At 37.1% G+C, this 60,948-nt stretch overlaps 8 protein-coding genes, 1 long non-coding RNA gene, 1 other non-coding gene and 1 pseudogene across 18 annotated transcripts; 6 read left to right on the top strand and 5 right to left on the bottom strand.

Moving 5' to 3' along the window:
- Positions 1–2,011: 2,011 nt before the first annotated feature.
- Positions 2,012–3,141, bottom strand: LOC120007171 (NDR1/HIN1-like protein 13). The gene has a single exon (XM_038857365.1). The coding sequence runs from the start codon at positions 3,122–3,124 to the stop codon at positions 2,438–2,440; it is 687 nt and encodes a 228-aa protein (XP_038713293.1). The 5' UTR covers positions 3,125–3,141; the 3' UTR covers positions 2,012–2,437.
- Positions 3,142–9,506: 6,365 nt separating this feature from the next.
- LOC120007087 (ELMO domain-containing protein A-like) lies at positions 9,507–15,116 on the top strand. Of its 6 annotated transcripts, none has more exons than XM_038857258.1 (10): positions 9,507–10,400; positions 11,399–11,501; positions 11,756–11,826; positions 12,359–12,427; positions 12,884–12,999; positions 13,381–13,435; positions 13,588–13,708; positions 14,083–14,130; positions 14,447–14,541; positions 14,840–14,981. In XM_038857258.1, exons 1-10 carry the CDS (start codon positions 10,161–10,163, stop codon positions 14,939–14,941), a joined length of 1,020 nt encoding a protein of 339 aa, XP_038713186.1. In that variant the 5' UTR covers positions 9,507–10,160; the 3' UTR covers positions 14,942–14,981. The 6 variants fall into 6 exon arrangements, with proteins under 6 accessions (XP_038713186.1, XP_038713187.1, XP_038713185.1 ...); XM_038857257.1 differs by having other exon boundaries at positions 9,514–10,400; positions 11,723–11,826; positions 14,840–15,116; XM_038857262.1 differs by having other exon boundaries at positions 10,258–10,450; positions 11,723–11,826.
- A 950-nt stretch (positions 15,117–16,066) lies between these two features.
- LOC120006954 (desmethylxanthohumol 6'-O-methyltransferase-like) lies at positions 16,067–17,840 on the top strand. The gene is made up of 3 exons (XM_038857079.1): positions 16,067–16,243; positions 16,667–17,259; positions 17,337–17,840. Exons 1-3 carry the CDS (start codon positions 16,078–16,080, stop codon positions 17,634–17,636), a joined length of 1,059 nt encoding a protein of 352 aa, XP_038713007.1. The 5' UTR covers positions 16,067–16,077; the 3' UTR covers positions 17,637–17,840.
- Positions 17,841–18,797: 957 nt separating this feature from the next.
- On the top strand, positions 18,798–20,225 carry LOC120006951 (desmethylxanthohumol 6'-O-methyltransferase-like). The gene is made up of 3 exons (XM_038857077.1): positions 18,798–18,963; positions 19,055–19,644; positions 19,734–20,225. The coding sequence occupies exons 1-3, from the start codon at positions 18,798–18,800 to the stop codon at positions 20,046–20,048; spliced, it is 1,071 nt and encodes a 356-aa protein (XP_038713005.1). The 3' UTR covers positions 20,049–20,225.
- A 1,357-nt stretch (positions 20,226–21,582) lies between these two features.
- On the top strand, positions 21,583–23,475 carry LOC120006955 (60S ribosomal protein L38-like). The gene is made up of 3 exons (XM_038857080.1): positions 21,583–21,731; positions 22,915–23,098; positions 23,246–23,475. Exons 1-3 carry the CDS (start codon positions 21,729–21,731, stop codon positions 23,266–23,268), a joined length of 210 nt encoding a protein of 69 aa, XP_038713008.1. The 5' UTR covers positions 21,583–21,728; the 3' UTR covers positions 23,269–23,475.
- A 6,511-nt stretch (positions 23,476–29,986) lies between these two features.
- On the top strand, positions 29,987–31,600 carry LOC120006952 ((R,S)-reticuline 7-O-methyltransferase-like). Its single transcript, XM_038857078.1, has 3 exons — positions 29,987–30,235; positions 30,344–30,942; positions 31,108–31,600. Exons 1-3 carry the CDS (start codon positions 30,067–30,069, stop codon positions 31,405–31,407), a joined length of 1,068 nt encoding a protein of 355 aa, XP_038713006.1. The 5' UTR covers positions 29,987–30,066; the 3' UTR covers positions 31,408–31,600.
- Positions 31,601–34,544: 2,944 nt separating this feature from the next.
- Positions 34,545–40,901, top strand: LOC120008032 (annotated as a pseudogene).
- A 599-nt stretch (positions 40,902–41,500) lies between these two features.
- On the bottom strand, positions 41,501–42,296 carry LOC120007972 (photosystem II repair protein PSB27-H1, chloroplastic-like). Its single transcript, XM_038858466.1, has one exon. The coding sequence runs from the start codon at positions 42,163–42,165 to the stop codon at positions 41,644–41,646; it is 522 nt and encodes a 173-aa protein (XP_038714394.1). The 5' UTR covers positions 42,166–42,296; the 3' UTR covers positions 41,501–41,643.
- Positions 42,297–42,390: 94 nt separating this feature from the next.
- TRNAQ-CUG lies at positions 42,391–42,462 on the bottom strand. The gene has a single exon. It is a non-coding gene; the product is annotated as a tRNA-Gln (tRNA).
- A 7,162-nt stretch (positions 42,463–49,624) lies between these two features.
- LOC120007199 lies at positions 49,625–54,052 on the bottom strand. 4 transcript variants are annotated; one of them, XM_038857399.1, is made up of 9 exons: positions 53,917–54,052; positions 53,644–53,775; positions 52,993–53,540; positions 52,608–52,805; positions 52,233–52,427; positions 51,461–51,555; positions 50,775–50,976; positions 50,197–50,392; positions 49,625–50,054 (listed from the first exon to the last, which is right to left on the bottom strand). In XM_038857399.1, the coding sequence occupies exons 2-9, from the start codon at positions 53,764–53,766 to the stop codon at positions 49,899–49,901; spliced, it is 1,713 nt and encodes a 570-aa protein (XP_038713327.1). In that variant the 5' UTR covers positions 53,767–53,775; positions 53,917–54,052; the 3' UTR covers positions 49,625–49,898. The 4 variants fall into 4 exon arrangements, with proteins under 4 accessions (XP_038713327.1, XP_038713326.1, XP_038713328.1 ...); XM_038857398.1 differs by having other exon boundaries at positions 53,644–53,772; positions 53,917–54,031; XM_038857400.1 differs by having other exon boundaries at positions 52,239–52,427; positions 53,644–53,772; positions 53,917–54,031.
- A 928-nt stretch (positions 54,053–54,980) lies between these two features.
- Positions 54,981–55,649, bottom strand: LOC120007794. Its single transcript, XR_005470252.1, has 2 exons — positions 55,475–55,649; positions 54,981–55,377 (listed from the first exon to the last, which is right to left on the bottom strand). It is a non-coding gene; the product is annotated as an uncharacterized LOC120007794 (long non-coding RNA).
- Between the last annotated feature and the right edge of the window lie 5,299 nt (positions 55,650–60,948).

The raw sequence follows: 60,948 nt of genomic DNA, 5'->3' as shown, positions 1-60,948 counted from the left end.
AAATAAGTCTACGTTTTTTTGAGGTTTTTCTCAATTTTCTTACTGGATTCCAAATTATGTTGGCTTAGTTGTGAACTAACCAATCAATCAGTACTTCCGCACCACGTCATTAGTCGATTTTGTAGGTAGTATCATGTATAAGTAGTGATTGGGTTTGCATGGTTGATTGAGAAAGGAATGGGTATGGCCGTGCTAGGTGAGTCCCGGCCTGATTCTCAACACATGCCTGCGTCTTTGATTATCTTTCACGAAAGCTTCAGTTGGAATCTAAGAGGGGCTTTTTGCTCAAATCATACGCATTGACAACAGCGATCCACCTGCGATTCATTGGTTCTAGTCGGATAAAGTTGTAGAGGAGGCTGGTGACCAACTGATGGTTTTGGTTTTGGCTATGCTAGTGTGTGCAGAGAGGAGGTGGGTGTCCTTTCTTAGGCATGGGGATAATGATGATACCCAATCGCTCAGGTGACTTACTAGTCCCTAGTATTTCCCATATTTCCATTGCTCTGTCGAGTAAACAGAGAGAATCTGTAATCCTTAGCTCACGATGAGCCAACCTTATCTGCAGATTTATTTTAATGGATTGGTTCTCATTCTCCATATTTGACTTGCATGACTCTGTGTTTCTTTGTAGTTTTGTTAGTAGCATTTCAGGTGTTTGTTGTTATGCTTGTGAGAATTTCGTTCTCTTTTGCTTTTATAACGACTAATAACGAAGATAAACATGAAGGTTTTTCTTTTCAATTTAACTTACAACACAAGATTTTGACAAATTAGATGAGAATTTTACCATTACAGATAAAAACTCTAGTAATTGACACCTAGGTACAATTCAGTTCATCCGAAAATACATCACAGGAGTAATTTGTGTAATTGTGAAAACATTTCGCTACTAAAATGTCTGTCTGGTCTCTTCAATCCTGTCTTCCTTACATAGTGCAACTGATGCAAATGGGATCATTTGGGAGACGGGCGAGACTGTGGTTTAGCAGTGGACTAGTCCTGGGCTTAAAAGTATAACATGTTTGGTCATGCAAGTTGATATATACATGTATCATCATCATCATCATCATCAAAGCCTTTAAATTTGTTGAAAATGTGCTTAAATAATTGTGATTTCGCATATTGAAATGGTATAATCCTAAAGTGAAAGAAGAAGAAATGAGATCTGAATAAATTTGTCTGGAAAAGAAAAATCAGTGGAAACCGATACTACACTGTTAATTGATTTCTTGCCAGTGTATGTGGTCTACAAACAGGGCAAGAATTTCCCACTGAACTCCAAAAGAATCAGCAAGTTTTGTTCAAGATAGCAAAGCATCTGAGGAAATATGACAATCACATAGAGGTTGCTCTAAACTCATGTTCTCTGACCTGTCTTCTGCATTATCTACAGAATCCACTATCCTCCTGTGATACTTGGCCCATGATGTTCTAGGTTTTAAAAGCATTGTAAAGATGAGTGAAATCCCTGTGCGAATGTGTTTAGTGTTTACTCCTTAGATTGCCGATTCATGATATTAAAAGAATCACTGGTACTATTTTATATTGAAGTTTCTTTTATTTCTCAGTTCTCAGATCAAATTACAGCGTGCAACGTTGGAGCACACCATGCGGAGATCCTGTACAGCTCCAGGAAAAGAAATACTAACATTTTGAAATGAGAAATCTGTGGACATGCTGCAAGTCAATGGAAGAGCACCTCAAAAGTCAGAGTCATCATAAGGAGGTTAGTATTTTGCTTTCTGCAGCTCAATCGTAAACATCAAATTCCATGACCATTCTCAGGAATCCTTCACAAATGGTGCATTCATCTCACTTCTTATTTTTTTTAAGACCATATGAGAATTTTTTTTCCCATAATTATTTTTTTTCCCATAATTTCCAATTTGAAACTCTCCCATTCGCAATAACTCCTCTTGTATGATCAAGCACACGAGTAGAACTTCATCCAAAAATGTAACACTACAACCACACCTGAAAAATCATTCAATCCTTCTCCCATCCTTGATTCGCCTTTCTAAGATTGAAGTATCTATATCATTAGGTACCAATTTTTTAGTTATCTTTGATTCGTTGGTATAACTTGAGCAACAAGAACCGGATATTGCTTTTCAAGAAACATTGATTACAAAAATCCTATATCATACTAACTACAACCTTCAAGAAACATTGATTTCAAAATCCTATATCATACTAACTACGACCTGTGTAAATCTTTGTAGCTACCCATCCTTGATAAACAATCGAAGATATTGTATGCATACATAGAAAACTCTGCTCATGTGACATCTGAAATTGAAAACTGTGCTCATATGATGTCTGAAAAGAGAAGCAAATGATGCATGCTATAGCCCATTCTGCTTCTCTTCTCCCTACAAGAGAGAACTCTATTGATAACGAAGATACAGAAACAAATGTTGCTAATACTTCAGCCTCAAAGTTCAAACCCGTAGGTTATTTGGCTCGACAAAATCTTTACTTTCTTGTGTGGTGACAAGTTATCGACGACCAAAGAGTTATTCACAAGAGCCACTACTTCCCTCAGCGGAAACTCCCCAAGGACGACAGTAACAGGTGCTTTAACCTGCACAAGCAAAGGGATCTTTCCCGATTTTCGGTTATCCATGAGAGCTTCTTGAAGGCCATTTCCGAATTCACTCTTTCCTTTCAAAACAATGTTCAACATACTCGTGTTCCTTCCGGGTTGACGAATATTCGGAATCTTGCCAGAACAGAGTTTTGAACCTTGATACGATACAGCCACCGAGCTGTCTTTGCCATAAATAAATCCTATATGTTCATTAGGGTTTTCAGCTTTGACAGCCACCGCGAACTCTGTATAGACGCTAAAATCAGGCTGCAAATCAAATGCCTGTACCCCGAAATTACTGACGCTGTAGGCAGGCTGCTGGGGCTGCAAAATCGCGTAGAGAAGAAAACCTAGGCCAGCAAGAACAATTATCAAGACGATAAAGGTGCAACAGAAACAGCATATACATCTCAGGCAACAATTCCCACCAGAAGATTGATGGGAATGGTACCTAGGAACATTACGCCGGTGAGGAGGGGGTCGGAGGCTGTACTGGTTATTGTTGAGCATGTGATATTTTGATGGGTCCATGGTGGATATTGATGATGCCTATACGTCAAAGGGATGGACCTGGTGGCTCCTCTCTTTCTTCTCGGCCGAAATCTGGATTGGAGGTGGAGGGAGGGAGAGGAAAATTCTTTGGGATCCCTCCATTGATTGAGGATGTTGTTACATGCGTGTGGACATGGAGGGACGGGTTTGGCTTGCAAGTCTGGTAGGTTCAAACTAATTTCTACTTTGTCAAAGCCTATATTTTCTATGACAGCTATAATACCGTTAACTCATGCTGCTATTTTTGGGTTTCATTTTTCTTTCTCAACTTCTCTATGATATAAAATCAAACCAAATAATGTGAATCCCTTTCTGTAACCGTAAAATCTTTACACAAATATGTATGACTAGAGAATAATCTTAACCTCAAAAAAAGAACTGACTATATAAACTTTTTGATTGCAGTTGGAGAAGATGCAGAAATGGATATTGATCTGGAATTGCAGGATCTCAAGGAGCCAATCCGCAGGAATGACACTAGAGACACCACCACTGCCCTTACTTTTAGAACAATCTTATTGAGCGTCCTTGTTCTTGATCGTCCTAATTTGTCCACCATTTCCAGCTTGTATGACTTAAGAAAAACTCCTCTTTGCTTAGCTCTCTCACTTCTGTAGCTCAATGAAGCCACCCTGCCATGAGGTTCCTTTCTTCTCTTGGACGACGCTTTCCGGCTCCAGCCATCTTCACCCTTTTGAGCCAACGGGAGGTATCCGTCGAAACGGCATCCCAAAGTGGAGGTGGTGCTGCTGACAAAGGTATTCATGGCTCTGCAGGTGAAAGTAGTTAGGGTTCTCCTTTATATGTGTTTGTGTATATATATATATATAGAGAGAAGGTTTTTCTTATCTTATAACCTTGTGTATGTTTTGTCTTACACACATCTGTCTTTCTGTCATGCTTCTAAGCTCTTGCTAGTTGATTATTCAATATAGTAACAATCTTTGACTATATTTCATAGATGAATTTCTTTCCATTCTTGGCGGGCGCAAATGAACAAAATACATTCTTGTGCTTTGTACAGCAAGTCAGCAATCACATCCAATGTTAATCAACCACGTTTTAATCATGATTGAAATCATTTATGCATACATGTCAACGGGTAAGTAGGGACCACTAACTATTATTGAGGAACGAAAATCACATTCCACTATATTTAAGGTTTCAAATGTTGACCCTTGACTACAAATTATATAACGTCAAACATAAATCTGATTTATTATTTTTCTTATCTAACTAAATTTCACTTTCACACTCACACCTTGCGAAGATGAATGTGAACATGAAGTTTCCAAGTATTTATCTATGTAAATTTCTTCTTCTTTTTTTATGGGGGAGTCAGGCTCATTGGAAATGGCCACAACCCACACAGATTTGTTCGGACCTGCATGATTTTATTTTTCATAGATCGTTGTTATTGATATTTTTTGGCAAGGACGAATTTTTTTTTTGTAGAAACAACATTTTTTTGAGCCTTCAATCCAGCCTTCTGCCCACTCTGATAACTATTTGGCCCAGCCCAATTTAGCTTGTGCACACCTTGTAGCTCAATCATTCTGTTTTGTCTCTCATATTTCTCTCCTAAGTCCTAATCAGTTTCAGACTCTTAAGGAATCAAACGTGAGGCGTGAGCTAGAGGCTTGCTACTTGCTAGTTTATCAAATGAATAACTTGCTAATTGTCATACGCGTCATAAGGTGTGCTCTCTCCTCCCTTTGTCTCTCTATATTTGTTCCTTTATTTTCTCTCAACATATCGAACAATGTCAACAAGAGGACACTCTATTGGGTTCCGACAAAATTTCTATTATTAACCCTAGTATGGTCTTATGTGTATGCCCCTAGCAAAAGAAAAAGAGGCCTCCAGTGGCACGAGTAGCAATAAGTATTAATATGTTTTTATGTTTGTAATCTATATTCATGAATGTGAACTCATGACATAAAGAACCTCAAAAAATATTTCGGTGTGCTATCCCAGGACCTCCACACCCCTTTTGTGCCCTCAATGATCCCAAGTTTTGGGTCCACCACTAATGTCAACATATGAAAAATCGTCAAGTATATTTGTAAATTAACTTTTAATTATTACTTATAGTTATTTTATAAACTTTCTATTTTTAATGTTATTTTTTATACTTTCAAAAGTATAATTAATAAATAATCTAAAAAAAAATTAGGGAGTGCTACTTTCGAACTTTCGCTTGGCTTTGTTCACCTGATATAAAATCCTATGTTCGCTACTGATTTTTAAGCTCAAAAAACGCATCAATTGAGTGAAAAGTAAAAAAGACTTTACTTAATACCATCCAGTTGCACTAAATCAATCTGACATGGGATATTAGCTTTGAAAAGTCTGCATAACAAATAAATATGTGCCATTCGCATCTAGTTGTACAATATAAAATCACTTTTGAAGGGGAAAGAAAGATGTGTTTTGGCATGTAATGTTAAACTAATCATAACTTAATCAATTCTTGATATTTAAACAAGAATATCACCAACCCCATTCCGTCATCTGCCTTGTAGATGTAGTCTTACCACCACCGTCATCTGCTAACGGTTGCCGAGTCAGCCAAGGTTTTGACTTTTGATGCCATGTAACCAACAGTCAATGCCACGTCAGCAGTTCTTCCAACCCCAATGCCCCACTACCCCGACTAAAAGTACCTAATTCATATGATGTCAATACAACGATTAGTGGTATGAAATTGCACTTAGAACCCAAAAAGGGCAAGGGGAAAAAAAGGGTCTTCTGTACTTGGTTGTGGTCCGAGGTCAAGCCCAACTCCATCAACAAAAGAATTTAAATGCATTAATGGCAGAATGTACTTGGGTGATTCCAGTCCAAATCCATAAGACAAATATAAAGCTGAACAACATCACCCAAATACTCAGATCTAAACCCAATTTCCTATTGGTGTTTAACTTTTTAAATAATCTTCAAGAAATATACAATGAACTAAAATAAATTTACGAAGTATCATTTCATTATTTTAACGGCCTTATTATTGACACCCCCATTTTTGTTATATAAACTCCTATTGACATTGACAAGTGACAAGACAGCCCTCAATGAAAAGTATAACGTCATTTTTTATTCTCTTACGTATCAATAGTCAAGCACAGGTGTCAGCTGTTAGCTTTGTGCTGATCGTTTTAAAGTGGAAAGCTAGAGTTTACTATCCATGTACTATGACAATGATAATTTTTTTTCTTTTTTCTTCCATTTTTTTTTCTTTTTTGATATTTTATTTTTAGTTGTTGCTAGACAATGACTCGTTTAAAATCTGTTGTGGAAATAAATTTGCTATATTTAAAACTTAATAATTTTGACTTCAATTTAAGAAATTAGAAATAGACATGGATGGATAGTCTTACGTGTAAAAACCATTGACAGCTAAGCAATTAATGAATAAACGAAAATGACATAGAGCCCAACACATATTGCTACCGCAAATGAGTCATTGGTTGAGTGGTAATGACTTTGCATGTCCCTGACTTCAAGTCATGGGTTCTAATCTCACCTCCTCCGAATATTTATAAGGAGGTGTGTGGCCTTAGTCTGCCCCTGGTGAGCTTGATTTGTGCCTCCTACATGGGGCTTGTTGACACATGTACTTTCCTAGGCTTGATCTAGTGGTGTGTAAAAACACATATCGCCACTCAACAAAACCCAAGGTTATATGGTGCCTAAGTGGTATATCCATGTCATTGACTAGCTGTAAAAAATTTTAAAATTCAAAATTTTCCATACCATCTCTCTTATATTTACCCTAGTTATCGTCCTCCTCGCCCTCGCTCTCTCTCTTTTTTAAAATTCAAGTTCTTCGTGGTTGCCAGTCCGTCTCACACGTGAGGAGAGACCATGAAACGAATCGGGATTTTCATTGTTGGATCAGCATGTCACATAGATTTGGGTTACCTACTATCAATATTTGAAGGAGGATAAATTTAAAAAATATATTTTTTTACATAAAAATACGGTCACTCGCGTTGCATTGAGAGTGAAGGAGCCCCTGTAACTTCAAAATATTTATCCCCAATTAACTCGATTATCCCAAAACAATTTAATTGAATTATAATATTTGTAACATAGTAACATTTACACCTCATGAAAAATCATATAATATGTATATAAATGAAAAATCATATAATATTTGTGACAAATTACGTGTAGGGGTATTATGCATTTTAGTTATAACAGAAGCATATATAAAAAAATTAATTTATAAAATGAAGATAATTTATAAAATAAATATTATTAAATAAAGATAATTAATTAATTAATGGAATGAGGGATAGAATGAGAACAACAATGAAATACTAAGGACATAAAAGGGATAGAAATGAAAATGCTAGTAAAATTGTTTTAATAAATATTATTAAAACCCTAAACCCTAAAATTGTTCATATTGATAGCATTTTAAAACTAGCATAATATGTTTGGACATAAGTTATACATGTTCGAAATCTATGTCCAAACACAAAATTTTGTCTAGCTTAAAACCAAGATATAAATACAGAAATCTTATTCGATTTACTTGTCTGGAACCTAACTCGCATTAGGTTATTATCCTATTTACTTGTCCGGTTTTAGTCAATTAAGTACGTCTGAAATGCAATCTGGATTGACATACAAATATTTCGTAAACACATTTTGTTATCCAATCCTTAACCGACTTTTTACCATCCATAGTTTGATTGACATGTTTGCATCACACGGTAAAAGCCGGTCAAAAATTTCACTCACCCATGCACACGCGCCCACATTGACCTTGGGGAGGGAGGGCTAGGAATTATAATAGATAAGAAGTGGGGCCCACATTTCGTTCTTGTTGGTGTGTGAATAGTGAATACTTAATGTGATGTGACAATACTTAACAGTGAGTTTCATGATCAGAGCATTTTTGTCTCTTTATACATGAATTCAAATTATGAAGTCTTCAATCCCAAGAAAAGGGGGCGTGAGAAGTAATAGCGTAGCATTCACCCTTATTTTATATACACTGATAATTATATTATATTATATATATTGTAGACATAAAAAAAATTACAGCCCAATTAAATAAAATAGTGGATTTTAAATAGACTCTAAATCAAAATAATTTATGAAATCCAAATCAAATTAAATTAGTTAAATGGATAAATTCAAATAAAATAAAAATAAAATCAAAGAGATAATCTTTGATTAAGTGATTTCTTTACAATACCCTCAATGTCAAGGGTTAAGGCCAAGGGTATATCATGTAAATTTCACTTCTTCCTTTGCCTATAAATACCAAGTTCATTTGGATAAAAGAAAAAAAGAAAAGGAGGAGGAAGAAAAAGAGAAGAAAAACTATCTAAACACTCTCAAATTTCCTTCAAGTTCAAGTTCTCTAAATCTGGAATCTCTCAAATTTCCTTCAAGTTCAAGTTCTCTAAATCTGGAATTTTAAGAATTCCTTCAAGTCTCAAGTCTAAGTCAAGTCAAGTCCCAAAAATGAAAAGTTCAAGTTCTCTAAATCCGGAATTCTTAGAATTCCTTCAAGTCTCAAGTCCAAGTCAAGTCTCAAATTCAAGTCCAACAATCAAATCCAACTGGTGTTTATTACAAATTCATAGAATTTGTTTGAAGTGTTCAACTAAAAGTCAGAGGATTCCGTATTCGGGTGGAATACGTCAAAAGAAGAGATCAAGTCCATTTTGATTTAATATTTGTAATTTATATTAACTTCTAAGTGTATTTAATTTACACTGAGAAATTTGGTGTGTACATATATATATATAATTACATATTAGGGTTGTTGAGACCGCCATGGAAGACATCCTCATGTATGTTTTTTTTTACCTCTTTTTTTTCCTGATTATATTATTTCTCTCGAATTTGTATATTTGTTTTTCTTTTAACTGTGATGAGATAATATATCTATTATCATTATTATGGATTTTAATCAAACTTTGTTGGATGAAGTTGCATTCATGAGCTATTTTCTCCCTCTATTTGATATTTATTCATGTTTTTCCCACTTCTTCGAAAATTGACCCGATCCGAAAAATATGATTATTTTGGTTTAGTTATCCGAACATATATGATCCGATTGTGGATTATAAAATACCATAACCGAATCAATTCGGACATTTCTATTTCGATTAAAAACCGAACCAAAAATAGAATGGACACCCTATTTTTTCTTTTTTCTTTTTTCAATCCTAGATTAGTAGATTATATGATACGCATGACCTTATTTTTCTTTATCAGATGGGTTAATTTAATTTTTGCCTGCCTTACGCTTTGTACATTTATTATTGCTCCTTCCATGTTTATCACTGGATGTCTATCATTTTTGTAATATGCTACTTTTTAGAAATGAAGGTCAAAGACCCCAAATTTATTGATGTCAAACGCAGCTATACCTCTAAAAACAAGAGGAGAATTTCTCTACCTGAAGAACAAACCTTAGAAAAACAATAAATAACAAGAAGAATGGGAACAAAACAACAAAACATCCTTGACTATGAAAGATCTGCAAATCCAAAGGTCCCCACCATGAAGCTGATCTTTTTGTTCCAAATCCTGAAGGTCCATGGGAACCCCATCTGCCAACTGTGAAAAGATTGAGACATCAAGCATTCAAGCCCCTCCGGTCTAGAAAATGAGCCACTGAATTGGCTGCCCTTGGCACATGAACTGCAGTCCAATTTGGAAAGGGCAATAAGATAAACTTAATCTCCATGATCACAGAAGCCCAGTCAGATAACAACTCAACTCCAAGATTATCATTAACAGCATCAATCATCAAAAGATAAAATAATCTATGCAGATCCCAAATCCGATCACTAACAGCAGCATCAAAATTTATTTTGACAAAACCAGCAGGAGGTAATTGCCACTGGATATTGACACGTTGAGACTGACAAGGATGAATAATTACTTGTTTAATTAAGAAAAAGAGCGCAAATCACTATAGAATGCAAAGAAGAGTACGAGTTCTAGACAGCAAGAGGACGGCGGGACCTTCGGGATAGGCAAGGTCATGGGGGATGACTGGTTTTTACATTGTCATTTTTGGAAAGAGAGAGGGGACAAAACTAAACCTCCAAACGACTCCTTCTCAGCTTCCCCACCTCTAAAATCACTAATTTTTCTATGTATGCAAAATCCATCTGAAAACAAAAGAAAAATGTCATTCGTCTTCTTTCCCTCCTTCTTTCTGGTTCAATTCTGGTCCCACTCACTCCGTTTTGCACAGAAAAACTCCACCCATATTCCAAAAGTATTGCCACCACCGCCAAGATTGTTCCTTTGCCTCGAACGCCTTGAAAGGTATTTGTTCGAACGCCTTGAGAGGGGACCTTTTGTCTTTCTTGACCTCTGTAATATTTATTTTTTTAAAACTGGGTGTGTGTATTTGTTCGTGGGTATGTCATTTTCGTCTTGTGTGTAAATGCTAGGCGTAGCAGAGACATCTGCCCCACAGTGTTGAAAGTTTACAGTCTTCCTTTATCATGACAAGCTCGCTTTGATTTATAAAAAGTTCTGAGAAAAAAAATCCCTCTAATCGCGCTGTCATTATATGTTAATCCATCTTTTAATTTATTGACTCTTTGTTTTTGTTTTTCTTCACGATCATTCTTACTGTTTTTGATGGATTAGAGAGAATATAATGATGAGAGGTCGAATGTAGGAGGGGAGCATGATTTGGGTGCAATAATGTTTCGCCATTGATTTAACCCCTTTTGTTGCTTTTTGCCTTTTTATTTCGGTTAAAATGGGTGAAAAGGTCTCATCTTTAATTTTGGCCTTCCCTCATGAGATTGAGGAAACGGAGACAACGCTTCTCTTCTTGCTCTTCCCTTCACAGGGTAATGCATCTGCCCTCTTCTAGCCCTAATTTTCTTCATGGAGATTGATTGACACCAAATTAGAGGGATACCTACTTACTGAAATAATGGCTACTGTGTATTGCTTTTACACCCTTTAATTGAAATGGGATGTTATGATATAAAGCACTGCCATCATTCTGCATCTGTCCGTTAGACCACTATTGGGTCTTCTCTTTCACTCTAATTGCCTGTTAGTTGCATAACCACTTGCTAACTGGAACCAACTTGTTGGAAGTAGAATGAGTTCTTTTGCCAATTTTTTTTGAAACCTTTGATTGTATTGACAAATGCTTTCTTTTTTGCCTTCAACGTGATTTTAATTTCCCTAATGTGTTTAAGTTGTGTGACTGTTTGATACTAAGAGTTACTTTTGTAATTGCAAATGTAGGTTGATGAGGATGAAGTTTATTGGAGACAAGAGAAGGACGATGAGGAGTTGGAGTGGACACATAAATCAACTCCTGTGATATTGCAGTTCGTTCAATGTTTTAGTAAGTAGAGTTCATGATAAATTCTCAACAATTCCATTTCAGGGTCTTGGTTTCTCTTGGATCTTATATATATATATATCCTCTTTTAAATTTCTTTCCCAATATGTCAACCAATGCAATCCACTCTGGCACTTTCCCTTGAAAGTATCGCCGCAACTATTGAAGCCAGTCTGTTTGATGTACAATCTCTAATTTTACTGATCCGTTGTTATTGGTTGTAGCTAATGCTATGGTTGGACAACGATCTACGATAGGAGGGCTCTTTACCCGGTCAAACAATAAACGCACCAAGAAGTTTTCCGACTATCCTTTGAGTCCTCTTCAGGAAAATAAGAGTGCTGATTAATCAGTGGATCTCTCATTATTCTTTGATTAGGCAATTCTGTCTTACTGATATTGGGTAATCAATTTTCATTCCTTAAATTCACTTCCCCATGCGATTGTATCTCGGCATCCATTTTGGCAACTACAATAACACATGAAATATTACATTTATTTTTTATAGCTAAGCTTTAATTGGGAAGGGGGACCTTGAACCCGTGACCTCAAAGACCCTCAAAGTCAGGGGGCCGGGGGTTTCCATCTGGGCTGGATTGTGAGGTCTAATTTACATTTATGAATGATGCAAAAAGGCAATTTCTAATTTGGTTAAATGGATTTGGATTTAATTGAGAGTGAAATGTTTGTACTTTAGGAGCATTGATTGGAAAGCTGCACTCTCAATTAGTTAATGAAACTACGTGTTCTTCGACCATCTCATGATAACTAATGTGGTTATGTTGTAGTTTACGTTCATACGACTTTGTCAATTGTAACCATTTTTACCGCTAAAATTAAGTCTTTTAATTTCTTACCAGGAACAAAGACTTCAAAAGCTTCATGAGCGATTACAGATGCCCTTTGATGAGACTAGCACTGATCATCAAGTACTTTCTTGATTCTTGTGGCATTTTTTGTTTTCAACTTTTTCATTCCACTTCTACAAAGATTTTTAAAAGGTATTAAATTTAGCTCCGAGATACATGAATTTATAGTCTCTTTCTCTACATCTCATATACTTTTTCATTTCACTTCCACAAAGATTTTGAAAAGGTATTAAATTTAGCTCCTAGATACATGAATTTATAGTCTCTTTCTCTGCATCTCATATATTTGGTTTACAAAACTATATCTAGAAGAAGGAAAGGCTGTCCACCACCCACTGAGGTTTTTATCACACATCTCATTGTCTACAGACTTCAATCACTCATGTTTTGTTCCTGTGTGTTCTTTAGTGGACACACAGGCACTGCTTATTAATTTCAGCATCTTTCACCACAGTTTATTTCTGTCACTGTCTAAATACATGATATGTAGGTGATGGAATTCTTATATCATGACAGGAAGCTCTTAGAGCATTGTGGAATGCTGCTTTCCCGAATGTTTTCCTAAAAGGCTTGATCTCTGAACAGTGGAAAGAGATGGGTTGGCAAGGTTCTAATCCTTCAACTGACTTTAGGTATAATTTTGTCATGATTACTTACAATCAAACCTGCCAAAAACTTCAATGGAATCGAAGCATTTATGTTGCATTTTAGCAGGGATAACTTGGATAGAGATGTAATGATATGTTCAAACATCAAAGCACAAAAAAAAAATGCCATTATTTTTGTGGGACAAGACAAGTTTGTTGAGAACATTATTTTCAATTGATGCCCATGTAGACGTCAGTATGAAAAAGAACTTTGGTTACATCTGGCATGGCTGTTATACAAAAGACAAAGAAGGATACCCCAAAGTGGGCCAATATAGATTGTTGAATTATTTCTTTTCTTGATCTTATTATTTTGTTCTATTCAGAATTCAGATAGTTTGTCTCATCATGAACTTATCTTCTTAGGGGTTGTGGGTTTATATCCCTTGAGAACTTGCTCTTTTTTGCCAGAACTTACCCGGTACGCCATCTATTCTGTATTTCTGTTGTTTAAGTATTGGCAGTCATTCTTATCGCCATCGGTACCATACTTTGGCTCTATTCTTATGCCCTCTACAGTACTTTTACCTCCTGAAATAAATTATTACTAATTGTATAAAATGCAAAATGAAGGCATCTTTTCGTAGGTTACTATTCAAGGAAGATGGGATGCGGGCAACTTGGGAATATCCATTTGCTGCTGCTGGCATCAATGTAACATTTATGTTGATTCAGATGTTGGATCTATCCTCAGGTTGTGGACAAGTTTGATAACTGACATCATGTTTAATCAGTTTAGCATCTTAGTTTTCATTACGTTGCATTGCAATGGCAAGAAAATAGCAATCAAGAAAGAGATCAATGACCAACGACCAAGGGTGTCTAGCTACAAAATGAAATACGATTTTATTTTGTTGAATTTTGGCCTCTGGCTTCATTTTCTAGCTATTAATTGCTACTTTTACCTGGCAGACTCTAATGACAGTAGTTCCTTGGGGCGCTTTCTTTTCCTGACCTAAAAAATGACTCGTTCGATGTTACAGTAGTTCCTAGGGAGCTTCTCCTTTCCTCATCCTGAAGGAAAAAGTGATAATCTCATTCTGATGTACTTTCTTGCCTCTTTTGCAGCAAAGCCAAGATGCCTGCCCGGAATCAATTTTGTTAAATTATTAGAAGGTAAAAGGCTCCAGCATCAACTGCATTTTGATAAAAGCGTCCTAGAATTGAGAAACTATTTTGGTTTGTATATTCTTTTGCGGGTGTTTTGGATTAGTTAGGTTTAGAATTGGATAAGTTATTCATGAGTACAACACAGTGATGAAAATCTAAACCACATATGGTATATTAAAATCGTGGACCTACTTTTGAATTCGTTTTATTTGAGTTATGTATTAGTACTACTTAGTTCTGATTTGAACCAGTTTACAAATTCCCAAATTCCTCCATTATCTTCCTGGTTTTGTTAATCGTGATTGTTTGTCAACAACTGCAGAAGACGAAGCAGCCTTCGATGTACTATACTGTATAGCTTTTGAAATGATGGACGCTCAGTGGCTTGCTATGCGTGCTTCTTATATGGAGTTTAACGTATGCTCTCTCCTCGCTGTCTCTCTTACGAATCATTTAACACTTTTTATCGATGACTCACTTTGTGTAGATGAGATCTAAGAAACCAAACTGCCTATCATGAATATTTTTCTTCTACAATTCGCAGAATATGTGTCTGTTCTGTTATACGGATACCTGAGAAGTGTTTTTTCTCGATTCATTTCTTTGATTTTCCTTTACACCCAAAAAGCTTAACAAAGATGCAGGAATAAAGAAGTTTAGAGCCTTGGATTTGCTTTGTAAATGATACCAACCACTACTGAATACATGACTGCAGGAGGTCTTGCAAGCAACGAGGACACAATTGGAGAGAGAGCTGTCTTTAGAAGATATTCATCAAATGCAAGATTTACCTGCATACAACCTCTTGTACAATTAGCTTTCTTATTTGTAGCCGTCGTCTTCTTTTTTATTAGTAGCTCTTAAAGACCATGAAAATATCACCTTGAGTAGTGCTGTGCCACTGGTAGAATAGAGTATACTACCTGCATGCCTAAAGAAGCCATACATAAAGCAAACTAAATTTCGGTGAATGAATGGCATATTATTCTTGGGCTTCTGTGTTTGGGCCCAAAAACAATTGGGCCTGCCGGGCCGGAAGAATGTGACACTTTGGACCAAGAAAAATAGTTTTGCCATTCGGAATTTTTTTTATAAAGAAACTAGGAAGAAAGTCCTTCCTCCAATTAAGTTATACAAATCTACAACAATGGTAGAGTTGACCACGAAGGAAAATCTTCCAACCAAACTTGGAAATCTCCCAAAACGTTAGAATTTATAGCAAGAGTGTAAGCAATATTGTTTTTCTCGTGGGATACATGGTTAAAAGTCACTGAACGCAAAGAAAGAGTAACATTCTTAACGACATCCATAATATGTTCAAAGTGGATAGTTGGTCGGACTAAGACAATAACAAAATAGTATGTTTCAATGTGATATGTCCAAAGTGAATAGTCGGTAAGACTAAGACGTTAACAAAATAGTATGCTTCAATAGAAATATCCTGAAAATTGGATTCAACACAAAATTACAAGCTCCGAAACACTGTCGTAGCCCAGCAATGATCGGTTCAAACTTGCCTCTCAAACATTGACTAAACAAAAAAACATACCCGATATGATCACCCATACCAAAAAATTTGTCCTCTTTGAACACACCACCGCCCTCTCTCGAGTTATTTAATAAAAATTTGACCATGGCAATTTACAACTATTAGTGTCCTTACCATGAACAAACACACTGACATGGCCTTAGTTAAGCAATCAAGCAATATCCATTAAATTAAACAATGTGATGTAATTATTTTAGTTAGACATGCTATACGTGAGGAAACAGGGTCATCTTTCTTAAATAAATGGGATTTAATCCTCACCATTTACTACTGGTTCCATTTTTAGATTAAAATAGCCTCTTCATCACCATTGATCAAGCTCTACTTATATAATACATCCATTTGTCTTTCAATTAAGGAACTCATAAGCTTCATCTTGTAATCAAACAGAGTTGAAAGAGAGAATGGAATCAGTAGAAGGGGAGACCTTGCTCAGAGGCCAAGCACAAGTATGGCAACTCATGTTTGGGTTTGCAGACTCTATGTCGCTCAAGTCTGCTGTAGAGCTTCGAATACCTGACATAATACACTCACATGCTGCTCCAATCTCCTTGTCCAAAATTGCTTCAGGTATTCATAAATAATTTTACTGAGTAATGCAACTTTTGGTCGTTAAAAGAGTTTATCAGGTCCAATTCGGTCACTGAATGTTCAAACGTTTCAACTTAAGAACCCAAAACTGAAAGTTGTTCCAATATGCACACTTGGACAGATTTTTGACTATTTGAAAAGTCAAACTGTTCATGTGACACAAAAAATCAATATAAAGAATTTGCCGGGATAGTGAGAAATCTATTTGTGTATGCATATTGAAACAATTTTCAAATTTGGGTTCCCAAGTTGAAACGTGTGAACATTCGATGAGTGAATTAAAAATTAACAACTCGTTCAGTGACCTAAAGTTACATTACCCTAATTTTTACCTATGAAAGTAATAGAAGATGGTTCCATCCAAGTGACTAACCTCTTAGCTTATTTTTGATTGCTGACTAGGTATTGATTCATGCCATGTTGATCTTGCATACCTAGAGCGTATAATGAGATATCTAGTCAGGAAACAAGTTTTCAGTGCAAATCAACAAACAAATGATGGAGAGACACTCTATGGAATGACCCACATATCAAAATGGTTGTTAAGTAACTCAGAACTAAGTCTCAGTCCACTAGTAACCACAGTGAATCATCCATTGCACCTAGCATCATGGCATTACCTTGGAGAATGCATAAAACAAACTGGATCAATCCCTTTCAAGAAGGCTCATGGAAGTGAGTTGTGGGAATTTGCTTCTAAAAACCCAGAATTCAACAAGTCTTTCAACGATGCCATGGCATGTACAGCCAAGATTACTACAAAGGCACTACTTTCACACTACAAAGATGGATTTAGTGATGTAAAGAGTTTGGTCGATGTGGGAGGAGGGACTGGAGGGTTCCTAGTTGAGATTTTGAGGGGTTTTCCTCACATCAATGGCTTTAATTTGGATTTGCCTCACGTTATTGCAATGGCACCACAACATGCAGGGATTTCACATGTTGGAGGTGACATGTTTGAGGCCATACCCAAAGCTGATGCAATCTTGATGAAGGTAATTAGACACTCAACCTCTTTTAATAAGAAAATTCAAATTGTTTCTTGATTTGTTTCGAATCTATTTTCTTGCAGAGGGTATTGCATGATTGGGGAGATGAAGATTGTGTGAAGATACTGAAAAATTGTCGAAAAGCGTTACCGGAGAAAATGGGGAAGCTTATTGTGGTGGAAGCTGTTTTACAACTAGATAGTATTAATAGTAATGGAAGTATGGGTTTTGCATTTGATATGGCTATGTTTGCGTATACCACTGGCGGAAAGGAGAGGACTGAGCTTGAATGGAAGAAGTTATTAGAGGAAGGAGGTTTCACTTGCTACAAAATCATCAAAATTCCAGATATGCTATCAATCATTGAGGCCTATACAGAGTGACATATGATTCTTGTTATGATGTTGTTCTCATTATGGCTGCTTCTGCATTATGTATTTTTTTTTAATCCGATCAAACTCAAGCAACATAAATTATGTTGGATGATTTCAAATTTGGTGAATGATCATGGTTTTTTCAAGTTTTCTTAGAACCAAAATGGAACATATGAAATCCATGTAAACTCCTGTTAATTAATGCTGATGAATCAGTGGGTGTAAATCCCTCTGTTATGGGATTGAAGTTGGCAGGTTCGGGACGCACGCCATGTGTTTGTATTATTGTCTGTGTAGATTGCATCATTTTAAAATCTCTTTTTTTCTTCCGCATTACACGTTCTACCCATGCTTTCTGGCTTCCCCAACTGTGAAAAGCCATCTACTTACCATCCCTGAATTCTAGTTAAACTACAAGATATTATTTAGGTGACGAGTCGAATTCACATCTCCCAAAATGGACAAAACCAACTCAACCACCACACCACTTCTGCACTCGCCGTGGAACTCGTTAGTTAGACAAGAAGTCCCATTGGGGACCAAGAAAAACGCAGTATTACTCAAAATTATCAATGGTTTGACACCCTAATGTACCAGTGGGTCGGTCCACCATGTCATTGGTGATTTCATCTAGCGAAAGCTGGAGCAAAAAAAGATTGTAGTTTTCCACAGTTGTCCTTTTCTTCCTTGGCATCTGATGAAAAAAGCCAGGATATTGGATGCTTTCTCTGGCTTCCCAAATGTGAAATGCCATCTACTTTTACTCTTTAAAATTGAACCACATATTACCCTTTGCTCTGCTAATTACCCTGCACCCTCTCTGCTCTCTCTCTCTCTCTCTCTCTCTCTCTCTCAGGTTGTTCTTTGGTTTTGATTTTGCTTAATTATAGTGTATGTTGCTGTCTTTGCACTTCTTGTCTTATTATTCTATGTGTTTGGGTTAGTTGGTCTTTGCTGGGCATATTACATATGCTGAATGGGACATTCTTTAAATTAATCAATCTCGTTTTCCAAGGTCAAAAATATTCACCAATAAGATCAATATTTGACCTGTCTCTGATGATTTATATGAGCAGCTGATGTGTGTTTATGCCGATATTTCTCTGTTTTCACATTCCTTTCAAGGGCATTGAGACTCACTTTGGCTAGCAATCTAGCAGAGGGTGAGATATGGCATCAGTAGAAGGGGAGACATTACTAGAAGGCCAAGCACAAGTATGGCAGCTCATGTTTGGCTTTGTAGACTCCATGGCGTTGAAGTGTGCTGTAGAACTTCGAATAGCTGATATAATAAACTCACATGGTGGTCCGATCTCTTTGTCCCAAATTGCTTCAGGTATTGATCATTCCTTCCTCTTATATGAGAACCTTATGATACTACTAATAGTATGATTCAAACTGTATTTCTTTGATTGGGTATGAATCAGGGATTGATTCACCTCATCCTGATCTTGCATACCTTCTGCGCGTAATGAGATACCTCGTTCGCAAACAAGTCTTTAGCGCACATGAGCCAGAAGACAACGAAGAGACTCTCTACGGGTTGACGGACACATCCAAGTGGTTGTTAAGTGAGTCTGATCTATGCCTCAATCCAATGGTGATTCTGCAAAACAATCCATTTCACCTAGCCCCATGGCACTGCCTTGGACAGTGTGTAAAAGAAGGTGGATTTGCTTTTGAGAAGGCTCATGGTTGCAAGATGTGGGACTTTGCTTCTCAAAACCCTGAATTCAACAGAATGTTCAATGATGCCATGGCTTGTACATCCAAGATTTTCATGAAAGCATTTCTTTCACATTACAAAGATGGGTTTGCTGGTGTGGAAACACTGGTAGATGTTGCAGGTGGGATTGGAATGGTTGTGGCAGAGATTGTGAAGAACCATCCTCATATTAAAGCCATAAATCTGGACTTGCCTCATGTGATTGCCACGGCACCGGATTATCCTGGGGTTAGACATGTTACAGGTGACATGTTTGAGTCCATACCTGATGCAGATGCAGTACTAATGCAGGTAAATAAACCTCACTCAAATCTCCAAGTTCTTTATAATTTTTTTTGCGTGAATTTAAGGTCAGATTATAGTGGCATTTGCTGTTGCAGAGGATAATGCATGATTGGGAAGACGAGGAATGTGTGAGGATATTGAAAAATTGTCGAAAAGCAATACCGGGTAAAACTGGGAAGATTATCATAGTTGAAATTGTTTTACAACCAAATGGCGGCAGCAGCAGCAGCAGTAGTACTTTTGGTGATATGGATTTGACATATGATTTGCTGATGTTTTCACATATGTCTGGAGGGAAAGAGAGAACTGAGTCTGAATTCAAGAAATTGTTACAAGAAGGAGGCTTTCCTCGCTACAGAATCGTTCAAATTCCAGCGTTACTGTCCATCATTGAGGCCTATCCAGAGTGACAATGCCCATGCTAGACCTCCTCATGGTTGTTAAACAAGATTGTTCTGAATACGGATTTAAGTGTTTTTCAATAAATTGTTGTGTTTGGGTTTTCTGTTTACCATTTTTTTCTGCTCAGGGATACTCTGTTTTGCCTTTTTTTTGGAGGAGGTAAATAAATGAATACTCTGTTTTGCTTGATACAAATACAATACTAGTTCCATACCTTATGTACTTGCTTGAATTGGAATTCTTTGAGACAGCATTATTACATAATGTAATGTGTATAGGTTAGCAACAACAAAAAATCAGCTACTTCGGTGATAACTTAGTCGTGGATCTCTATGGAGTCAAATTGTTTGGACTTGAAGGTCCTAAGTTCGACTCACTGATAGAAATATCATTATGGTATGCGTTTGATTTTGGTCCAATTTATTCTGTCTTGAGATGGAAAACTTTTTGTGAGCCATGTGTTGGACTTTGACCCAACTTATTTGGCTATCCCTCAGGTGAAAACTTTTGAATGTGCGAATTTGATGGTTCGAGTTTAAACTCATATGAAATGTAAAAGAGAAACGTCTGTTAGTGCCTTAGCGGAACGTGAAATTTGGGGTTTTTTTTTTATTTGCCAAACAAATTTGCGCTTACACAAAAATGTGTACTACGGCCTGCGGCCCAAACAGTATGGGCCCAGTACAGAGTTCTTACTTTTGAGACAAAATCTGTACTGTAATAAACAATGGGCTTCGGCCCAAAAAATGATGGCCAGCAGTCGAGAAATCCACTTTTGGAGAAATTTTATTTATACACCATTAATATACTATCTTTACACCATGTTTTAAACATTATAAGTTTATATCAAAAAATTCTAAGTTTACACACAAAATTTTGATGAATATACGAAAATACCCTCATTTTGTACAATATTAAGAAAGAGTTTATTAAATTTACACACAAATTAACCACAACTCAATATTCTCCTCCCTCATCGATTTCATCATATTGAAACAACTGCTCTGTTTGGCTCTATCACCAATCCTTATACAGTCAAATTAAAGCCTCATACTTTTTGACATATGCTGGTTATTCTACTGCAAATCAAACCATCTTCACCACTCTTTTGACAGAGCCCGCTTGTGCAAGTCCCACTGGTAATTTTACTTTTGCATTATATTAGAATTCATGTGATTGGTTAAGTTTCCTTCCGATGAGTGCACCCATTTTGTGCATGTATTCAAAGCTAACTGCAGCTTTATTTTCTTCCAAGAAAAACGAAAATTCAACTCCATTTTGAGTTGCAGACTTGCAGGGATAGATGCTGTAAACTCAATAGTCTCTAATTAAACATATAAAAATTATTTATTTTAAAATTTTAGTTTAAAGGTTAATATGTCATTGTATATAAAAATATTTACGTAAACAATAAAAAATTAAAAAGTGATGTAAAGATAGTGTTTTTGTGGTGTGTAGATAAAATTTTCCCTACTTTTGATGACCGAAGGGCCAAGATGAACAAGTATGGACATATTCAGGAACCAGCCCATGAAAAACACTAACAGGCCTAACGGGCCTCGAAATCAAATTAGGGTTCAGACTTTAGCGTCTACATATATGCAGCCAGAGGTAGAACTTGGAAGAACCAGCAGCCGTCCCGTAGGTCTCCTCCTTTGAAGAAGAAGAAGAAGAGGGCGAGAACCAAAATGGTACCTTTCGCCTTTTATCTCTCGCTCTTTTTCAGTTTTTTAATTTAGTTTTTCTCTTTCGTGGGATGGATTGGATCTGTCTGTTTTCTTGCTTGAAAATCCCTGTAAATCACAGGAAGTAATGGGTATAAGTTTATTGATTCTATTTTTGTGTGATGGATATAAATTTATTGATTCTATTTTTGTTGTGTTTCTTTTTTATTATTGTGTGCGCGTATTCAGTAATACTCGGTTTTAGGTTCCCTGTGTTCTACGATTTCGGTTTCACGAATTTTGTTGGTTTAGTTTTGTTCGATGATTCCAACTTTTTGGGTCGTTTTTGTTGTCTGTTACATTCTGTTTTGTTGATAGGATAATAAGTATTCTGAATGGTACTGTCTGACTCTATGCTGTTCGCATAGCAGAACACTAGTCTTTGTTTCTCTGAATTTTTGTTGCTTCTGTTTTTCATTTTTTTTTGAGATGATTGTATGAACATGATTTAACCTAGATAATTTTTTTTTGTGATAATTATTCACTTTTTGGGATGATTGTTCCAGTCTTTCTGTTGAGATGATTCTATGAACATGATTTTCTTCGTTTCTAGAAAGTATTTGATGGTGACAAACACTGCAAACACTGCTGACAAATATTGCATCCCTTGATCTTGTACTTTAATTGTTTGTGTTGCACCCGCTAGAACCACCGTAAACATGTAAAGAATTTCGATATCCTCTTCTAGTTTGTGTAACCATACTACTTAGTATTGTAATTGTGTCAAGGCATGTAATCTGTGGAACAATTTAGGACTCAAGCTTCTTTGTGTAAATTTGATGTTTTATACTGGTGCATTTATGCTTCGTGGTCTTAATATATACTCTCATCATGCTAGACTATTAAACCCTCAATAGATGAGCATGGACTATTCAGTATACCGGCTACAGCTTCTGCTTTTGAACATTTTATGTACTGACTTATTATAAAAACCTTATATGCACTCTTACTTATTGAAGGGGATAGGTATTGCTTCACAGTTCACTTTAAAAGAACTTCCATTCATGGATGGCTTATTATTTGTGATATGGTGGCTGTTTAATTGGTAGATATGAATGCTGTGCCTCTATTATTATTCATGACATTTTGTTTTCTGTGGTGGTGGACTTTGATTTATCCTTATATTTGATTTTCGTTTTCCGATAAACAGCCGAAGCAAATTCATGAAATCAAGGATTTCCTTCTAACGGCTAGGAGGAAGGATGCTCGTTCTGTCAAGATCAAGAAGGGTAAGGATGTTGTTAAGTTCAAGGTTCGCTGCTCCAGGTACCTCTATACCTTGTGTGTATTCGACACAGAAAAGGCTGACAAGTTGAAGCAATCTCTTCCACCAGGTAGATATACTTTTTCCTTTCAGCTGTATTATTTACTTGATGGTCATAGTTCTTTCATATTATACATTTAAACTACACATGGTTACTTCTGCTATTATTTATCGCGTCACTTCCGGCAGTGTTTTATCCAGCCTTTTTTGCTTGTAGGTTTGAGTGTGCAAGATCTATGAAGAAAATGAGTTGAGTGACAAAGTTTTCCTGGGTGTTTTGAGTTGCCATTGAAAATGTTATGGTTTGAGTAGAACAGTTATGTTTCGATTTTATGCTATGAAAATGGACACCTTTCTATATTTATCTTATTTGATATGTAGACTGGAATTGGTTTTTGAATGGAGTTGTTTATTTGATGAATCTAAAGTTGTTGATGTAAACCCCCTTATGATCAATTTGTGCAGAATCTGCAGCTTTTGAGAGTCCATTTAAGCCTTCTAAGAAATGAGCTCCATTGATGTTTGAAATTTTGAATGGTAGTTTTTCTAATGGAAGTCATTAGCTAGTTCATAAGAAGCCCAAAATAGGCCCATGGATAAATACAATATCAGTGGTAGTCGGCCCAACCCAGAGCTTATCGTGTATGCCCGTTGCCCGAAGCAAACTTTATCGGTCCTATCTGCAGCTCGGTTTTGATTAGGGCCCGATGCGGTCATGAATTCAAGCCCAATACGCTGAACTCGGCCGATAGTACTCTGAGTTTAGACTTGATTAACTTCCTTTCTGGGGCGAGCCTGGATATATTTCTATCCAGTAATAGTGTAGATGCATTCCCACCGCACCACTCCACGACCCATCTCCATCTAAGCACGCGGAACTGGTAAAAGTATATAGAAAAGACCGTTCTTTTCTATTCTATTAGTTAGTATTAGAACTGTCTTTGTTAGTGATTCTGTGATGAACTGTTGACATCAATTCTAATTTTATCTCTGTGGATCGAGGAGAAAGAACTAGGCAGGAAGAGGGTTGTACCATGAGAGAAGCAAGGAGGTCAGCCTCTTTCAAATATACATGGATTTTAGCAATGCAATGTAGTTAGACTCTCAAAAAACTTTAGAACATCTCCAATTGCCAATGGGTACCCCAAATAGGTAAAAATATATTTTGGGTACTTTTTTTTTTTTTTTTAATTTTGAAGTGTCCAAAATGTACCCATTCTAGCTTTTGTATTTCGTACCACAAATTTGGGGGTTAATGTAACTTTTGATCACTGAAAAGATTATGTATTTTTCAATTTGGTCACTGAAAATTCAAATGTTTCAAGTTTGTCACCTAAAAATTTTATTTGTTGCAATATAATTATTCGGTCAGAATTCTCACATCTTGCTCAGTCTTAGCGCCTACGTGGAGCATTGATAGTCCAGGCCAACGTTAATTGACAACGATTTTCTAGATGGTGTGATGACTGGATAAACGTGGATGACGTGGCAAGAAAACACGTGGGAGAAGGGATACCTAATGCCCATGAACACCTCAAAACAAAAACCCCAAGCGTTCTTTCGTCTGTTACAATCGATTTTCTCTCAAATCTTCCTCTCAAGGCTAAGAGTGTTTTCATAATAGCTGTTGATTTTTTAACTTGATTGTCTGCAACTCATTATTTCCGCAACTAGTTTCCTTCATTCTTTTCGTCGCAGTCAAAGGGGCGGAGTTAGGAAATAAAGTTGGGGTGGGTTGCTTAAGAAATTTTTTTGTGAGGGTTCGAGGGTAACGCCCCAGGGAACATTTTTTTTAGGACTATTTGCAATACATGTAACGGCTACTCAAACTCAATGCAAACATGCAACGGCTACTTGCTTTTTTTGTAATATACAACATCAATTTGAAAGATGACTTTAAATAGGCACCAACTTGAGAACCACAAGTAACTCAGATGACACTCATGTGTGTGAAATCTCATAGAGATCTTGAGTTTGAGTCTCCTTCATCCTCTTCCCCTGTATTTTTTTTTTGAAACAGAGATTTGGGAAGAGGATAGGATTTGAACCCACGATCTAATGGGTGGATGATCCCTTACATACAATGTGATTGCCGTTCAACTAATGACTCACTCCCTGTATTCAAAAGATAGGCACTGAGTTGATATAACTGAATAAACTAAGCAAACACTATAAATTGAGTTTAAAAGATATAAAATGCTATTAATTTGAATCAAGAGCTATAGGCAGTGGGCTAGTAAACGAGATGGGTTGCAAAGAATGAGAAATGTAAATGGGCCACTAACGGAATGATACAACATTAATAACTGGAAGGCCCACTTGAAAGAGCTTTTAACCCATCAGAAACTTCGATCTCATCATCAACGATGAACCTAGAATACTGAAAGGGAATCGCGAAAGCTTCATCAATGACAGGTAACGGAAGCACTACATGTCCATTACTTATAATTTATGTGGCATGATGAGAAGTGTGAGGGATCATTTTGTATTAAATGATCCCCCACACTTCTCCTCATGCCTCCTAGATTATGGACACCAAAATTATGGACACATATCATTTTGGGACGGTTAATCACCATAGTCATCATATAGGTGTTAAGTATATTTAAAAAAAGAAGAAGAAGAAAAAACTGCACTGGGCTGTAGCCCAGTGCAGCCCCCCTTCCCTCCACCCCGGACCTTCTGGCGGAAAAGAACGGATCAAGCTTGAATGGAAGGAGTTACTGGAGATCATACAAATTTGAACATCCAATATAAGCCTAAATTTAGGTGATCAAGTCTGTGCGCGCACATAAGTTTCTCACCTATTGACATAGTAAGGAGAAATTTTATTTACACAATAAAATATACTAAGTTTACACTATTTTTATTTATTTACATATATATATATATATATATATATATATATCACTATTTGGAATGAAAATAAATATTAAATATGTATTTACATATTGAATTAGAAACTTATAAGTTTACACACCAGTCTTCTATATACCTTATTAAATGGATCTTCACTGTATGTAGATGAACTGCCAAGAACAATTGCTTCATATAAAGTAAAAGCTGATGTTGTCAATAGGTTACTTAGAACTCTCGAGAAAGACGGAAGGACAACGAAATGACTCTGCCGCTTCTCTTCTTCAGTCCAGGTTTGTTTTCCTCAAATCATTTTTTATGCTTCTTTGTCATTTTTTACTTCTGAATCGATCTTCATGATACGAAAATGAACTGTATAATTGTATTTTTAGGTGCCTAGGTAACTAGTATGAAAGGGTATGAACCCTAGCCGAATATACAATTGAAATTCTTATATTGAAAACAACCGTAGACTTCGTGGATGTGGTAGTCATATTGCCGAACTACGTAAAATTTGTGTTGTCTTCTTATTTTCTCTCTGTTTCGATTGTTCTGTGTGATTGCTATATTATATGTGCGTGTTTGCGAGGGACCTGTTTTTCAGTAGTATAAGCATCGTTTTTCTCTTTTACTAAAGAGAACATGAGATTTATTACATTTAATTTGATGGAAGCTAAAAATCTGGTTAAAATTGCATGCCAAAGTTTAGATGAAATCTAATTAAATTTTATGAGAACATATTCTTTTACTGAAGATAACATGATACATGTTTACTTCTGCTATTATTTATCATTTCACTTCCGGTGATTTATCCAGTCTTCTTTGCTTGTAGGTTTGAGTGTGCAAGATCTGTGAAGAAAATGAGTTGAGTTACAAAGTTTTCCTGGATGATTTGAGTTGCCATTGAAAATGTTATGATTTGAGTAGTTATGTTTTGATTTTATGCTTTATGAAAATGGATACCTTTCTATATTTGCCTTATTTGATATGTAGACTGGAATTATTTTTTGAATGGAGTTGTTTATTTGATGAATCTAAAGTTGATGGGAATCCATTTAAGAAATGAGCTCCATTGATGTTTGAATGGCAGTTTTTTGTAATGGAAGCCATTAGCTAGTTCAGACAAAGCCCAAAAATAGGCCCATGGATAAATATAGGGGTGGAAAAAAAATCGGTTACAGGTTGCACAACGTCATATGTTTACGAAATATGTACATGCCCAAATCCTAATCCAGATTGGATTTCGGTTGTACTTAATTTACCGAACATGGATTGATTTAAGGTAAACCGGACAAAGAACTAATCCGGGTCAGGGTTTGGACAAGTAAAACGAACAATAACCTAATTCGGGTTAGGGTCTACACAAGTAAAACGAACAAGATGTCTTTGTTTGGACTAGAACATGGTTTAAACCGGACAAAAATTTTGTGTTTGGACCCGGATTTTGGACATAATTTATGTCCAAACTTGATTTAATCCGGTCGGACAAATTCAGTGATCTGAACTGGACATAATTTTGCCACCTACTTGATTTAATTCGGTTGGACAAATTCAGTGATCCGAATAGGATAGAGTCTTGCCACTCCAAGATAAATACAATATCACTAATAGTCTAGTGTGCCGTCAATGTGGCCTAGTAGTTGTTCCATAATTTGCTGTTAGTAATTTAAATAGCAAATGCCATATAAGTACCACTATGAAAACTTATGGACACATAGTTCCACTTGAAAATCTCTTTTCCACATAGGTGTCTCTTTTAAAAAATGAAAATTTTCATATTCTCATATTTGTCATTCTTCTTCAATAGTCATAAACGTAAGAATACTTAAATCTAAGAAATCAATCTCCCCTCCATTTTCACCACTACCACTACCACTACCACCTCCACCTCCACCTCCACCACTGTCACCGTCCACATCCACCACAGCCATCGTATATCTCCATCGTTGCTCCTCCACCACCATCACACATCCAACACCGTCGCACCTCCACCATCATCTTCTTCGTTTTCTTATTCTCCATCTTCTTATTTTTATTATTCTTATTTTTCATCTTCTTAGGTCTGAGATGTATTATGAGATATGAGATCATAATTTGAGATGTACAAAGTTCATATACGAAATTGTACAAATTTGAAACTATAACATATGTCTATGTTATAGTTTCAAACTGTAACATACGTCTATGTTACAATTTGAAACAATAACATTGCGCGAACAAAACAGACCAACTTTGGGTATTCCTTTCAGGTGGCCGTTTTGAATTAAATCTGGCTGCGCATTGTGCATCTCAGTGAGGGGAGTCTAATGGTGGCGGTGGTGTAGCGAACTGTCGTCGAAATCGTATGGATTTGAGACTTTCTTTCATGTTACAATTTATTGTTGTGCATCTTAGTGACGAGAGTCTAACGGTAACGGTGGTGGTGGTGTAGCGAACCATCATCGAAATCATATGGATTTGAGATTTTCTTTCATGTTACAATTTATTGTTGTACATCTCAGTGAGGGGAGTCTAACGGTGATGGTGGTGTAGCGAATCGTCGTCGAAATCGTATGGATTTGAGACTTTCTTTCATGTTACAATTTCAAACAATAATATGAACTGATATATTGCGAGGGTAGTGATGTAATTGGTATTTTTAGGAGTACTTATGTGTCCATGTATTTTAGGAGTGGACCTAGATGTCCAAAAGTCCTCTTAGGGGTACCAGCATGGAATTTCCCCTTAAATTTAAATGGGTCCATTTATTTTGGTAGCTGTAGAGTCTAATAGATATATGAGCCTATGACTATGAGTACATTTAGTCATTTACACGAAAACGAAACAACAGCTACCAGAAATTTGGTCACACATAATGACATAACATGCTCGTAAGTAATTTGTTCTTTTTGAAATTGAGTGGGATTCGAACCCTGGTCACTAAGGTGATACACACCATCCTTATCACTCCAACTAGTGACTCGGGTGTAATATGCTCGTAAGTAGAAATAATTAATATTAATAATAAATAAACTGTAACAGAAAGAAGGCCAAAATAATTTACAACCTAATATTAGGGGTGTCCACCAGGTGGTTAAACCCGGCCAGACTCAGTGATTATCGGGCTGATCCAAATGAATTCTTATCTGTCCGGGTCTGACTCGACCCGATCTTGCCTTAACGGGTCCGGGTCTCGGTTGCCTTCTTTTGGGATTTTCGAGTTATCGGGTCATCTGATAACTCCGTAATAAAATTGTTTTATTTAAAAAATATATTTTATGTGATTAATGTGGTACTTTTGTCTTATTTTCTTGCTTTTCTCTACTCGATTTGAAGTGGGTTTCATTTATTTTTTCTTTAATCTATGTTTTTTTACTTATATTTGTATGGCTTGGCTTCTATTGGGTGTGTTCCAAATTTCCAATTCCTCAATTTGTTGCATTTGATGACACGGGGAGGTGTTCTTGGGTTGATATGTTAGTTTTTGGTTGCAGGTTTTGTAGCTTCAATACAAAAACAAAGAGTAAAATAAGATAAATATGTATAGGAATATGGGCATGTTGCAAGAGGTTGGGTCTGTTAAGGATACCGGGTCACCCGGAACCCTACCCAAAAAATCCGATAACCCGGTGTTCCCTTAATAGGGTTTAATAGGGTTACTGGGCGGGTCACTCCATTGTCCAAAAACACCGGGTCAGGCCAAACCCGATCCGATAATCTGGAACCCGGTCTGGTGGACACCCCTACCTAATATCATAACATATATTATTTAAAGTAGGTAAATAATTTATTTATTTTTTGGTAACCAAGAACACTATACAAGTTTATTCTCCATACATCCTATATGGACCTAAACTCGATTGCGTTCATAAAAATTTCACGTCTGACAACATAATAAGTTAAGTCACAACCTAACGTGTACCCTTTTCTGGGTGTTAGACAAATTTCCCTAACTTCAACATGGGTGTTTGATATTTCGCGTGCTTGCGTCTTATCGGTATACATAGAAAATGAAGACGTACATTTTCTTATCATATATATTTGCTGCCCGCCCCTTTTTATGCCAATAGAGGTGAAGTGGGGGGAGTTCTTTAATTTAAATAACTTGTTCTACCTCACATATTATCTTATATAAGGAGATCAGCACACTGCTTTATATTTAACAAAGAAAGAGTACTCGAGAGAAATTAACAACATTAAACTATGGGATCAATCGAAGGAAGAGACACATTGCTGAGTGGCCAAGCTCAAGTGTGGAGACTCATGTATGCCTCTGCAGACGCCATGGCATTGAAGTGTGCTGTTGAGCTCGGAATACCTGACATAATACACTCCCATGGTCGCCCAATCTCCTTGTCCAAAATTGCTTCAGGTACTGTCAATACTAAAAATCTCACATCGATATGCATAATGCAGCTAAATGTTTTTCTCATAAGCAAATTACATCTCCTCTCACATTAACTTGTTTATCCTAATCTAGGTATCAATTCAAAAAATCTAAACCTGGACTATCTTGAGCGGGTGATGGGATATCTAGTCCGCAAAAGAGTTTTCTGCACAACTCATCAGCATCAGAAGTTGGAGACACAAACACAGACACTCTATGGATTGACCTCTATATCGAAATGGCTGGTACGAGACACCGATCTAAGCCTCAATAACATGGTGAAGATGCACACTCATCCATGGATTCTATCACCATGGTCTTGCATTGCTCAATGTGTAAGAGATGATGGGGTTGCTTTCACCAAGTATCATGGCGTTGAGATGTGGGATTTTGCTTCACAAAACCCTGAATTCAACAGCTTGTTCAATGATGCCATGGCTTGTACTTCCAAGATTGTTATGACGGCATTGCTTTCCAAATATAAAGGATTCGATTCAGTGAAAACATTAGTCGATGTGGGAGGAGGGATTGGGCAAGTCTTGTCCCAGATTGTCAAGGCGTATCCTCATATCAATGGCATCAATTTCGATCTGCCTCACGTTATTGAAACGGCACCTAATTATGTTGGGATTTCACATGTTGGAGGTAGCATGTTTGATGCCATACCTAATGCAGACGCAATTTTAATGAAGGTACGTAAACTACATGAAATTTGGTTCGGTTTCGTTTGGTTTAAACTCCCGATTTTAGAGGCATACATTAGCCCAAGCCCATAAATATAACTAATTGAGCTATTGTTTCGTGGTTATAAGCTCTACTAAACAAACACTAAGATATGTCATTTTAATTTCTTGTAGTGGATATTGCACGATTGGAAAGATGAAGAATGTGTGAAGATATTGAGAAACTGTGGAAAGGCATTGCCCAAGAAAACAGGGAAGCTGATCATAGTGGAGATTGTTGTGCAATCAGACGGGGATACCATATTTGGTGATATGGATTTAGTATTTGATATGGCAATGTTGGCAGGGCCGTCCGGTGGAAAAGAACGGACTGAGCTCGAATGGAAGGAGTTGCTGGAGGAAGGAGGCTTCCCTTGCTACAACATCATCAAAATTCCAGCTATGCTGTCTATCATCGAGGCCTATGCAGAGTGACTCTCTCATGATTTTCACTTCTATTGTTCTTCTGTATGTTTTTGTTATGCCCCTGTTTGATTCTGTTTTCCGACCAATTCTGAATAAAAAGCCCTAATGCTGGTGAATAAAATATGGGCTTCAACTTTGTTTTTGATTGGGCCGATGCTTGTCTAATGGGCCTAATTTCGACTAAATAAACGCAATTTGCTACTAAATTGAGCTTCCGATGGGATGTATTTTTAATTTGTCTCAAATTGCGTACAAACCCTTGATTGATGGGTACAAACCTAATTAATAGGCTGAAAGTTGCACACATTAAGGGCTATATAGTACACACATTAGTTATCGAGAATAACGCTATACAAATTTGGAGGTTCGATGCAGTCTTGAATTCAGGTTATATTTCTCACTTAATGACATACTAAGTTCGACAAAAACCCAACATGTGCCCCAAAGATATTATTACTTCTAATGGAAATAAAACTCATGAACTTCCTATTCCATACGGTTTGGCGACACAGAAATTCACCTACTAAGGTATCATCCATGTGTTTAGTGTATACACCTCTCATCAATGGTGAAAAAGTATGATTATCACACCTCATCCTTCAAACTTTCAAGCCAATCAAATTAAAAAGAATGATTAATGCCACATAATCATTCATTTCGAATATATTAAATTATTAATAATCTTTATGCAGAAAGTGAATCGGATTTATGCCCTCAAATTCTCGAAATAAAATAAAACTCGGACGAGTTAAGAATATCGAAATTAAAAGTAGTAATTTACTTCTCTCTCGAATAATTTTAATTTCTATCTCTTGTTTTTTTTTTCCTCTCTCTCGAATAATTTTAATTTTTATTTGTTGAAAATTATCAAAATATTAGGTATGGTGTTTAAATGAGAGGCTTATTAAAGTGATATTAGAGTAGGTATTCCCTAAAATAGTTTTTTTTTTTGGTTAAAATATATATAAAAAAGAAAACTATGTGCCTCATACTGGGTTACATGGTTGGATATCACGATGGGCCGGGGCCCATGGCATCCTAGACTGGAATCAATCTCCATGGACATGTAACACCAAAACGAACCAGCAGCTACCAAAAATTTGGTCACACTCACTCACACGACATGCTCATAAATAAAAATAATGAATATTACTAAAAAAAAACTGTACAAGAAAAATAAAAAGCCCAAAATATATTTACAACTTAATATCATAAAATATATTATTGTATATTGTTGCCTGCCCCTTTCTATGCTAATAGAGGTAAAGTGGGGGGACTTTGTTAGTTTAACTGACTTGTAGCGAGGGAATTGCCTCCTTCCTCCAGCAACTCCTTCCATTCAAGCTCGGTCCATTCTTTTCTGCCGGATGGCCTGGCCAACATTGCCATATCAACACTAAATCCACATCACCAGATATGTTATCCTTATCTGGTTGCACAATAATCTCCACTCTGATAAGCTTCCATGTTTTCTTCGACAATGCCTTTCCACAGTTCCTCAACTGGTTCGAACTCCCGACTTTAGAGATATACATCTGCCTAAAAATCCAGAGACGTAATCAACTGACATATTACTTCGTGGTTATAAGCTCCTAAACAGACCCTAAGTTATGTCTACTTTAATTTCTCACAGTGGATATTGCACGATTTGGAGAATATGTGAATATATTGAGAAATTGTGGAAAGGCATTGCTGAAGAAAATAGAGAAGCTGATGATAGTAGAGATTATTGTGCAATCAGACGGGATGACATATTTGGTGATTTGGATTTAGTGTTTGACGTGGCAACGTTGGCAAGGCCATCGGGCGGAAAAGAACGGACAGAGCTTGAATGGAAGGAGTTGCTTGAGGAAAGAGGCTTCTCTCACTACAAAATCATCAAAATTCCAGCTATGCTGTCTATCATCGAGACCTATGCAAAGTGACATTCTGACTGTTCTCATTAATTCACTTCTATTGTTCTTATGTGTTTTTCTTAGGGCCTGTTTGGATTTTATTTTGGGTCAGTATTAAATAAGAGGCCCTTCTATTGGTGAATAAATATGGGCTTCAACTTTGTTTTTCATTGGGTCGGTACTTGTCTAATGAGCCTAATTGCTACTAATATACGTAATTTGCTACAAAGCTTCTAAACGTTAAACCTTAAATCCTCAATACAACATTTGATTGATGGGTAAAAAAAACTGATTGACATATTGAAAGTTGAACATTCAATTGTAAATTATTTTGTGCACAAACCTAATTACGAATTTTTACAGATTTTTTTTTCTTTCTAGAGTAAAGATTATGATATTCATCGTATAAATTTGTTTATAACACCATTATTGGCTATATAGTATATACACCTCTATCATTTTAACCCAGAACCGACATCGTATTAATTTGCCCTTTGCACATCAGATATGATATTGACCTAACTCGTGCCACCAGACCCACGCGAGCACAAATTCTCTATCGCACGACATGATAAGTTGGGTTAAAACCCAACATATGATCACAAGAGTATTGCCGTTTTTGATTAAGATTTCTAATGACGTTGTTGCACCATTGCCCTTTTTGGCTAGTTACTTCATTTTGAGTGACAAAATTGGGTAAAATTCAATCACGTCAGTGTTAATGACGTGATTGAAGAAATACAACACTACTCACATCGTTTACACTGGCGTGAAGTGCTATATTGATAAATAATTGGAAGACAATCTTATACAGGTTTATAATGACACCAAGAGTGCTATATAGGTAAAAAAAAAAAAAAAAAAAAACTCCTGGAATCAATCTCAATGGAAACGAACCCAGCAGCTACAAAAAATTTGGTCCCACATGACATGACATGACATGCTCATAAATAAAAATAACTAATATCCTTCTTTGGGTTTGGGACAAATTTCCCCAACTTCAACTTGGGTGTTTCATCTATCGCGTGCTTGCGTCTCATCGGCATCCATAGAGAAATGAAGACGTACACTTTCTTATTATATATTGCTTGCCTGCCCTGCCCCTTTTTATGCCAATAGAGGTAAAGTGGGGGGAGTTCTTTAATTTAACCAACTTGTTCTACCTCACATATTATCTTATATAAGGAGATCAGCACATGCTTTATATTTAACAAAGAAAGAGTACTCGAGAGAAATTAACAACATTAAACTATGGGATCAATCGAAGGAGGAGACACATTGCTGAGTGGCCAAGCTCAAGTGTGGAGACTCATGTATGCCTCTGCAGACGCCATGGCATTGAAGTGTGCTGTTGAGCTCGGAATACCTGACATAATACACTCCCATGGTCGCCCAATCTCCTTGTCCAAAATTGCTTCAGGTACCGTCAATACTAAAAATCTCACATCGATATGCATAATGCAGCTAAATGTTTTTCTCATAAGCAAATTACATCTCCTCTCACATTAACTTGTTTATCCTAATTTAGGTATCAATTCAAAAAATCTAAACCTGGACTATCTTGAGCGGGTGATGGGATATCTAGTCCGAAAAAGAGTTTTCTGCACAACTCATCAGCATCAGAAGTTGGAGACACAAACACAGACACTCTATGGATTGACCTCTATATCGAAATGGCTGGTACGAGACACCGATCTAAGCCTCAATAACATGGTGAAGATGCACACTCATCCATAGATTCTATCACCATGGTCTTGCTTTGCTCAATGTGTAATAGATGATGGGGTTGCTTTCACCAAGTATCATGGCGTTGAGATGTGGGATTTTGCTTCACAAAACCCTGAATTCAACAGCTTGTTCAATGATGCCATGGCTTGTACTTCCAAGATTGTTATTGTTGAATCGTGGGGACATAAGAATAGAGAGAAGAATATGATAAAAGGCTTGTTTATTCTCATGAGATTATCTCTCATATATACTTACAATGATTTACATAGACTACCGTAATACTAGCTATACAAAATCAATCAATGATATGCCTTCCTAATTTATAGATCAATGATTTATACATTTACTATATAAGAAATATACAGCTCATGTCAACACTCCCCCTCAAGTTGGGGAATATATGTCAACCATACCCAACTTGTCGATTGAGCTGGCAAACATCCTTCCAGATACTGCCTTTGTGAGAATATAAGCCAATTGGTCCTCTGATTTAACAAATGGAAATCTTATAGTCTTGTTGTCGAGCTTCTCTTTAATAAAATGATGGTCGATCTCAATATGTTTAGTGCGATCATGTTGAATTAGATTGTGTGCAATCTCAATTGCAGCCTTATTATCACAATGCAAATCCATAGGTTCTGAATGCTCGATCCCAAGATCTTCCAATACACGCTTAACCCAAATTAGATCACACACTCCTTGTGCCATACCACGAAACTCCGCTTCAGCACTTGACCTTGATACTACTTTCTGTTTCTTACTTCTCCAAGTGACTAAGTTACCTCCCACAAACGTAAAATATCCTGAAGTAGATCTTCTAGTCATTTGATCATCTGCCCAATCAGCGTCCGTATAACCCATAATATTAAGATCAACCTCTGTATAGCCCGTGATGCTTAGATTACTTCCTTTAGTAAACAACAATCCTCTCCCAGGAGCAGATTTCAGATACTTTAAGATTCGGTACACAACATCCATGTGCTCTTCACTGGGATTACTCATAAACTGGCTTACTACACTAACTGCATAAGCTAGGTCCGGCCTTGTGTGTGCTAGGTAAATCAATTTTCCCACTAACCGCTGATATCGATCCTTATTTGTTGGAACTTGATATGGATATTCCCCAAGTCGATGGTTCATCTCAATGGGTGTTTCACTTGGTTTACAATCCAGCATCCCGGTTTCAGCAAGGAGATCTAACACGTACTTCCGTTGTGACAATGAAATTCCTTGCTTTGATCTCTTAACTTCTATTCCCAAAAAATACCTTAGCTGGCTGAGATCCTTCATTTCAAATTCTCCAGCAAGATATTTTTGTAACGCCTCTATTTCAACTTGATCATCACCTGTCACTACCATATCATCAACGTATACAATAAGTGCAGTCAACTTCCCTGCATTCCTTTTGATAAATAGAGTGTGATCCAAGTTACTTTGCTTATATCCAAACTCCTTCATTGATTTGGAAAATCTACCAAACCAAGCTCTGGGCGATTGTTTCAGTCCATACAATGATTTCTTCAGCTTGCAAACTTTATCTACATCCGAGACTCTGGGTTTTGTTCCTGGTGGCAAGTCCATGTACACCTTCTCTTCTAGGTTCCCATTAAGAAACGCATTCTTCACATCGTATTGTCTCAGTGGCCAATCAAGATTTACTGCCAATGATATCAAAATGCGAACCGTGTTCATCTTAGCCACTGGTGCAAACGTTTCTTGATAATCCACTCCATATTTCTGTGTATATCCCTTCGCTAATAATCTTGCTTAATACCTATCAATACTCCCATCTTCCTTGAGTTTCACCGTGTACACCCATTTACATCCAACTGTCTTCTTTCCTTGAGGTTTAGTTACAAGCTCCCAAGTTTCATTTTTCTGCAACGCCTCCATTTCTTCGTTCATTGCTTGTGTCCATCTTGGATCAGCTAGCGCATCCTACACACTATTAGGAATAGATACAGAAGATAATTGATTAACAGTAAATGCACCCGATTCTGAAAACCGATGGTTAGAAACGTAATTGCTGATTTGGTATTTGGCCTTAGCTTTAATATCTGGGTCATATTGTTTCTTAGGCAGTCCCTTATTTAGTCTATGTGGATACCTAGACTCTACGAGATCATGAGGTATAAGAGAGGGAATTACCTGAGAAGGAACATTCTGGGCTGATTCTATGGAGGATGGTGTTATGGGGGGCACAACTGTGTCATCTTGGGCTTCCATCTCAAGGTTCGTAGCTTCATTTTGTGCTTCTATATCAGAGTGCACAACTTCATTTCCAATATTAAGATCGACAACCTCAGAGTGACTCACTTGACCTTCCAGCTGCTCTTGGTCTTGTTCCCTATCGGTCGTGGTGTCACTTATCTCATGATGGAGCTGGTCCATTGGAGCATCGTCCTGCCTCATACTGTCTGAGTATTTCAACCTGTCTTCTAATGCTTCCAACTCTAGAAAATCATGGCATACATCTATACTCAGAGCGTTCTTCTCATGATCACCACTCTCCCCCTGAGAAGCATGTGTTGATAGAAGCTCAGGATAATACGGTTGGGATTCATGGAATGAGACATCCAAAGTGATGTACATGCGCTTAGCAAGAGGATCATAACAGCGGTATCCCTTTTGAAATTCGGCATAGCCCACAAAGACACACCGTTTGGCACACGGGTCAAGTTTACTTCGTTGGTATTTGTGGATATGGACGAATGTAGTACACCCAAAGATGCGAGGTTCCAAATTCGGTAAGACAGGAGCGTTGAGAAGAGAACAGAGCTTCTGTTGTGGAGTTTGTAAGTCAATTACGCGAGTTGGAGTCCGATTGATTAGATATGCAGCTGAGCGCACGGCTTCACCCTAGTAGGCTTGTGGCATATTGGTTCCGAATAGTGATGCACGGACCACTTCCATAATTTGACGATTCTTTCGTTCAGCGAGACCATTTTGACTGGGAGTATTAGGACATGAGGTTTGGTGGCGAATTCCATGGCGATGCAAAAATTGGCCAAGCAAGGCATTGAGGTATTCCCCTCCGTTGTCAGATTGAAGAACACGTATTTGCTTCTAATATTGAGTCGTGACCATGCCATGAAACTCTTGGAAAACGGCTTTGACATCACTCTTGTTTTTTATGAGAGATATCCACAGCATACGAGTACATTCATCAATAAATGTCACAAAATAACGGGCACTAGAAAATGAAGGAATCCGGGCTGGTCCCCAAACATCAGAGTGAACAACCATAAATGGATCAAAACTCTTATGAATACTTGGTGGATACGAAATACGATGATTTTTGGCCAATTCACAAATATTGCATTGAAAGTTAAAATCACGAATCTTTGAAAACAAATGTGGTTTCAATCTTTTAAGATAACCAAAAGATAAATGACCTAGCCAACGATGCCATAACCAGATGTTCTCTTTGTCCGAATCTGCATTGCTAGTAAGATGTGCAGTCCCCAACTTATGTGCTTCTCTAGCTGTTAAATCCAAGTAATACAGTTTGCCCCGTCTAACACCATAACCAAGAATTCACCGGGTCAGAATGTCCTGAAAAACACAAAATTGAGGCCAAAATGCTACAAAACAAAAGAGGGTTATAGTAATTTGACTAACTGACAGTAAATTGTGTGAGAGAGATGGGACCACAAGGACTGTATCAAAGGTAAGTGAATCAGACAATGAAATAGGTCCTTCACCAATGACTGGGGCATTAGCACCGTTAACAGTATAGATGCTTGGTTGAGATGAGGGCTGGATGGATTGGAGTTGTTTGGAATCGTTTGTCATATGATCAGATGCACCTGTATCAATAATCCATGTACTATTTAAATAGTGTTCAGAACATACGCAAGCCTTACCCTTGTTACCTGTTTGAGCAATATTTGCATTTGCACTTGGCTGTAAATTGTTCGGTTCACCAGTGACAATAGCAGCTTTACCGATTTGCTTCCTCGGCTTCTTCGTAAAGTCCCACCAGTCAGGATAGCCGATTATCTCATAGCAACGTTGTTTTGAGTGCCCAGATTCTCCACAATGGTTGCATATGAGATTGTTGGGTTTTCCTTGAGATTTACTGTGTTGTTGGGTTGCCCCAACAGATCCGGATGTTTGTCCTGATCGAGTTCGATTAGTGAACATCACCAAGTTGTCTGATGGTACTCACGGCTCGTCCATGGTGTGACGCTGATTGTAGTCTTTTTGAACATACGCATAACTTTTTTCAAGGTCAAGAGGTGGATCTTTCCTTAGTATTTCACTCCGAACTTGATTGAATTCATGATCTAAACCACTCAGAAAAATATGAACTATGAGTCTTGCCATCGCAGAGTGCAACCCGATGACACCCTCCACCGAGTTTGCTTGGGAGTTGGTTCTTTCGTCGATCTCCTGGAATATGGCTACGAGCTCGTTATAATACGCAGATAATGGCAGTTCGTTTTGTTTGGTAGAGAAGGATTGCCTATTCAGTTCGAACAGTCGCGTTTCATCGAAACCATCATAAAAGGTTTTTGCTACTGCCTCCCATATCTCCTTGGCTGCAGGAAGACGAATAAAACGCTGCATTAGGACAGGAGTGTTTTCAACACGATTGTTTTCGACAAGCCATGTTTCAAGCTTTAAGTCACCCATCTGAGGTTTCAACGTTGCTCTAGTAACATATCCCCATTTGTTACGAGCACCAATACGCATCTCCATAAGTTGAGACCAAAGAGAGTAGTTGGTCTCATCCAAGGTGATTCCAGTGGGGAACGGTGCATTCTCCTGGTGGACTTGTTGGATAATAACTTTCGATTTGTCTTCGGGTACAATGGATGTGTCCTCCATCGGTTTCGATTAAGCGATGGTAGTGTTGTGGGTTCGATGAATGGATATATTTGGCGGTGGTCGTCGGCCGGCTGGTATTTCAAGCCTGCTCCGATACCATGTTGAATCTTGGAGACATAAGAATAGAGAGAAGAATATGATAAAAGGCTTGTGTATTCTCATGAGATTATCTCTCATATATACTTACAATGATTTACATAGACTACCGTAATACTAGCTATACAAAATCAATCAATGATATGCCTTCCTAATTTATAGATCGATGATTTATACACTTACTATATAAGAAATATACAGCTCATGTCAACAGTTATGACAGCATTGCTTTCCAAATATAAAGGATTCGATTCAGTGAACACATTAGTCGATGTGGGAGGAGGGATTGGACAAGTCTTCTCCCAGATTGTCAAGGCGTATCCTCATATCAATGGCATCAATTTCGATCTGCCTCACGTTATTGAAACGGCACCTAATTATGTTGGGATTTCACATGTTGGAGGTAGCATGTTTGATGCCATACCTAATGCAGACGCAATTTTAATGAAGGTACGTAAACTACATGAAATTTGGTTTGGTTTCGTTTGGTTCAAACTCCCGATTTTAGAGGCATACATCAACCCAAGCCCATAAATATAACCAACTGAGCTATTGCTTCGTGGTTATAAGCTTTACTAAACAAACACTAAGATATGTTATTTTAATTTCTTGCGGTGGATATTGCACGATTGGAAAGATGAACAATGTGTGAAGATATTGAGAAACTATGGAAAGGCATTGCCTAAGAAAATAGGGAAGCTAATCATAGTGGAGATTGTTGAGCAACCAGATGGGGATAACATATTTGGTGATATGGATTTAGTATTTGATATGGCAATGTTGGCAGGGCCATCCGGCGGAAAAGAACGGACTAAGCTCGAATGGAAGGAGTTGCTGGAAGAAGGAGGCTTCCATCGCTACAAAATTATCAAAATTCCAGATATGCTGTCTATCATCGAGGCCTATGCAGAGTGACTCTCATGATTTTCACTTCTATTGTTCTTCTGTATGTTTTTGTTATGCCCCTGTTTGATTCTGTTTTCCGGCCAATTCTGAATAAGAGGTCCTAATGCTGGTGAATAAAAATATGGGCTTCAACTTTGTTTTTGATTGGCCCGATACTTGTCTAATGGGCCTAATTTCTACTAAATAAACGCAATTTGCTACTAAGTTGAGCTTCCTATAGGATTTATTTTTAATTTGTCTCGAATTGCATACAAACCCTTGATTGATGGGTACAAACCTAATTAACAGACTGAAAGTGAAAGTTGCACACATTAAGGGCTATATAGTACACATATTAGTAATCGAGAATAACGCTATACAAGTTTGGACGTTCGATGTAGTATTAAATTCAGGTTATGTTTCTTACTTAATGACATAGTAAGTTTCATAAAAACTCAACATGTGCCAACAAAGATATTATTACTTCTAATGGAAATAAAACTCATGAACTTCCTATTCCATATGGTTTGGCGACACAGAAATTCACCTACTAAGGTATCATCCATGTGTTTAGTATATACACCTCTCATCAATGGTGAAAAAGCATGATTATCACACCTCATCGTTCAAACATTCAAGCCAATCAAATTAAAAAGAATTATTAATGCCACATAATCATTCATTTCGAATATATTAAATTATTAATAATCTCTATGCAGAAAGTGAATCGGATTTATGGCCTCAAATTCTCGAAATAAAATAAAAATCGGACGAGTTAATAATATCGAAATTAAAAGTAGTAATTTACTTATCTGCCTCGCTGTAAGGCCTTCTCTGCGGTGTCCACTTCTTCCAAAATCCTTGCCTTACGTTTAACCGGAATTGGTGCAGTGGGCCCAAAACTGACGTAATGGCCCGATACAGCATTAAGGGCCGAGTATATATCCCGAAATGAAGCCCGGCCCAACAAGGCCTTCTCTCTTCTGTACTTGGCAACCCAGGTGTTTGACGACTCTCTTAACTCAGCCACCGCAGATGGAACACTGGGATCATTCTTGTCCAGGGTGATGGTGGTTCTGACTTTGTTGATTACTTGTTCAGTCTCTTTGACATACTCTTCATCATTGGATGAAGCAAATGCTGGATTCACTGGGAACAGCCATTTAGGAGTCAGAATTGCAGCTGTTAGGGACAAAAATTGGCGGCGAAGAGGTTGTTGTTGTTGCTGCTGTGGCGTTGGAACGGCGGAAGTGGTGGTGGTTGTGGGTTTAGTTTTGAATATGGTGAGGGTTTGGGGTTTGGTTGCGGGCGTTAGGAGTGGTGAAGCCATCACTTGTTTGTGTGTGTGGTGCGTGGGAGGAGAAGGAATTGTTTGGTACAGAAGGGTTTGTATTTAGAAGGGGAGACGAGTTGGGGGAACTGGGTTCGTGACACGTACGCTTATCATCTGATCTAAGTCGTTTTTAATGGATGCGAATGGAGCTTTGTTTTGGCTCCACCTGTCCCGATAAAATTGGTAATGAAAGTTTCGATTAAAAAAAGTATGTAACGAAAAAGGTCCCACCGAGATTTGAACTCGGGTTACTGGATTCAGAGTCCAATGTCCTGACCACTAGACCATGGGACCATTTTGTGATTCTGCTGATAGCTTTAAACATTTTTTTCTACTAAAGCTAGCTCTCCCACCGCGTGCGTTCGTCCCCGGAAAATGACATACATACATAATTTTTCAGCAACATAATATACATAATCTATGTGGCATGCCTCACAGATATATTGACACAAAACCCTAAATGTTCACTTTTTTTTCCTCGCTTCTCTCTCCTCTATTAGTAGTAAAATACACTGTTAATACGTAATGCATTAAATACTGGAAAACAAATACACTATCAAAAACATAATGTAATAAGGTACTGTATGATAACAATCGAACTTGCCAAAAATGGGAAACAAATATACTGTCAAAACATAATGTAATAAGTCATTGCCATAATTAGCTTGGTTAAATACCCTGATAAGTCGTAATGCATTAACAACTAAGAAACAAATACACTGTAAAATTATCATGCCCATCGGCACTAATGACAAATGAATTGTAACTCTTGTTCGATTGAATTTCAGCAATATCATTAATCTCTAGTTGCATTTTCACACTCGGTTTATTTCCCTGTTACACACGAAGAATCTATAATGACTACGACTTAGATCGCGGTTGTGGATATCTTCAAATAATGTAATCTGCCACTTCCCATCGACGAAAAGTCTACCAACAAGCCTCGCCTTGTTATCCAACCTCCCGCATGTAAATATCAGATATTTGTAATCACCATTCGCATCCTTTGTTATTGACCTCTTCTTGATTGAAAACCCATCTCTTCACTACAAAACAATATTGAAACAGACATTTGTTTGATAAATACATAAATTTAGTGATTGATAATGTAATAACTTATATAATATCAACACCAAAATGAAATGACTCTGTCATTTTTACACTATCATACTAGAGTGTAATAACTCAATGCCATAAAAAAGTGAAAACAATTTATTTAAGTAAAATGACTATGTAATAAACAGCGGCGCTAAATACATTGGTAATTCGTAATGCATTATAAACTGACAAAAAAATACATTGTCAAAAATATAATGTAATATTTTATAAACAACAAATGAAAGGTAAAATTACTCGGATATAATTAAACCTAATACATTACACAGCGTAGTAGTGTAATCAAATATTTTACCAATATGAAGAACACACACTATCGAACTACACTATATACCTAAATACACTATATACCTAAATACACTTCCATTAAGCATGAATAAAATATCACAAAACACAAACCAATGCATTATAACAACTGAAACCCGTCAAGTATGTAAACAGAACCATTCAAGTCAAATACATTATTTAATTGGTAGTGTATAGTTCTATCAATGTTCATAACTACAAATTTTACTAGCTTTGTCCATACTTCAAATTACTCACAACAAATACATTAGAGTAGTTCTAGCATTGTTCATACATACAAAAAATTTTCCAACAGAGTATACCCAAACAAGACTATTGAACATATGTTAAAAACATTATGCATACTGACAGTGAACCAATCGAATCCATCAAGCAAGGAAATATTCAATGCAACTACATTATGGGAACTTACAGTGTATGTAATATTTTGGTTTTGTATAAAACAAATGCATTACTAAAATGAAAGTGTAATCAAATGTTTTGTGGAACCAATAAATCACCAATCCAGGACACCATGACGAGAAGCAGCCCAACAACATACACTATATGCTAAATACACTATGTTCTAAATACATTATTTGTAAAATACAGTATCTGGTAAGCTAGGCAAGAAACAAACCATGAAACAAAATAATTACACTTTTCATTATGACAGTGCAATAACCCACTATCAAGCTTCACAAGTAATCCATAAGATGTTCAATCAATAGAAAAAGCTAAATACACTGCCAAATGTATAGTGTAATAGCGCACTGAAACATACCTTCGACGTGGGTCTCCAATTCCGGTGGCCGTTTCGGTAGACGAATGGCTGGGCTAAGTGCTCCTCACGTAGGGGAGTCCATTGGTGGCGTCGGGTTGCCAAACCGACGTCGGAATCAGCCGGATCTATGAATTTTGTTCTGTGGATACCCATGGCTTCATTGTGGATTTCCGACAAAATCAACAACTAGTGACGGCAAGGGGTGACTGGGCATTGCTCCTGGGGTCGGACGATTCTTTTGGCTGCAGCGGCGATCATATCGGTGACCGGAAGGTGGAAGTCGGTTTTGGCCGTGAGAGAAGAAAAGAAAATCGTGTGAGAGAGAGGTGAGGAGAGAGAAAAGTGAGATATGAGGAGAGAAAAAAGTGATTTGTAGGTTTGATTTTTGAATTTTGAAATTTAAAATTGTCTAGTCATTTGCTTATATGGCATGCTATGTCATTATGTATACTTATGTATACCAATCTCATGTATGTTTATCACAACCGTTCGTCCCCGGCCTCTTCGTCCACACAAAAATGGTGGTCAGCGTCAACTATCTTACAACCGGCCTCCACGACTTCTCCCACTTCCAATCTCATGTGGGTCTTCACGACAATTGATATACTCATTATTTACATTCTTTTATACTTATAGTCGCACTTGTTTTTGCCTCGTTTAAATTAAATTGGAAGCACTACATGTCCATAATTTTGATTTTTGATGTTCATAATTGTTCATAATCTATGTGGCATGAGGAGAAGTGTGGGGGACCATTTAATACTAAATGGTCCCCCACACTTCTTCTCATACCACCTAGATTATGGATAATTATGGACACATATCATTTTAAAAATTAAATTGAACTATCATAGAGCCTAAGCTCTTTATTTTCTCTAAATTTTAGGTTTTGTAGTGAGAAGTTGTTAAGTTATACAAGGGATAAGATCCAAAATGACCTCTTTACTTTGGCAAAAATGTCCTTTCGACCCTATTACTTTTATTTGTTAAAAATAAGCCTTTATACTATGCGAACCGGAACATTTAAGCTCTTGCCATCCATAACCGTTAACTTGGATGATGACATGGCTTAAGAATTGTGATGTGATTTTATTTTTTTTAAAAAATGTGGAAAATGAATTGGTAGTATAATATAAAACAAAAAACTCAAATAACTCTCTGAAAGTTTAAAACCCTAAATCACTCTCTCTTCCTCTCTTCCAAATCGCGCTTCTGCATTCACAAAGAGCAAGCCTGCTTCGACAACTGCTTCTTCCCTTATTGATATGCACCCTTGATGTGTAGTCATTGTGTTTTCTAGGTCTTTTTTTCTATGCGAGAGCTTCGGTTTCCTTTGCGAATCTATTTGATTGTTTTCATTCAGTTTTCGATTACATAATGTTACGTCAACGGTCACTTCCTTTGTTTTCTCTGGACCGATTTGTTATCAACTTTTTTAATTGACATGATTTTTTTAAGTCATAGAGAATCTCCTTGTACAGAGCCTGATTTGGACAGGCCAGTTAACGTATCCTTTTAATTTGGGATGAATTTGATTATTTAGCTTTTGGATGGGACATTCTAGATCTACAAGCGAAATCACTTTTGGGCATGCCCATGTGTAGGTCCCTGAGCAGCTATCATGTACATATATTGAATAAGACAGACATATCTTTGTTTATGTATTATGTATTAAGTGTACGACTAGCTAGTTAGAGAAGGTAGTGAGACCTTGAATTAATCATTAATGTTCATGTGGTGCATGGGTTTTGAGTGGAATCCCACGTCCCCATGCAATTAGTGCTATATATGACAATGGACATAAACCAGAAGATTACATAAGTCATTGGTACAAAAGAGAGACATATCTTAAGGCCTATGAACTTCCACTTCAGCCAATAAATTGAGTAGACCAGTGGCATAAAACTTCACTTGATCCTGTGGAACCACCAAAGATGAGGAATATGTCAGGGAGACCAAAGAAAAAAAGAATAAAAGAAATGGATGAGATTCAAGTAAAAGAGAGGTTTCCCAGGGAAGAAAGGAATATGACATGCAAAGTGTGTAAAGGAAACGGCCACAATAATAGGAACATCAAGTGTCTTGGTAAGGCTTCATCAAGTGGCACAGTAGAACACATCAGTAGCAGTCAACAAAGTAGGATTACAAATGCAACTCAAGGAAACCGGGTAAGGAGTTCTTCAACTGCAAATTCATCTCAAACAGTGGCTGTATCTCAAGGAAGCCAGATCTAACTATATTAGTCCTCACCATAAGGAATGTAGGCCCAAGGCCAAGCCAAGGAAAAAAGTACCATTATATGGTCTTGGAGTTTATGTGAACCCTTAATCTGATCGTACCATCCTCAATGTAAGTCATTTCAATACTATTTATGTTTTTCTGTCTATGTACATGTTCTAATTATATATCTTGATTATTAACACAAATCTTTTTTTTTTCAGCCTGGGACTTCAATGTCTCGAGTAATAGACCATGGAAAGAAAAAGTCAAAGAATATCGTGCCCCACAATAGATCATGTAGTTGTGAGGAACAAGTTATTTTTCAATAGTAGAGTGACTTATTTTGGATGTTATGACTGCTATTTAGATGTTATTTGTGTTATTTCGGATGTTATTTTTTATGTTAAGGGGCAACCAATTTGGATGTTATTTATGCCATTTTGGATGTTATTTTTTCAATAATAGAGGGCCTTATTTGTTCATTATGTTGAAGTTGAAGGGCTTATTTGTTCCTTTTGTTGAAGCTGAAGGGCTTATTTTTTCCTTTGAGTGTAATTTGTGTGTCACCTGTAATGTCTATGTCATAAGTTAACGGTGTCGTTACTCCACGTGGGCAACTATGATTTAACAAAAGTTTATCATAAGGGCTTAAATGTTCCGGTTCGAATAATATAATGATTTATTTTTAACAAATAAAAATAGGAGCCAAAAGAGTACTTTTGTCAAAGTAGAGGGGTCATTTTGGATCTTATCTCTTTATACACAAATAGGAGACCAAACCAGTTTACCCTTCCTGGAGATCCTCTCTACCTCGAGGAAGGGCGTGACTTTTGATGGAATATGAAGTTCACGTGTGAAGGAAAAGAGACTTGAGGGCGAAAATGTCAAAAACTTAAAAAGGAAGGATTTACAACAAGCTAAAGAAGTAAATTTTGGATTAGGAGAGAGACTTAATTTTGGATTACAACAAGTCAAATATTTCGTAAACATGTATTATTGTCCGACCTAGAATAGAATTATTATCACCCCTAGGAAAAGCTTTTGTTGTTTTATTTTTTAATTTATTATAAGATTTTTTGTTTTCTTATATTTTTATAAGCATCGACCATAACCCTTTTTTTGTACTCTCTTCGACATCGACCAAGACCAAAGAGATCGACGACCAAGGATGGTTGTTCTATAGAGATCGACTACCACTAGACAAGGATGGTTTGATCGACAGAGATTGATCGACCAAGCATGGCTATTCTACAAAGATCGACGACCACTAGACAAGGATGATTTGCCAAGTAGACACCACTAGAGGTCGATTCGACAAACCCTAACAGCCCTTCTTGCCTCTTCAAGATCGACCAACATTCAGTGGTGAATGGAGATCATTTCACTGGGGCCTACTTCAATAGTGTTACTATATAGGTGGGTTTAAGTACTTTTTTAAATGGCACCCAATAAATTTTTTCCAGCCCCAGTGTCAATTCAATAATACAAGTTGACTACCAAAATACCTACAAATTAACAAACATATCAAAGAAAGAGAGAGAACAGATAAAGAAATATCTAAAAGTATATAAAAATACATATACAATGTATGGACTTATAACTAATTACTCGATTTTATCCCGACTTCTCTCTCACTGGATGCATGACTCTTGAGTATCAAGCAGAGACATAAATTGAGATGTACGAACAATGACATATTAGTCATTTGAAAGAGCTTGGCGAGTTTTCTAGATTACTAGCACAAAAAAAGAAACATCTCTCCTTTCATTTGGTGTCTTGACTTTTGAAGTTATAATCGGTACCTATATCAATGCAAGCGTTCAAAGATATTTCTAATGAATAAATATTGTCAAGACGGATTTACGCAATCAGATTAGTGGTCAATTTTTAAATAATTGTCTATGTTTTATAGAAAAAGAATTTTTTGGAATTATTATAATGATGTTGTAATAAAGCATATTCAAAATAATATATATATATATATATATATATATATATATATTATATTACTCACTAAACTTTTTTGCATTAAATAGAGGAGCACTGATTGAGCATTGGATGACCATGCCAGACATGGGTCTCTTGATTGCTTCGAAGTTCAATATGATATTACTCTTTTTAAGTGCTGTACAGAGCTTGACGTATTTGCCACTTTGATATACTCCACAATTGTCGTATCAACATGTTGTTATTGCTATCGGGTACGTAAATAATAATTACTACGTCCAGGTTGTATTGACAAATGGTTATCCGATGCCTCCCATTATGCGTCAATGGGTTCACTTCAGGCATGATTGCGCAGCTGCATGGGCTACCCCGTATGCAGTGTGAATTGATGCGTTCATGCAGTATATTCGTTATAGGTTTCCTTCTGAAACCATTGTGTTGGAAGATTAAGAATGTAACATGTGTTAATATGTTTGAATAAATTTGTTTTAAATATCCAAGACTTTCGAGATTAAAAAGACTTTGTGTTATTAGTATTTAGTAGTTATAATCCAGTGTATAGGATTTAATACAAAATTTAAAATATAAGGTTTAAAACTTAAGATTATTTTTCCCTTAATCAATTATATTTTAACATTACAATCATTAAAATAACTAACACCACAAAAATGTTTCTCAAAAAATTGGCATATAAATTGCTTGTCTGTATGCATGCATATGTGTATTAGGGCAAATGCAATGGTAAAGTGTTATTGGGCCAACAAAGATGTTGTCTTTTGCTGATGTGGCTGTATTGGGATAAGTGTTTTGCTGATGTGGATGTATTGATATTTGATGTTTTGGTGTAGTTTTGTTATGGTTAATATGGAGGAATGGAATGTTGTTGGCCTCCATGTCAGGTGGGAAGAGAAATTGTATAGAAATTTGTGTTTTGTTGATGTGATTGTATTGAAAGATGTGTTTTGCTGATGTAGCTGTACTAGAATACGTGTTTGACTTGACTTTAGAATACGTGTTTGACTTGACTTTTTGTGTAATAGAGGTGGGACCCGACCAACATTTTTGTTGGCCCAACAAATAAGAAACCATTACATTTACCCTTAGTGTATCTGTGTATGTACGTACGTGCGTGAGACAAATGAGAGCAAAACAATTAATTTAGAAAGTCCCTAAGTCTTATCATGTCTAGCTGCCTAACTAACTAGCACCAAAAAATAATATATATTTATATATCCTACATAAGACAAGACATGACAGGACAAGACAACACAAGACATGAGTTCATTACATGTTATCACAAGGCTAAATAGATATAGGTAAATAAAGTGAATGTATCAAGCAAATAGGATGGGTTAATTTAGAAAGTCCATATCATCATCTATGTCCTTGCTAGATAGTTTGCCATAAACCTATTGTCTTCTTCGTCTTCGTGCAATGCCTTCTGAAATCTTTTAAGATGCTCTTTACTCGAAACGAGTTGTCCTCTCATGTCTCTAACGCGCCGTGTCATGCGATTTAGAGCCGCGCATATATCCTGTTTTTGAAACCAAATCAAATCATCAATCGATGAAATTGTGAGTGCTAATTTGTCTTGTATGTGCAGAGTGGGCACAAGTGTGTTTTGAGTTTTAAACACTCTGGCATGCTACCAAGTATTGTATGAGTATGTTCTATACCTTTCGTGTCATCCATCCATATTTTCCATCCAATGCCTCTTGTAGCTTATTTAAACGTCGTTCCATTCGAGGGATTTCATCATCAATATTGAGGATTGTCTTCTGCCGCTTCCCACGTCCTTCGCATTTGGTGAGCCGGTATATGTACCTATCACAGTGAGTTATCCCTGGTAATCTACCAGCAATAACGGACCATCTGCAAAATAAATAAGGAACCCTTGATCTAGTGGTAATAGAGTCGTTTCCCAGTCCCATTTCATAATAATAATAATAATAATAATAGAAGCACTAAAGTCATATCCCATATTGTTTATTTTACTATAGTCATTTCAGTATCGAAAAAACTATTTGTTCCAACAACTAAGATCCTAGTGATCCCAATTGCTGCAGTGTATGGAGGAGATTAAAAGCGTAAGTGATGGGCCCCACTTGCACATTTAATCTCCTCCATACACCTCAGCAACTGGGATGAGATCCCAATTGCTAAGACGAGTAGCAAAGCTGTTTTAGTATTTGACATCTGTCAACCTGGACTATATTAATGTTTTCAAGTCAGAAATCAAACAGTGACTACATACCTATTACCAAGAGTTTCATGTGCTCTAATGAGGATTTCATCTTTCTCTTTAATATGGTTTCCTCTTCTGCCATTTGGGTCCAGGTAATCCATCCGTGTCAATCTCAAGCTACTTCTTAATAAACCTAAAAACCATAAATGGACATTTGGATCCAGGTAATTCATCCATCTCAATCTGCAACTCTTCTCACTTCTTGATAAACCTGAAAACCAAAACAAAATTATTGTATATATCAGTGAATTTATCCAACAATATTGTCAATATTTAAACAGTAGTATTAGTTAATCCATAAAGTGCTAGCCTATGGTAACTCAAGTCTCTTAAATGAAATTTTAAAACGTTTTAACTCTCAAAATACAAGTCAGAATCAACGCATAAAACTCTTTCTAACAAGATGATCCATTGTCGATGAGTTTTATCAAGTAAATCTTAATTCAATTGTTTTTTTAATGAAATTTCAAAAATAATGAATTCTACACTGTGTTTTAAAAAATAATAGAATCTATATTAAAATAATAAATTTTGGAAAATAAATTCTGAAATAAAAGAGTCGAAATAAAATTATTCCATTGATTAAATCAATGGAAGAAACCTGTTGAGCTCCCATGAGTTACCAAACTAACGGATTACATGTCATTTTCGATATTTGAAACACAAAATTTTAAAAGCTAGTCCAACTATATCACCTGCAAACTTGGGAACTTCGGGCCAGTTCCAGGCGCCATAACTAGTAACATAATCTAGTAACTTTTTATCTTCTCCAGGTGTCCATGGATCTTCCCTGAGTCCAGTTCGTCACAAAAGGAAAACCCCAGAAGTCCGGAGAACAAGTATCGACCAGTCAGCGAAAATCACTCATCGACAAAAAGACAAAACTAACAAACAAAAAAAGGGAAATACTGGAAAATATCCAAAGGACAGGTATCAGTCAGCCAGCAAATACCACCTGTTATTATAAAATATAGACAGATGGATACTGCAGATACATTGTCTTGTATGTTGGTGTGCATGTGGTCAAGGATGCAAAACAAGAAAGAAGAAAAATCACAAGGTGCTAAACTTCTATGAGTTGTTGCCAAGCTCTATAAATATCAACAAGTGTGAGGTTGTAAAGATAAGCTCAGAAGCCCCAAACAGACAGCGCAACAAAGCCCCAAATTTAAAGGAACTACATGATACAGAATGGATGTAAAGGAGCTACAAGCCCTAAAAATGTTGCTTCAATAAAAAAAATGTATATGGTCATGTTCATATTTATAACAGTACCTGTAGATATACAAAATCCAACTACACACAGAAGTATCATGTTCGCAAGAAATGGAATAGATATCTGATTATAGCAAGGAAACATTTCTGATGTTAATTTTTAACAATTTTCCAGAAGTTTGTGAACATAGTTACTGTAGGTAAATCAAAGATGAATGCAATGATAATGTGAAGAGATGTGTATTTATATACATTAACCTGGTTCGCGGGGGTAATGTGATGAGCCCTCCAGGATCATCTTCCACCAACGGTTCGGTCTCTTCAATTGCCCTGGCATTTCCCAGGGAGACTGAAGACTCAACTCTTGACGAGGTGATTGTCCTTAAAGCATCCACAGAGGACTCTCTAGTTATGTATGGACGTCGTCGACGTTGAGTACTAGAATCTCTGCAGTAATTATCGTATAATTTAGAGATTGCAACATAGATGAGGAAGATTAGAGGTAGGATAGATATTTTGATGCGGCTGTCGATCTTTTTGTAAAAGTAAACATATTGTACTACCGCATAAATGCATTGCCAAGTTGAGACAAAAAAATCCAAAATTTGCATATTTATATGACTTAACATGGTTTGCTGGTATAATAATGTGATGAGCTCTCCAAGTCGAGGATCATCTTCCACCAACGGTTCAGTCTCCTCAATTGCCCTGGCATTTCCCAAGGGGACTGAAGACTCAACTCTTGACATGGTGGTTGTCCATGAAGCATCGTCAGAGGACTCTCTTGTTCTGTATGGATGTCGTCGACGTCGAGTACTAGAATCACTGCAGTAATTATCGTATAATTTAGAAATTGCAACACAGATGAGGAAGATTAGAGGTAGGACGGATATTTAGACATTTTGATGGGGCTGTCCATCTTTTTGTAAAGGTAAACATATTGTACTACAGCATAAACGCATTGCCAAGTTGAGACAAAAAATTCAAAATTTGCATACTTATATAACTTAACCTGGTTCGCTGGTATAATGTGATGAGCTCTCCAGGATAATCTTCTTCCAACCGTTCGGTCTCCTCAATTGCCCTAGCATTTGTCAGGGAGACTGGAGACTCAACTCTTGACAAGGTGGTTGTCCTTGAAGCATCCACAGAGGACTCTCTTGTTATGTATGAATGTCGTCGAGTACTAGAATCACTGCAGTAATTATTGTATAATGTAGAGATTGCAACACAGATAAGGAAGATTAGAGGTAAGACTGATATTTTGATGGGGCTGTCGATCCTCTTCTCGTAAAGGTAAACATATTGTACTACCGTATAAACGCATTGCCAAATTGAGATAAAAAATCCAAAATTTTCCGATGCCTCTCTGAGGAGTTGCGAAATGATCTCGTTCTCTCTAACTCTGTAACAAAGCTCAATGATTGATAGGAGCAAACCCAATGAAGCCGTTATCATTGACATAAACGCATATATTGGCTTCTTTGGTGTGCTTAACTGATCAAATGCTATAGATAAACCCTCCAAAATGAAACTGCCCAAGAACAACGCGATTCTTCTCTGAAATATACATAGACATATATATATATATAATTAAAAATCAAATTAAATAACGCATCAATAAATTATTTATAAAAAAAAAGGTAGGGGAGATTAAATTTACCATTTTTCTTGATTCTCTTTGGTGCAAAGCATCATTAGCATGATCGGGGCTTTGATTTCGGTTCAAAGAACGACCTTCGTTTGTTGTCAATTGAATCTCTAAATCGCGGAAGCCCGCCATCATGGATTCCTACTAGCAAGGCATTTGAAGTTGATTATAACGAGATAAACGTGATCAAGAGGATCAAAATCTTCTAAAATTACTCAATATTTCTATAAACCAAGGAGATCTATGATGGTTAATACGAGAGAAACAGAGTTATAAGCGTTTTACCTAGGGAGAAGGTATCGTCGTGTTGAGATCGAGCGGAGAAAGTGAAACTCAGTTGTGCATTGACTTATTAATTTACTTAAATCTCAATTACCCATAAAATATGGTAGTAAGTGAAGGAAAATTCATTCCCATTTCCCCTCAAATGTACAAGAGAGGATGAAGCGCGCTCAGTTGTGCATTGACTTATTAATTAACTTCCTGTCAATGTCATTGACGAACTGACTCATTGCCCAATTAGATTCTTTGGGCTTCCAAGCAAGTCTATGTCAATATGCGATACCCAACGGTGGGATCAGGGGTCCTGGGCCTAGGCTTGGCCCAATTCATGGGTGCATTCGGTTGTGTGTTTATTGGGAAGTAGGAGCATGTCCAACCCAAAAACCCAATTTGGATGGACAGTTTCCCTATTTTATGTAAAAAAAGCTATTTTGGGTTATTAATTTTCTAATACCGTTCCAATTATATATCTCATTTTAACATCACATAAAATATTTTAATATTTTCCAACATAACTAACTTTAACTACCTTCAACTTTAAATTATTAAATAACAATACAGGTAATTATGTTTTAATATTAATAATGAGTCATATAGATTAATACAAATTAATAAAATTAATATTTATATTATAAATTAATAATTTCGATCTTATTTGTTTAAAAATAATAATTAAAATACTAATTATTTAAGCTAACACTCATTTCAGATACCACATTTCAACTATATTCATTCACCACCACACATTTTAGATACCACTAAAACATTTTTTCACCACCACACATTTCACTTAATCACCACCACACACTTCATGTACCATTAAAACATTCATTCACCACCATACATTTCAATATCCAGTCAAACATTTATTCATCACCATACATTTCAGTTATCATTCACATGTTTATTCACCATCATACATTTCATTTGCTTACCACCACACATTTCAGTTTCCAATCAAACATTTATTCACCACCACATATTTCATATACCATTCAAACATTTATTCACCACCACACATTTAAGCTCCCACGATAAAGTTTCTTTGGCTTATAAGTTATATCATCTTGACTCACTTTCAATTGTAGCCTCATTTTCACTCTATTTTTCTTGCAAACATAAACTTTCCATATGGTTCGCCATAATCGTTTGGTTAATATGTTACTTGAAGAGGAGGATGCCATCAACGATGAGTATCATCATTGCTGAAGCAGGGCTAGCACCACCAATAGCTTGTGACTTGCCTTTGCGAAGGCATTCTTTCGATGCTTTTCTATCGAGTGGTCGCTCTAATCCTTCGAAAGTGTTGGGTACACTTTCATCTTCTTCTAGATCGATTGAATCAGGCGTTGTTGGGGAAGATGATTGTCGACTTGCATTCTTTGTTTTCAATGTATGCCAACAGTGTGAGAATCGGAATGAATGACCCTCCAAACTCTTGAACATTTGTTGAGCCTACATAATCTATCCAAAAAGAGTATTGTGATATCAAAAGTAATATAGCATATTAATTGAACAAGACAATAAGTAACATGTGTACCATATCTTGGCTCAGTAATACCACTCTGTTGTCTTGCTTCAATCTTTGCAAAATGTCCACAAAATGTATTCACTTCTCTTTGTAACCTATCCCACGATGCTGCAGCAATACTTTGGAACGGAATATATTCTCACCTTGCTTGTTTTCATTGAAGTATGTTTCAATCCTTTCCCAATAGGCTCCTAGTTTTTGTTGATTTCCATGCACCACATCTAAGCTTGTATTAAGGTAGGCCAAAATTGGCACCAAGTCATCCTCAATTGCAAAATTGGAACCCCGTTGACCCCTCCTAGTATTGGAAGGGGTATTGGTAACTTGAGGCATATTAGGACTATCCGTATCAGGGTAACTATACTCTTGTGTAACAAAAGGACTATCAATGCTTGATCCTCCACTTAACATATTAGTGAAGTAGCAATGATTCTGAGAGTCCATCAAAATCAACCTGTAGATAGAAAATGATGTTTATATAATTATACAACTATGGAATGCATAGGATACGATTTCAGGAGATGATTCAAATATGTCCCAAACACAGAAGTAATGTGAAAGTTGAAACATCTGATAGGGGGCAAGCACCCCATAATCAACCCAAACATAGTAATGAAATTCATGCATCTCAGAACTAATTCATACATGCTAAATAATTTGCTACCAGTTTCAAAATACAAATGATATTCTTGCACTTGCATTGTCACTTTTAAGATGTGGGAAACATGCATAGAGATCAGACTTTGACAGATGTGGAAACATTCCCACGGCCTCTCATACTCAAACATAAAGAGAATTTGACCCCAAAGAGGATTTGGGTTCCAAATCCCAGTAGAACATGTACACAAAGAGAAAGCTCAAGCAAAACCCCAAAGAGAATTTGACCAATATCTCGAGCAAATTCAAGGCTACCCACAGTACACAATACAAATTCAAGGCTACCCATATTACCAAACCAACAAGAGACAACAATATCAGTAGAATAATTACCAAAACCCAACGTCAATCCTAGCAAAACAAAGATCAAAACCAAAACAATAAAATTTCCATCCCAATAGCAAAGACCAAACTAACTAATGTAATAAATGTCCAAAACAGAGAACCCAAATCTGGGTTAAAACAACGTTTGCATAGATAACCCTAGGTTATGGGTTCCAATCAAAACAATGAAAGATATAGGTCACAAGAAGAATCAGAAGAAATATACCTGAGAGAGATTGTCGAAGCAAGTCGTCGGAGCGAAGAAGAGTAGATCGGCTTAGGATTTCTTTTTTGTCTTCTCAAGAGGTTTCGTTCGAGCGAGAAGAAAGAGAGTGAACGACGTTCGCGTGAATAAGAGAATGAGGAGGGATAAATCGATTTTTTTATTATTTGTCAGAATATAGGGAAAACTTTATCTACACTAGATTTATTGTACCAAAACTGAAAAACCAAGATTGAGTATGTTAAACAAGTCAACATAATATTCTCTTATTGTATGATTGATTTCTAGTTTCCTTATCAAAGGATAATTGATACCCGTGAATCACTAATTGGTGATTAATTATAACTTATATATATTGCCTCCTTGAGAGAGAATAAACTACACACTTTCAATCAAACCTTTAACATGGTATCGAAGCCTTCCTTTAACCCTCGCCGTCCACTTCGTCTTCTTCATTCTTCTTAACCCAAACCACAATAGTCTGTAGTGTCTCAAGACAAGAGACATGACAGATGACAGTGGAGTACTTCCACTAACCATTCCAACTACCACGATGAGTGGTTCTAATGAAACAATGAGTAGTTCAAACGAGCCTCTTGAATCCACCAATATGACTGCGTTCGGCTTCAGATTAGGTGATACAAACTTCAAAATCTGGTCGAGGATGATGGAGGTACATGCAGCAAGCCAAAACAAGCTTCGGTATCTCACTGGTCATACAAAATCGGTTGACGAGAAGGACCTTGGCTATTTGCGATGGCGAACAGAGGATGCCCTTGTACGTGGATGGTTATTGAGGACCTAGAACAACACATACTTGGGTTGTTTATTGAACTTCCAACAGCAAAAGAGATATGGGATAGCGTCTCTCAGATGTTCTATGATGGTGAGGATGAATCTCAATACTATGAACTACGTTGTAAAGCAACAAGGACACGACAAGCGGGCCGCCAGGTAAATCTCTATTTTGCAGAATTAAAGGGAGTCTGGCAGGAAATTGATAAGAGACGTCCCAACAAGATGGTGTGTGCAGCCGACATGAAAACCCGGAAAGAAGAGATCCAACAAGAACGAGTATATGATTTCCTTGCAGGACTAGATGATGGCTTTGACTCGATCCGGAGTGATCTTCTCTGGATGAAGCCAATCCCGAAGATTGAGGAGTGCTTCAATACAGTCCGACGAGAAGCACAAAGACAGATAACTATGCTTGGAGGTAAAGAGAGTAGTTCATCCGTGGCAATGGTTACCAAGTCTTTTCCTAAAGACACCTCTCGGCCTCTACGTGACTCAGAAGAAGCCGAGAAGGACAAGCTTAAGTGTAGCCACTGCCATGGAACTCGACATACTAAAGAAACCTGCTTTGAAATCCATGGGTACCCAGATTGGTTCCTCGAACGAAGAAAGCAAAATCGAGGGAAGGGTAACTAGCGAACAAATCCGGCAAAAAATAGCTCAGGAGTGGCAGCCATAGCAACCGGCCACTCAAATTCAACAGCTGTCGAGATAGATCGTCTCAATTCTGAATTATCTCTCCTCAGCATGATTTCCGAAGGAGATGACAACCGTGATACAGGTAATATGGGCACTGCCCTAACTATCTCTGCAGCCCGTGATACAGGATGGATTATTGACTCTGGTGCTACGGACCACATGACATATAATCCGGCTTTTTTGAATTCCACAATTCATCCTCCTCGAGATAGTATTATTACAGCGAGTGGCAGTGTTATCCCTGTCACTGCAGCGGGTTCTGTAGCCTTTACTCATACTCTTTCTCTACACAATTGCTTACTTGTACCTGCATTATCCAGTAATTTGTTGTCTGTAGGACAAGTAACTACTCAGTTAAATTGTGTTGTACTGATGTTTCCTACGTTTTGCTTACTCCAGGATATTCGGACTCAGGAGATCATTGGGCATGGTACTAAACGGAGGGGGTTGTATTACGTGGAGGATATTACTTCAGGGCGTGCTTATCAAGTCCAAGGTAGTGATAATGCCGGTGTCAAAACCATCCAGCTCTGGCATAGAAGGTTGGGTCATGCATCCTTTGGATATTTACGGAAATTATTACCTAAGTTATTTCAGAATATTTCAGAGTCTTCTTTAGATTGTAATGTCTGCAAGTTGGCCAAGAGCCATCGTACTCATTATCCTATCAGTTTTAATAAACGAGTTGTTCCTTTTGAATTAATTCACTCTGATGTGTGGGGACCGTCACCGGTTACTACTTTGTCTGGAATTCGGTGGTTTATTACTTTTGTGGATGATTGCACTAGGATGACTTGGATCTATACGATGAAAAATAAGAGCGATGTCAGTGGCATATTCAAAGCTTTCTATTACATGGTTCAAAACCAATATTCACTCCCCATCAAGGTGCTTCGTTCTGATAATGGTGGTGAGTATATAAATTGTGACCCTGTTAATTTTATCCAGGACAAAGGCATACTTCATGAGACTACATGCCCTCAAACCCCACAGCAAAACAGGATTGCTGAATGGAAAAATCGACATATCCTTGAAACCACACGAGCACTGTTGATTGGTGCAAGTGTTCCCCAAACATATTGGAATTATGCCGTCACCTACGTAGTCTACCTGATGAATCGAATGCCTTCCAAAGTTCTAGATTTTCGAACTCCTTTGGCAACATTGGCTGATCATGTCTCTATTTGCTCTTCTTTAACTTTAGAACCTCGGGTTTTTGGTTGCGTTGCTTATGTGCACTTACCCAAGAATCAACGAAGTAAACTAGATCCCTGTGCAGTGCAGTGTGTATTCCTTGGATTTAGTCCCCAACAGAAGGGGTACCGATGCTATCATCCTTCCTCTCGTCACATGTATGTCTCAATGGATGTTACGTTCTCCGAGGATTCAATATTTTTTCCTCCTACCCGAACCAACCATGATCCTCAGGGAGAGCCTCAATGTAATGATGAGGATTATGGTCAGTTCGATACAGTGTCAGAAGAACCCACAACTGAGATTGAAGCCGAAAGTGAAGTTGGGGAACGTATTACATCCGAGAGTGAGATTGAAGCAGTGATCGTGCCTGATGTAGTGCATGAAACTGAGACTACAGCATCAGGGACTCTGCATGCAGTGCCGTGTGCAGCAGATGAAGAAAAAAAACCCCTCCTCCAGTATCACCTCCAAGATCTGCTGGTCCTAACAATATCCCGGAGGTAAGTATCCCTGACCCTGAAACTAGTTACAATTGTGGTCCTGTAGAAAGTACATATGTGTTACCTCCTCGAAAAAATCGTGGGAAACCACCTGAGAGGTATTCTCCAGAGGAGAAAGTAAAGTATTCCATTACAAACTATGTATCTACTCACCGGTTACCACAATCGTATTGTGCTTTAGTTCACCAGATTGATGCAATAAAAATTCCTACAAGAGTGGAAGAAGCTTTACAAGACCCACGATGGACTGCAGCAATGAGAGTAGAGATGGAGGCCCTAATGAAGAATAGAACTTGGAGTGTAGTTTCTCTTCCTTCGGGTAAGCAAGCTGTAGGTTGCAAATGGGTGTTCACAGTTAAACACAAAGCAGATGGGTCAGTTGATCGGTTCAAAGCCAGACTAGTAGCTAAGGGCTACACACAGACTTTCAGAGTCGATTATCAGGAAACTTTTGCTCCTGTTGCAAAAATGAATACTATTCGAGTTTTATTATCTTTGGCTGCTAATTTTGATTGGCCTCTTAAACAGTTTGATGTAAAAAATGTCTTCCTACATGGAGACCTACAAGAAGAAGTATACATGGATTTTCCACCAGGATTCGGTGTTCCTGATTCAAAAGGAAAAGCTTGCAGGCTTCATAAGGCGTTATATGGCCTCAAACAATCGCCCAGAGCGTGGTTTGGGAGGTTTACACAAGCTATGAAGAAATATGGATATCGGCAAGGAAACTCAGACCATACACTATTCATCAAACATAATGGTAAGAAAGTAACCTTGCTTATCATATATGTTGATGATATGATCGTCACAGGAGATGATGTACAAGAAATTGAGAGATTGCAAAAGTACCTTTCGTCAGAGTTTGAGATGAAAGACCTAGGAGGACTCAAGTACTTCTTGGGTATTGAAGTTGCACGCTCTCCGAAGGGAATTTGTCTATCATAACGGAAGTATGTTTTGGACCTTCTGTCCGAAACTGGTATGCTTGCATGCAAGCCGGCTGATACTCCAATTGTGCAAAATCATCATCTGGGTATTTAAGATGATCAAATTCCTACAAACAAAGAAAGATATCAGAAGTTGGTAGGAGAGTTGATCTATTTATCATT

The sequence above is a fragment of the Tripterygium wilfordii genome, chromosome 10, assembly GCF_013401445.1.
Source record: "Tripterygium wilfordii isolate XIE 37 chromosome 10, ASM1340144v1, whole genome shotgun sequence".
Taxonomy (NCBI): domain Eukaryota; kingdom Viridiplantae; phylum Streptophyta; class Magnoliopsida; order Celastrales; family Celastraceae; genus Tripterygium; species Tripterygium wilfordii.
This window is presented reverse-complemented; position numbering and strand designations above follow the sequence as displayed.

Coding starts and splice junctions, on each gene's coding strand:
- LOC120006954 (XM_038857079.1), top strand. CDS start 16,078: ATGGAATCAGTAGAAGGGGAGACCTTGCTCAGAGGCCAAGCACAAGTA. Junction 16,244..16,666: donor CTTGTCCAAAATTGCTTCAG/GTATTCATAAAT, acceptor ATTGCTGACTAG/GTATTGATTCATGCCATGTT. Junction 17,260..17,336: donor CTGATGCAATCTTGATGAAG/GTAATTAGACAC, acceptor ATTTTCTTGCAG/AGGGTATTGCATGATTGGGG.
- LOC120006951 (XM_038857077.1), top strand. CDS start 18,798: ATGGCATCAGTAGAAGGGGAGACATTACTAGAAGGCCAAGCACAAGTA. Junction 18,964..19,054: donor TTTGTCCCAAATTGCTTCAG/GTATTGATCATT, acceptor GGTATGAATCAG/GGATTGATTCACCTCATCCT. Junction 19,645..19,733: donor CAGATGCAGTACTAATGCAG/GTAAATAAACCT, acceptor TTGCTGTTGCAG/AGGATAATGCATGATTGGGA.
- LOC120007972 (XM_038858466.1), bottom strand. CDS start 42,165: ATGGCTTCACCACTCCTAACGCCCGCAACCAAACCCCAAACCCTCACC.
- LOC120007199 (XM_038857399.1), bottom strand. CDS start 53,766: ATGATGGCGGGCTTCCGCGATTTAGAGATTCAATTGACAACAAACGAA. Junction 50,977..51,460: donor CGAAGTTCCCAAGTTTGCAG/GTGATATAGTTG, acceptor TTTGGTTTTCAG/GTTTATCAAGAAGTGAGAAG. Junction 50,055..50,196: donor ATGGATGGATGACACGAAAG/GTATAGAACATA, acceptor TTTCAAAAACAG/GATATATGCGCGGCTCTAAA.
- LOC120007171 (XM_038857365.1), bottom strand. CDS start 3,124: ATGGACCCATCAAAATATCACATGCTCAACAATAACCAGTACAGCCTC.
- LOC120007087 (XM_038857257.1), top strand. CDS start 10,161: ATGGGGGATGACTGGTTTTTACATTGTCATTTTTGGAAAGAGAGAGGG. Junction 12,428..12,883: donor AGACTAGCACTGATCATCAA/GTACTTTCTTGA, acceptor ATATCATGACAG/GAAGCTCTTAGAGCATTGTG. Junction 13,436..13,587: donor TTTTTGCCAGAACTTACCCG/GTACGCCATCTA, acceptor TGCAAAATGAAG/GCATCTTTTCGTAGGTTACT.
- LOC120006955 (XM_038857080.1), top strand. Junction 23,099..23,245: donor GAAGCAATCTCTTCCACCAG/GTAGATATACTT, acceptor TTTTGCTTGTAG/GTTTGAGTGTGCAAGATCTA.
- LOC120006952 (XM_038857078.1), top strand. CDS start 30,067: ATGGGATCAATCGAAGGAAGAGACACATTGCTGAGTGGCCAAGCTCAA. Junction 30,236..30,343: donor CTTGTCCAAAATTGCTTCAG/GTACTGTCAATA, acceptor ATCCTAATCTAG/GTATCAATTCAAAAAATCTA. Junction 30,943..31,107: donor CAGACGCAATTTTAATGAAG/GTACGTAAACTA, acceptor AATTTCTTGTAG/TGGATATTGCACGATTGGAA.